This window comes from Lontra canadensis, unplaced genomic scaffold (genome assembly GCF_010015895.1).
Source record: "Lontra canadensis isolate GAN:19392208 unplaced genomic scaffold, GSC_riverotter_1.0 scaffold6, whole genome shotgun sequence".
Taxonomy (NCBI): Eukaryota; Metazoa; Chordata; class Mammalia; order Carnivora; family Mustelidae; genus Lontra; species Lontra canadensis.
In genome coordinates this window covers 14,194,043-14,256,212 of record NW_022631000.1, presented here as the reverse complement: position 1 = coordinate 14,256,212, position 62,170 = coordinate 14,194,043, and the positions used below count along the sequence as shown (strand labels likewise).

At 43.8% G+C, this 62,170-nt stretch overlaps 1 protein-coding gene across 2 annotated transcripts; it reads right to left on the bottom strand.

The window, feature by feature from the left end:
• Positions 1 to 13,461: 13,461 nt before the first annotated feature.
• TIGIT (T cell immunoreceptor with Ig and ITIM domains) lies at positions 13,462 to 26,606 on the bottom strand. 2 transcript variants are annotated; one of them, XM_032852261.1, is made up of 4 exons: positions 26,427 to 26,606; positions 25,072 to 25,401; positions 22,817 to 22,923; positions 13,462 to 14,216 (listed from the first exon to the last, which is right to left on the bottom strand). In XM_032852261.1, the coding sequence occupies exons 1-4, from the start codon at positions 26,488 to 26,490 to the stop codon at positions 13,980 to 13,982; spliced, it is 738 nt and encodes a 245-aa protein (XP_032708152.1). In that variant the 5' UTR covers positions 26,491 to 26,606; the 3' UTR covers positions 13,462 to 13,979. The 2 variants fall into 2 exon arrangements, with proteins under 2 accessions (XP_032708152.1, XP_032708153.1); XM_032852262.1 differs by lacking the exon at positions 13,462 to 14,216 and adding an exon at positions 16,056 to 16,179 and having other exon boundaries at positions 26,427 to 26,605.
• Between the last annotated feature and the right edge of the window lie 35,564 nt (positions 26,607 to 62,170).

Genomic DNA, 62,170 nt, shown 5'->3' with positions numbered 1-62,170 from the left:
TTTTTTTTTTTTTTTTGGTGTTTTGATTTTGGGTTTTTTTTTCTTTTTTCTTTTTTCTTTATTTCTTTTTTTTTTTTTTTGCACTAAATATGACTGCACTGCATTGCACTACTGAAATGTATTTACTTGTACTGGGAGAGTGTGAGGTATGGGGAAGAAAGAGGCAGTTATGAAACAGGAAACGTCACAAAAACAGAATGATTTCCATCGTGCTTGGTCTGAGCAGGGTTGGTGAGAGTCTGTGGAATCAGCTAACTCTTGATCAGGCCCAGAAACTGCCATGCTGATAGGATCTGTTGTCTTATTATAAAGAAGCTGGGCTGGTACAGTTAGTTGAAAATGTTTAAGAAAAAGTTTGAGCAGTGTTGTCTCCAGCTAGGCTTCCGTAAGAGTTGCAATGGTGAGGGAGCCAGCCGCGGTGAGGTCAAAGCCTTCACCTTGGCCTCCACCACAAAACCCCTTGTTGATGCATACTACAGTGTGGCAGGGGGCAGCGGCATGTCCTGCTTTCAATAAAACAAACAAACAAACAAAAAAAACCCACAGCCTTGTCTGTATTAGAGATATCCTTTCAGCCTGAGCATGCTTTTCCATCCCTGGGTGAGACCTAGATCAGGCTAACCAAAGAGGAAGGCCGTGCACGTGGTAAAATCCTTTAAGATGGCGGTAAGGGAACAGTGCAATAAACACAGACGACCAGTGAGATGAAGGGTTTATTTTGAAACAAGCTAGGCCAACTTTGAAACTGAAGGAAGGGTTGGAGAATTGATCAGAACCGACTTACTAGCTGCTCCTTCATAGACTATCCTTTATTAAGCAGAAGACCTTAACAGTGCCTAAAAGTTTAGTTTTGAAGTTGCTGAATTTTTTCAATTTTTTATTGGATTTCTTTTTATTGCCTTTTTAATCCTGAGAAGTAATTAGCACGTGACAGCTCTTTAGTGACTATTAATGAAAGAATCATGCACCACAGGAAAAGCAATCAGTTGTGTAGGGCACAGTAAGACAAGAGTGAAGATGCTGTAGAGCTCTTCCAGAATCCAAGGTGACAACTTGGAAGATTCCAACGTATAAATGGCTGATGTTGAATTTCTGTGAATACTATCATATGTGAGGACATCAATTTGGAAAACTGTCATTTGAGGTCTCTTTCCTAAGATTATAACGTTGATACGTATCTCTCTCTCTCCCCCCTCCTTAGCATCCATCCAAGTCTACTATTAAAAGGTAAAAAATTTGTAAGGGAACTGTCAGCCTTGCGAGTTAGAAAAAAACACCACTTAGGGTTTTCAAAACTAACATAAGCAGTCCCTTTAGCATTATCTCAGTTTTAAATAGGAAACTCTAAATTCAGAGCTCTTAACAGGTACTTAGAGATGTGTATTGCATAAGCACTAAGACGGTATTGACTGCACCAAACCAAAGGTATAGAAAGAAATAATTGACCTTTTAAGATACATTCACATTAACTGTCCTAGGATACTTCTCTTGAGGCTTTGGGGAAAGAACTTCTTTTATGAAACTTGCATACCCATTCCGGTTTTGTCACCAAAGATTTTAATCACCAGAGCCTAATCTCCTCTCTCCCAGACAAAAATAACATGACAGGCTCAGGGGGTATGCTTTGGTGGTCAAGGGATGACACTTTGGTTTTCATTCTGTTCACAGTGGTATTTACAAGAGTCTTGTTATTAAGAGGAGCTACTGAACTGTCTTCATGAGTTAGGGTTTGGCCAGAGGTTTAAAAAGTTAGGGAAGAAAATAAACAGTAATACCTTGACACTGTAAACTGGTCCTTAATAGAGTCATGACCTGAAGACTGATGGAGAGAAAGAAACTTCCATGGAAGAGAGTGAGCTAAATCACATAGAACCAAACAAGGATCGTTGGTGCAATGGGGGACAGTGTAGATAACAGAGCAGATTGCTGTTCTTCATGGCCAGAGCCCACAGCAATGGCCTGGGGGAGAGTCAGACAACTGGCAAGCGAACTCCAGTATTGAAAAAGCCATGATCTGGGTTTCACTGTGGTTGCTGGAGTGGTTAAAACGCCCACGCCCATGGCGAGGACAGTGCTGAGGCTGACCTATTGTGATAGTGCCTTTCTTAATAATTTGTTCAGTTAGGCTTTTCTGGACCGTTACCCCCAGTCTTCTGAGGAGGTCTGAAGGGATAGTATTCACTTAGGATGAAGGGACAGGATATTGCTCCTGGGAAGATGTGATTTGATGATATTTGCACTAGATTCTGAACTCTACTTTAAACTGGAGCAACTGAATGAGAGAAAAACCAAGGATGGTTCAATCTTAAAAGAAACCAAAAGCAGTATTTTCTAACTGATGCCTCTTCTTTTTCTTCTCCTTATTCTTGTTCTTCTCCTCCTCCTCCTTCTCCTTCTTTTTCCTGGAGGCAAACTTCATACTTGCTGATTATCAAGCTCAACTCTTGCCAGTTCTTTTCCTTCATATTTTGTTCCGCATGCTGAACAGTGTGAATTAACCATCAGTTAGAATAGTTCATGTAAAGGACATCTGTCATTACAACTTGGCACCCCTCCTCTGCATCATCAAAGGCATGAGGCAGTGATGGGGTGGGAAGGGGGAGGCTTCCTCTGGGACCACCTAGCCCTTAGGAAGGCTGAAAAGCAAAGATCTCCTCTAGAGAGCTGAGCAGACACCTATTTGCCCAGAGGACATTGGAGCCTGTAGTCAATCCCAATGAGCACTTAGAAAGAGAAGGAAACCCACGTATTGAAGAAAAACAAGGAAGGTGGTGCCCACAGATTGCCTGTTTACCCTCTCTCTCTTCTTTTCCACCTCACCCTCCTTTTTCCTCTATCAGAATTTTATTTCATCTCATGTATTTATGTTACCAGAAGAATTATTTGGCTCCTTGGTTTTTCTCTCGATCAGTGGGCTGGGAACTCTTCCAAAATAAAAAAACAGATACCATCAGCAGGTCCCCTGCAGCCTACCAGTTTCTCAAATGCTGTCCACCTGGTCTTGACCCAGTCAGCTAGGAGAACTCAGAAGCCTTGGCTGGCTCAACCATCTGTCACTTTATTTTCATTTTGTCTTCATTTCCATTTGAATTCTGAGTGATCCAGTGGGAAGGTGGAAGTCACAGAGAAGGTTTAGAGGCTGCAATTCTAGGGCATAGCTTGTCAAGAGTTTGTCTCACCCAAAATATAGCTTTCTACGCCTGTTTTTCTGTTGAGTCTGTTGCCCTGATTATAATTTCTATTATATTTGTGGTTATTTTTATAAGAATAGAGTCCATTTGCTATGTCTCTTTGAGTACTTTTTTTCTATTTTCCCCACATGGATGCAGTACCAACCCGTTAATGAAATACCTTTTTATTATATTATTAATATGTAATTCTACTGTAGACCAAAAATATAAAAACAAATTTGCTCATTTTAAAGATATAAAGAGCTAGTGAGTAAAAGATTAAGAGTTGAAGGAAAAGACAGAAGAGCAGTGGTTAACTATGTTGAGTTAGAAATCTAAGAGTAGCCTTACCTATTTTTTAACCAGTGCTTGCCAATCATACCATAGTTGGGATTATATAGTCTTGGCTCCTTCATGCTTACGTTCTCTAATTTTTGTTTGTCTGTTTGTTTTTCTTTGATGTAATTGAGGTTGCACATCATGCTATTTTTGGCGATGCCTGATTTTATTATATTGTACTTTTATCAGTCATTTCCTTTAGAAGGATGGGGGGAAAGTTTTATTTCTTTAATTTAAAATTTGTTTAATGCACTGGAAATAAAATTGGACACATTTCACTATTCAAAAATTCAAAAGCAAAACAGAACAAAAACCACAAAGAAAAAACCAGCAACCAAACAAGCAACAGGAAAAAAAAAAAAAAGCTATGAGGAAAACCACCTCTTCCTACTGAATACACATACAAAATCTATCTCACACAAAATAGAAATTTTATCAGATAAGAAAGATAAGACCTAGAAGTTACAATGTTGAAAATAAAGAAGACGCCTGGGCTCTGGGGATGGAGAACATGGGGCGTTCCTTTGAGGTCTGAGATCTTCCCATGGTTCCAGTGAAAGCCAAAGGGGTTAAATGTGGGAGAGGCAACTATGGAGGAAATAAACCCAGCACTTCTGGAACGCTCTATCACCTGTTAATCCTATGCTTGGGCTCCATTGGGGGGCTGGGGGGAGATGTGCTATGGTTGGAAAACTGGCTCGTATAGCAGTATGGGTATGGTCCGCAGCTGCGCGCAGTTTGGTCCTCTGTCCGTGGAGTACCTCACGTGTTTCTCTTCTTCGTGAGGATTTCAGCGGGTAGGCCCGCAGCATGGGAGACCGTCCGTGACTCAGAACATCAACCAGTACTGAAAAACCTCTAAACTCCAAGCCCACCCCGCTTCTTCGGCATTTTCCAAACCCAACAGAGCCAGTTAACCCGTACAAATGCACAGTGAGAGGAAAGACGGAGATAATTGGCCTAGCCAAGTGACTGTATCATTTGTTTCACGTTTGCTGGGTTTTTCTGGTTTGGTTTTGTTTTGGAGTTGGGGAGGGAGCGGATGTAACTACACAATCCTAATACAGTAATTGTTTTGCATCTTCCATGTTTTATGCAAAAACAGACATTTAAATCAATAACTAATTGTGCCCTAGACTGAAAGTTAATGTTTAGGAGTGAAAAAAAATTGTTGGAATTTTTTCTACATTTTTTTGTGAAGAATCTTTTTTGGAAAGGAAGGATACATATTTTTGTTGTGTAATATTTTCTATTTTTGAATGCATTTTATTGGTACAAGACTGTTTTTTTGGTGAAGACATTATTTAAAAAAAAAAAAGAAAAAAACTAATCGAAAAGTTTGCCCTTAAGGATATGCTGCAGTTTTGAGGTTAAAAAAAAAAAAATAACTGATTCAAGATGCGTGTTAAAAGTTGGGATTATATTGTTGTTTTTTGTAATTGTTACAAGAAGAAGTTTGTACCCACTGCTGTTTATTTTGTTTCAGATGAGTAAGTAAAGGGATTGTTCTTGTTTTATTCTTTTTTTAGAGAAAAAAAAAAGCTATTTATGAAATGTCAAAAACACTGGACTGTGAGTTTAAGTGTGGAAGCATTTTACCACCCTGTGTCTTCGACCAATTATGGGAAACCCCTTTTCTCTTCCCCCCTGCCTTAGCCTTGCCAAATGAGAAAAAACTAGAACAGCTGTCAGATGATGCATGCCACTGAAGCCCTGCTTTAATTTTTATGGTTCAAAAAAGTCAGAAAACCAAAGTTCAATTTGTTTTTGAAATCCCACTGTCCATAGCCCTTTCTTGTAGGACACAGCCAGTCAGCTCTGCCTCTCCGTCTTGGATCATTGCCTTCTTCAGGACTGGGGGCCAGCTGTGACGCAAGGAGAAGTGGCAAGGTGGTGAGCCTGAGGGCTGAGGTTTCATGAAGGTGATGTGAGTGGGACTTTGGTCTCTCAGCGGGCAGCCAGGCTTTCCCAGTCTGTGGCCAGGCTGCTCGGAGGGCACACCGCTCGCCTGGCTGCGGGAGGAGGAATGAGCCTGCCCACGCCTCCACCCTCTGCTTCTAAGACCCTTCTGTTACCATCGCTCTCCAGAATGGCTTTGCCTTTCTCAGCAGCCCACATTCCATGGTTGGGCTTGGGGGAGGAAGGATCCAGTTCAAAGAAATGGGGAAGGTAGGGCAAGGGACCATCTAGCACAAGGGATCTTGTCTGCCTCATCTTTGATTCTGTGGATTGTCCATCCATCTGCTCACTGTGAAGACGGAGAGGCAGAGTGCCCTAAGGCTGTTCAATAGCTTTCCATATTTTTTCAACATTGAAAAAATAATTTTTAAAAACTGTGATTTTTTTTTTTTTTAAATCATTTGGCTGGAGGGAAGGGAAAAGGGAAACACCAAAAGCTGTAACATGATTAACTGGAGATATTTAACTGGGGGCACTTTCTAGACCAAGACAAACGAATTCCATTCTGGACCCTAAAGCAGCCAAATCTTGAGACTGTCAATGACAGAAAGCTGAAGAGAGGCCTCCATTTCCTCCTTTCTCCTTTCTTCTCTCTGTCTCAAAATTCTCTCTTTTTCTCCTTTTCCAACTTCCCTTGGACAACTGCCCCAATGGCCCTCCGACTCCCATTTCATGTGTGTGCGCACACACACACACACACACTTGCAAAATACCATTTTTCGTAAGGATTGTGGGACCGAATAAAATCATGTGCCTTCATTTTTTTCCTTTATTATAGTTAGACAAACCTCTTCCTTTTTATAGTGCTTAAAAAAAATAGGGGAGGTTGAAGTGTTAGTGGAGGACTTGGGCATCATTTGCGAAGTAATTTTCATTTAACACATTCCCCCTAAATATTAACACAGACATGTCAACCCTTTCGTGATGCTCTTTGGACATTTAGAGCATTACCTAACCAGATACATGACAGCCTGAACCCATTTGACTTTAGAGTGATTACTGACAATTCTCTTTCATACACTTCTCTCATTTTTACCACAAATGAGGTGAGCAATGGCAAGCAGCCTTGTTCTCCGGATTTGGTGCTTTTGAGTGTGGCATGGGGTGGGCCTGGGGTGGGAGAGTGGGTGTGTTTCGATAAAAGGTGCATTCCTATAGATCTCTGGTGCTGAAGGGCCTCGAGCTCCTTCCAGAGACTGCATTTGACACACTTTAAGTACACACAAAAGAACGGTATCACATGCAATATTTTAATGGAGCAATGGGAGAGGCTCTTTGAAACGGGGTTTTGCATCTTTTTGTAACATTTTGATTTCTCTGGTGCCTTATTCCTACTTGATGCTGGCACTCACATACCCACAGGGAACGGACACGGAAGTCAGCCTGGGGAGTGGGGACGCTAGAGCAATGCTCGAGCGTGCGGGCGCGGGGGGCATCGGGAGGTTGGTGTCAGGTGGCAGGGAGGGGACTAGATGGCATCTCTTAGCCGAAGCCAAGCGGGAACTGCACAAACCCATACAAAGTGAACAATTCAGACCTGCAAACACACCGCAAACCCATCCTTCCTCATCTGAGCTTTCCTTCCTTCTTCCTCTTTGATCTCCGCCTTCTCATAAAGGTGCTGCTGCTGCTGCTGCTAGGTGCCCGGAGTCCAGAATGCCCAGTAATCACTCAGGCACAAGCCTGGCACTGCCACATCAGCCCCCGGCACGACGAAACCCAGGTTTCTCTTGCTTGGGGCTGAGAACCGTCAGATTTTTCTCATCAAAAATGTTTTCCAAGGAATCAGTGGATTACAGTTATTCTGCATTGAAAATGCACTTTAAAAAATAAATAAAAGCTCCAGACTGTTTAAAATGTACAGAGGGAGCAGGGGAAAGATAAACACGTGCTAGTGTATGAACCCAGTTCAGTTTATCTCCAGTTGAAACAATATACACTATATTATGTATAAATGTATACACATTTCCTATATATATCCATATATATATAGTGTATATATTATACATGTATAGGTGTGTATATGTGCATATACACACACGTGCACATAACAAAATCAGATGCTCATTATAAATCCAGAAGCTCATTACAGATGCTACACAAACAGCAGCAGAGGAAACAAGGTTGGACTCTTGCAACAGATCACAAAAAATAAAAACAGCCACTTGCAGTGATTTTGGTTATTTCTGTATGTTCACAAGGAATGGATTGTAACAAAGAAAAAAAAAGGAACAGTGTTAGAGAAAGAGGAAAAATGGGCGCAACCATCTTGATCCGATGGGAATGCAGTCATGTTCTATACCATTTCATCTGTTATTTCTTTTAGTCCTGTTGATTTGATTTCAGTTTTTGGCCATTAAAAAAAATTCTTTAGACTCAAGTGACCCACGACAAACTGAATAAAACTACAGTGAAAGCCCTTTTCAATGGAAGATGTCAGAAATCTCAAAACCCTTGGCCTGGCTCAGAACTACCGTGTGCAAAGCAGTACTCTCTTAATGTTTGAAATAAAAACTGAAAAAAAAAAAAAAACTTTTTTGAAGCACCTTAATGTGGCCATCCATTCGAGGAGTGGGTGCCACTTTTTTCTTTGAGCACCTTATTGACATGTTTTGCTATCTGCTGTCTTTCTGTTACCTGTTGGCTGAATGGCTAGCTGTTAACACACACACGTGCACAGTCCAGACGTCTGGGCACGTGCGTTCTCAATGAAGTTTACTGTGGTGACTGCTGAAAGGTGAACCCATTTCCTGATTTCCCCCGCCACAGTGTTGTGATAAGATTCAAAGAAGCCCTCTTCCCTGCACAGAAATGTTTCTTATCACATTGTATCTTAGTATGGAAAGGAATATGGTCCCTTTTTTGCAATTGCTACTGTACACACAAACACGCATGCACGCACACACGTGCACACATTCATTCGTCCAAGTGGTATTTTCAATGTCCGTGTGGGTGTCACTGTTCACGCCGTATCTATTTCCCAGTGAACTTTGAATGGAGGGCAACTTTTCTAACCAGATTATCTTTTCAGACCGAAGACCTGGGAACTGGGGAAGAGTTTGGAAAGAGGGAAAGGCAAGGAAAGAGCGAGCTTTAAACTGAAAGAATAATTTCCCAACAGGAGCTTGGGCTCAATGACTGCAGAGACTGTCCCCTCCAATCTTTGCAGGTGGGCATGGAACACTGCTTGTATCAATCTGTGTCCCCTATAAACCCATGTATACAGAAACACACACATCCATCCATCCATCAGTATATGCGTGGTTTGGGATGAGCAGGTCAATAGTTTTGAGAGGGAGTTTGTTCCTTTTTTTTTTTCCTCATTATACTCTTAAAATTGTTGTCAGTTATCAAACAAACAAAAAATTGTTTTGAAAAACCTTGCATACGCCTTTTCTATCAAGTGCTTTAAAATATAGACTAAATACACACATCCTGCCAGTTTTTCTTACAGTGACAGTATCCTTACCTGCCATTTAATATTAGCCTCGTATTTTTCTCACGTATATTTACCTGTGACTTGTATTTGTTATTTAAACAGGAAAAAAAAAACATTCAAAAAAAGAAAAATTAACTGTAGCGCTTCATTATACTATTATATTATTATTATTATTGTGACATTTTGGAATACTGTGAAGTTTTATCTCTTGCATATACTTTATACGGAAGTATTACGCCTTAAAAATACGAAAATAAATTTTACAAGGTTTCTGTTTTGTGTGGAAGAGTAATTGATGTTGCTAAGAATGATGTTTGTTTTTTGGGGTTTTTGTTGTTTTTTTTTAAATGTTACCAGCACTTTTTTTGTAAGTTTCACTTTCCGAGGTATTGTACAAGTTCACACTGTTTGTGAAGTTTGAATATGAAGGAATAATTAAAAAAAAAAATCTTCTCTGGGTTTTGTATTGCGTCTTCTTTACATTGTGGCAAGGCTTCTGTTCCAGAATGTCTTTCACATTCTCTCATACCCTGTGATCAAGGTCTAGGTGGAGAGATCCAAATTAAGGATTATACTTTAAAGGCCAGAGAAATTCTCAACACATCAGCCCTCTTGATACAAGACATAAGAATCCCAGAATTGCTGATATTGAAATCACTTCAGGATATATAAGGCAAATTTGGGCCTTTTTCTCCCCCTGCCCAAAACTCACATGTGATCCTATGGCTCATTTACTACCGTCTAAATTGATTCACTTCTTTTTTTCTCCTTCCCATGTGCAAATCAGTATCTATTTGCCTCCTGTGGAAATAATCATGTGACACTACACCCTTCTACCCTTGTATCCAAGGAAAGCTCACGGCTCAAAATATGTCCCCATTTGATGACTTTGGGGAACCCCCAAGAGGTTCCTATCTGCCCCATAGTCCTTTTCTCATATGCAGCCCTACCCAAAAAAGCTATCTAACCTCATGATCCTCACAGAAATTACTGGCAAGATAGAGAAAACATACATCTTATTTGTCCCTAGGGCAGTCAACTCGACTGAAGTAAATTCACCAAGTCTTCAGTAGGCACCTATATTCACTCAACATTGTGCAGTTTGTGAAGGGAATGAAGAAAACTACTTTACGCTGGTAAGCCTTGAAATCTAACAACTAGGAATAAAGATTCCTGTAAGATCAAAAGCTAGGTGGTTCTATTCAGACTGTCAGTGCCACGGAAGTTCATAAACTAACAGAAAGATACACAGATAGGGTTTGTCAGAGAAGGGTCCAAGGAATAAGCAGTTGAGTTTGGGGACTCCCAAAGATTTGCAGACCTTGGGTGGGAGGAGGTGAGTGTGGAGGGACATTCCCGCCTGGGTGAGGAGCACAGATGCCTGGGCTGGGGCCTGGGAGATGGGGATAGTCTTAAGGAGAACTCTGGGCTGAAAGGTGACCTCCGTGAATTTAAATAATTGACTTCTTGCAACTCAGTTATTGAGCCCCTAAGTTCTCCCGATATTCTAGGAAGTAGAAAATTTTAAAAAAGCAAACATTTCATGATGCGAGGTTTGCCTGTATCTGATTTTTGTGAACCCGAACAGCATCTTGATGGATCATTTATTTTAATGATTTAAAATAACAATTTCATTTGTTGGATGATGCTTTGCTGCTCACAAGGTAGGGTGGACCGGCTGCTGCGGCCCACATCCTTCTGCGGACGGCATCCCTATAGTGTGTGCAAAGTAAAGACAACTCTCCTTCCACTTTCCTACTGTTTCAGCTACCACAAAATCTTCGACTCTTCCACCCTCCTGAAGCAAATGAATCATCTGTGGGTCTTGAGATCAACTTAATAGTAAACACAAATATGGAGACTGAAGGCAATGACAATACCCTGTTTTTAAAAAGTCATCACTGTCTAGGATAAGTTTGACTGCTTAAAAATTTATCGCACTTCAAACACAAAATTTTAAAATATAGGTACCTCAGATACCTTTTGGGAAGAGTCTGAAATAAACAAATGCACAGCCTGCTTTTGGCCTCCTGCTTTGTTTTGATCATAGGAAGAACACAGGGGGGGAGAAAAAAGGAAGACAGAGGAGAACAGAAGAGGACTGCCATGTTTATTCCTGATGGTAGCCCTTTCAAATGCACAGCATCTGTAGACCCATCCAATGGGTTGTAAACATACCTCTTCTGCGTTTTCTCCATATGCAAGGGAATTACTAGAATTGTTATGTCTAATATAGTAGTCATGTCATGTCATGTCATGCCTGTCCAGCTCAGCACTGATGGGATCTGTAGAAACCTGAGTATGTGATGATGCATCTCCAAGAACCCACAGGTGAGAAGGAACGAGCAAAATTAAAATTGCACAGGAAGACCCTGTCTACTCATGAAGATCATCTATCTCAAAGCTCCATGACTCAAAATTTATCATATTTGTTCAAGGTAATTCTCTGCATTATAGACTAGATTCTATATGCTCAAAAGATTGAGAATCGGTATATTTATTCCTCCCCAAACTCCCACTCATTAATTCATTTATTCTCCCCTTCCGAGAGAGCTTGGGATCACTCCCTATGTGCACTTAACACTCTCCCACCTCCATCTCCCCCGTAATCCTTTCCTACGTGTTTTTCACAACGTGTTTTCAAAACACGTTTTTCCTACGTGTTTTCAAAAGGAAAATCCTTTCCTACGTGTTTTCCCTCCATAGTAAGAGGGAAAAACCTCCTCAAACCCTATTATGGATCAGAAAAAAAGAGAAAGACCACCAGTCAGAGACACCTGTCCCTGGTGTCTGCTTGGCTTGGGTTTAGGGTCTAATGAAGCATGGTCCAAAAAAAATGTAACAGGAGCCACATATGCAATTTTAGATTTTTCCAGTAGCCATAGGAACAAAGTAAAAAGAAATTGATGAAATTAATTTTAATAACATTTTATTGAGTCCAGTGTATCCCAAATACTATCATTTTAACATGTTATCAATATCTTTAAATTACTAACATCATAGTTTACATTCTTATTATTCACAATAAGTCTTCAAAATCTGGTAGGTATGTTACACTTATAGTACAGTACATCTTAATACAGACTAACCACATCTCACACACTAGACAGCTACCCGTGGAGGATGGCTGCAAAGGATGGGTCTCCAGGAACCTGGCTTTTAGGGGGCGGTCTTCTCTGGTTCTCCATGGAAAATCCAGTTCAGTGAATTCCACTTGAAAATTAATTTTCTGTCTAATTCAATCTCATTTTAGGAACCTGACCCATTTATAACATCCATGGGTCCTTTTGTACTTTTATCACCATCTAAATGGTATTTGTAGGTATTTCCCAGTTACTGTCACCACGTTAAATAACACTCTCAGTCTAGCCTTGACCCAGTAGACATCTCCTCCCAATCAAACTGCCTCTCTCTTTTTATCTACATTTTCGCTCATCTCCAGTCCATGAATTGTGTTCTACTCGCAAGCAGTTTGCACTAGTTCTGCAAGGAGTGTGGTGAACCGCCGTGGTGCTAACAGCATGTTATACACATCCATCTCTCTTCCAAAGGACTTAGCCCTCGGGACAGATTTCGACTCATGACTCCTAACCACACACCTATTTGGTAGAGAAGTGAGAAAAATAAAAATCAAAATCCAAGGAGTAGGAGTTGAAATGTCTTCTGGCTCAGCCTGCCTGATTCTTAGGGAGCAGAACGGTGCTTGATTCCAGCCCTGGCCAATGACAGCCTCGCTTCACTTCCTCGCTCAGTTAAGAAAACCTGTCCCATGTGAGCTCGGCCTCCGTCCTCGCTCCTGGAGGAGATGTGGTGGCGTGATGCAGACCGGGATGCCAGTTAAAGGGAAACCAGGGCTGAGATGCCACCCAAACCCCAGCACGAAGAGCTCAGGGGGTGGATTAAAGGGTTTAAGGCTTTTAAGGGTTTAGGTTCAGATTTACGGGTTCAGAATATCTGGGGAGAGGGTGTTCATCTTTAAGCACCCGATCACCCGCTTTTTATTCCCTCCCCCTGGAAGAGTCCCTATTTTAAAAATCCATGTTTTCCTTTTGGTGGGACACAGATTCTTTCCTCCTGGAAAGAATCCACTCCATAGTGGATTGATAGGGGAAAGGTGGTGGGTCCTGGCCAAGGACTAGGCTGCAGCTCCCACAGTGGAGGCCGTGCTGCCGCACACATCCCTGGCAGGCATCTGGAAGGCCTCGGGTCCCCTGCTGCCAGCCATCCCCGGACTCCGAGAACAGCCAGCAGAAGGAGACTTCAACTATCTGCCCGAGGAATAAAATCCAAAAAAGGCCTGTGCGCTCCCTTGGTGCTGGGATCCTCCATGTGGGAATTTCAGCCGTTCTGTTCAGTTTCTCGGCTCACCTTAGACAAAATTCCTGCTCTCGCCATGCTAGCCTCACTGTTCCCTCCATCCTCCCAGGCCACTTCACCCCAGATAAGCCTATCCTGACCACCACAGCCTGCACCAGCATTTCTTCCCAAAGGTCTGGGCCTCATACCCCTGTCTTCTTACTACTTTTAAGGGAAATGTCATTACCCCCATGTAAGATCTAAAAGGGCTGAGATCCAAAAGCGTGGTTTAATCATGCTCGAACCTCCCCATGAAAGCCGATACCATGCCTTGTTCTTAAAATGCCTTGAATGTGTGAGTGTTGATGGAAATGACCATGAGAAATGAGATGAGTCATACCGTCGTCCTCTTCATCACCATCACCATCCAGAAGACTCTGCCAGTGCCCAGACCACTAAAACCCCATCCAGGGCTACTGGGGGAAGGCATTTCTCAGAGCCCCAGGGTTGGCTCCACCTGCTAGATTCCAAACCAAGTCATTCTTGTTTAACTTTGCACTCAGAATCGAGATACAAGCTGCTCCCTCTGGCTCTGCCACAATGGAAGAGAAGGGAAGGGGCAGAGGAAATGCAGAGAAGAGGATGACACTCATTGACTCAACTACACCTCCACTCGCGTGCATGCAGGGCAGCGACTGAGACCGCAGACCCACCAGCACCCCCACTCCCGGAACCGCGGACACAGGAATGCATCTCCCAGATGATGCCGCTGGCCACTAAACAGTCTCGGCCAGGAACCCGAAGCTTCCAAGGCTCCTGTAACTCAGGACATTGAAGTAGTCATGCGGCTCGGCACAGGCATCTCCCCTCTGCTCCAGGTAGCAGCCCACAGGTGCCGTCCCTGCCTCGCTGCCACTTCCAGGGGACGACAGAATGCGGGCATTCCATTCCTCCTGTTCATGTACCACTGTCCTGAGGCCACTTTCCGCACAATGGACTGGACGAGATTTCTTCTAAAAGCAAACGAACTACTAAGTGAAGATGTGGGGACATTATTCAGCAGTTACTCCCCGACATAATACATGGTTACAGTGATCCCTCTCTTCCCTTCTTACACACTCAATCACACACACATGCACACACACGCAAGGCTGTGCTCTTACCAACACCAATCCCCTAACCCTTCATTGCTCAGCCTCACACAGCTGGATTTCAGGACTAACCACTCCAGTGAGCCTACACTTGCTCCCCATGCAATGAGCCCTGCACCCCATGACTATATACTACTCAGTAAGCCCAGTAAACCCCTTTCTGCCTCACCTCTCTTGCTCTCTTTACTGCATCTGACACTGTGGACTTCTGCCTTTTGGCAGTGCTCTCCTTCGCTGGCCCCCATGGGATCAGTCTCTCAGTTCTCCTCTTCCTATGAACCCCCACCTTCCCCTCCAGCCAGGACTGCTTTTTTTCTGCTCCCACATGAGCTCCCCAAATAAAGGGGTTCCCCAGAGCTCTGCCCTGTTCCCTCATACTCAACACTCTCTGAGTCACTTCACCCATATGTCCCTCTGCCCCCTGAAGAGTCCCAGATCTCTACCCAAACCAGCACCGCAAACTTCTGCCCTGAGCTCCAGACCTAGGCAGTCACAGCAAGCCCAGACTCATCGTGTCTCAAGTGAGAGCATCATGTTCCCTCCCCCACAAACTGCTGCTGTGCCTGCATTCTCTGTCCTGGTTCATGGCACTGGGTGACCAGAAACCTGAAGCCCAAAGTTAAACTCTGTCCTGACATAAAATCCCATCCAGTGTTACTCCTGAAATACTCTAATTTTACTCGCTCTAAAATAATTTCCCTCTTTACTGTTCCTACCCCCATGTCTTATCTGCCCCCATGCTTCTACAGCTGCCTGCCTCTGGACACCCTCTTCTTCTGCTCTTTCACAAGGTCACTCACACAGCAATAGCTCAGAACTAGGAGTTGGATCCCGCCAGCCTTCTGCTTCAAGCCCTGTGATGGCTCCCCTTCCACCAAAGGGAGCTTCATCTCCTACAGGAGCCACAGGTGAATGTCAAGGGGTTTGTAAAATCCCACAAGTCAGTCCATAAGTTCACTGCATTCCCCACAGGAGACTGTGTGTGATGCCCCCCAAAACACCTTTTGTGATTTGGTCACACTCACCTTTCCAGCTGCATCTCCTGAAATGCTCCCCCATCCAACACCCCAACTTCTGGTAGAGGGCCCAGGTGCCAGAGGGATACCATTTACTGAGAAGCTGTCACGAGCATGCACTAGTTAGCCCCTTTATGTAATCTTTGCAACAACCTTGTTGAAGTTTCTACTTTTAAATGAGCTAATAGGCGCCAACAGGTGAAGCCAATTGCCCCAGACCCAGTTCTGACTTGCAGCCAGGCCAGGCTCTTTCTCCTCAGCCAGACTGCCTCTAGTCCTATGGCTTCTGGAAGGCCATGCACTGTTTCCCACCTCCCCAGTTCTGTATGTACTACTCCCACTGTCCATTCCTCATAAATCCCTAAAATGTCATTTATTCTTTCCTTCAGACTCAGCTCCATAGCACCTTGTCCAGGAAGTCTTGTCTGACCCCTCTGGGAGACTGACATTCTTCCTGGATGCTAGAATATGTTCTTGAACATTCTCTGTTGTAATATGCAATGCTGTCTAGAACTTACTCTTACCCCTCTCTCCTCTTCAGGCCCCAAACTGTGAGCTCCCTGAGGGTAGGATCTGTGCTGTATTCCTCTTTGTAACCTCACAGCCCATCACAGACATTCAATGTGTGTCTTAGGACTGAAATGTGTGTGTGTATACTCACATGTGTGTGCATATACACACACACATGCACATGCACACATTCTTCCTCAGCCCCGTACCTCAAAGAACAGGATTTCCAAACCCATGGAAGGACTTGCGGTCAGATAACTACAATTGCTCTTATGGGAAAATAGGTCAGACAGCAAAATCTGTTTGGGAAAATAAAGGGAATGAAATCAGCCGTTACCCCCATAGGAGACCATCGCAGAGGAATGTTGTGCTAAGCCAAGGAAATCAAAGACCAGTAGGTACAAGCAGGATGGCAGAAGAAATGCCTAATGACACCCAACGCAAAGGTGACACACTCTCGGTCTTACTGGAGACCGCTCTCAATGTGGCACTCACCCCCACCATAGGTCTCGATGACAGAATACCCAAAAGCCACACGTGGGCTTGGAAAAATCACAGCAAGCACAAACCAAATCTCATTCTTCCCACCGCCCCACCTTCCCCATTGCTTCCCAGAATAGGATACATCATCATTGCTGACTAGTGTCCAGCTCAGCAGTGCATGAGATAAGCTAACAGGAAGCGTGGGTGGGCCTCATGAACTCACATCATGAACAAATACCAAAACTTAGGGCTGGCACCATCCTTCAGGCCCTGAGAAACCAGGCCTAGAGAGAGACCATGGTCTCAAAACCACAGGCAGGAGTCAGGGGGTCTCTCTCCACTCACTGATTCGTTCATTCCTTTTCGCTACTATGGCAGGTTCCTTCCCGGACGTGTGAGGAATAATCGTGGTCATCATGGGTCGTGCTGCTGCTGGACTTAAAAGAGGACCACATCCCTTGATGTGGCCCAATCCATTTAAAGAATATAAATACCCAATTCCTTCCCAAAGAACTGATTGTGACCTTTGGTGCTGGTATGCTCTCATTTCCATTCTTAGGTGGGCCACCCTCGCCCTGGGATCTTAAAACCATTTTGGCATCCAGGGTCTTCTGGGAAATGTAAACAGTCCTGAGAGGGTCTCTCAGCTCTTTGGTTTTCATTTCCTCCCATGCAGGGAACTCTGTGATTGTCAGTATAAAACACAAGCCTGGGGCTGAGGTTGTCCTAAAGGACCAAAGGGAGCTACGGAGATTGCAGCTGGGTCCTTGGAGAATAAACATCGCCCCCACTCCCGGAGAATGTGAGGAGGAAGGATGCCTGGCAGTCATTGTGATGGAAGGGGACACACCCATTTCTCCTTTCCCTCACAGGAGGTCCCCTAGAGGAACTTTTTCCAATAGCTGCTTAGCAAAAATATGCATTTATTTCGTTGTTATCAATCTATACAGTATCAATATTTTGGAGTACCAAGTATTATGAAGTGCTTTGGTAAACAAAATTTGTAATAATTACAAGAACTTCACAACTAATACTTATTGCTACATGCCAGGAAAAATGCCAAATGCCTTACATGAATTATTTGACTTGAGTTTTCCCACAACCCTATGTAGGCAGCATCATAATTATACGCATTTTCCAGACCCTACCACAGCAACTCATGTAGGAGAGCCAGGATCCGAAGCTATGTCTGTCTGATTCCCAAGTCCATGCTCCTAAATAATGCAATCAACAGGCTGTTGGTACCCTGCTCAGATCCTCCCTACCTGACCAGTGCTCCCATGCCCCAGACCCTGGGACTACAGATGGTGGGTGGCTCACAGCCACTCCTTCTCCGGAGAATGGCTCTTGGACCCTCTCTGGTGAGCAGCCAGTGGTCAGTGATGACTGAGGTGAGTGTTCAAAGAGTCAGCTCCCTGCCTCAAGGTCCAACCAACTCTGAGTACAATTCTTACAGCAACCAAGTCTCCAGCTGAGACCACATCAAGCTGGGCTTTCTTCCCTCAGCCCTGTCCTGCTTCCTTTACTACCCTTCACGTGAGAGTCCATCCCAATAAATCACTGTCACCAGAATTCACATGTCAGGCTCTATTTCTGGGGACTGGGTCTAACACAATTGCTCCTGGCAATGGACCTAGAAACAGACACAGGATGGGAGTGTGGAGAGGAACACCTCCCCAGCTAGATAGGAATACGAACCCCAGCACTGGCTGTGAGATGGGATGGGACACTGATGGAAGGGAATTCTGAGCTGATGCCACATCTTTGACATTTGAGAAGTATGGGAAAAGAGTGATTATTAGAACTGTGGGATTGAGTAGCTTTTACTCAATTCCCCCTGATATACTGAGGAGAGAACATGAAAGGCTTAGATCTGTCAACACCTGGAAGCAGCAACACTTGACAGCCTTTCAAGAAACACCCATCTCCAGCACTGAAGAACAGGCACAGGACCTAACTGTAAAAGAGATAGAACTTCCAAACAGGTTGGATTCTAAGCTTGGGCAAGTCTCCTGTGTCTAAAAAAGGAACGATCACTATGACCTGGGAGGAGGCTCCCTGGGTAGATGCACTGGAGAACCACCTGCTTCCGTTGTATCATCTGGAGCTGCAAAAATGGCCCACATTCTCTTGATGGAAGTTAGGGCCCCATTAGCACCTGTCTCCATCTGCCCTATAGGCCATTGGCCCCATATTTAAGGCAAGACCACAGCCTGCCCTAGCTGAGGAAATGTTGAGAATGCTGAGGGAGGAGAGAGGTTGTGCCTAAAGGATGTGGCTAACATGTACTGGCAACGATGGGGGAACATGACTGGGAGTGAATCCTGAGAGTGAAAGTCTGGGCTGGGGCAAGTAGACTATGATATCAGACTGAAGGTAACTTGTCAATATTGGGACCCATCTCATGACTTAAGATGTAACACCCTCACAAGGGCCCCAGAAGAGAAGGCTGATACACTGCTGTCAAGAGGGAAGTTAACACTGCTTTGGCAATCTATGGAAAAAAAAAAAAAAAACACACAAAATGCTCAGAGAAGTGGGGATGCTATCATAAACGTATGTGAAACCATAAAGAATATGCATATATATGTCTCTCCCTCAGTTTCTACTAATGTTTGTCTTTAACCCTGGTTCCTGACACCATGCTCCTTAAACCCTTATAATTTCCTGAATGATAAGAATGTCTTACACAGGGCTCCTAAAGTTCTTGGAATCTCCTGGTGATAGGAGTGTCTTTTGTTCCAATGAGGCAGCGTTGGGTGGGCTCCTGGATGGAGGCCGGTGGCCAGAAAGACCAAGCCATGATTTGAAACTTAGAACTCTCAGCCTCACCCCATCCCCTTTCTCCAGAGAGAGGAGAGAGGCTGAAAAATGAGTTCATAATCAATCATCCTTAAGCGATGATGTCTCCAGAAACATCCTTCCCAAATATGGGGTTCAAATAGCTTCCAGATTGCTAAAAACATCCACATGCCAGGAAGGTAGCACACCCCCAACTCTCCAGGGACAGAAGTTCCTGTGCTTCAGACCCTTCTAGACCTCATCCTGCCATACCTCCTTCATCTGGCTGTTCATCTGTATCCTTTATCGTCTTCTGTGTTATATAATAAACCAGCAAATGTAAGTAAGGGTTCCTCTGAGTTCTCTGAGCTGTCAGCAACTTATCAAACCCAAGGAGGGGGGCTGTAGGAACTTCAATTTATAGCCGGTCAGTCAGAAGTACAGGTGACAATCTGGGACTTGCAGCTGGTGTCTGAAGGGAGGGCGATCTTGTAGGACGAGTCCTTAATTTGTGGGTTCTGATGTTGATTCCAAGTAGATAGTGTCAGAACTGAATTGATTGTAGGACACCCAGATGGTGTAGAAGAATTGGTCAGTGTGGGAATAAACCCACCCATCTGGTGTTTAGAAGTGTTCTGTGCAGTGTTAAGAGTAGAGAAGAGGAAAAAAACAGAGTTTTCCCCAATATAACCTACTAAATCGGGGACTGGCAAACTAAGGCCCATGGCTCAAATCTGGCCCACCACAGATTTTTGTACTGCCCGTGAGCTAAAAAGGATTTTTCTATTTTTAAGTGGTTGAAAACAAATTCAAAAGAAGAATAATATTTCATGACACATGAAAATTATATGAAATTCAAATTTCAGTGTTTATAAATAAAAGTTTGTTGGAACCCAGCCATACTCATTCATTTGCATATTGTCTGTGGTGCTTTCATGCTACAGTGGCATAGTTGAACTGTTGCAACAGAGACCACATAGCCCACAAAGCCTGAAAGATTTACTACCTGGCCCTTTACAGAGAAACTTAGCCAATCCCTGTACTACATAATTTTGGAAAATCCAGTGGCTGGTTATGGTTCTAGGGAAGATCAAGAGGACAATCTTTCACAAAGGTGGAAAGGAATGTGCTAGTGAAGAGAGCCCCAGCATCATTAGGAGGCTCCGTGGTATCTGCTCTGTACGCTGGGGCTGAAGGCTCTCATAGAACGGGATCCCTGGTAGCAACACGGATGAGGAGACCCCAGAATAATACAGGGGCAGATGGCAGAGCTTAAGCTTATATTGACAAGGTCAATATAATTTCTGCAGTGGCAGCCAGAGAAGCTTGACCCACACGGATGTTAAGATGGGCTAACAAAGCAGTGTTCCTAAGAGAAATACAGATGGAAAACCAACAGGATGTTACTTATATACGTAATCAAGAGATCAAGAGTACATGAGAGAAGGCTGAGTTCAGTACCCCCTGGAAAGTCAAGACCTCTTGTCCAGTTTCCGGGTCTGTGAGCAGAACTGGTGTGGATACCATCTCTGTTAACCCCTAAGCTCCACTCTCCATCCAGCCTTCTGTTTTCTTCCATCCCGATTGTTTTGAGTTTCGTTTCAGCCAATACAGAGCAACAGTAGGGGAACGGAAGGAAGGAGAGTGAGATGAGGATTGTATGTATTTCCCTGGCATTCTCTCTGCCAGTGGTGGCCTTGGACTAGCTGTAGCCTTTCCTCAAAGCTACAGTACTTCTCAATGTGGTCCCATCCACAAATCTCTTTCCAGGTTCTAGTAATCATCCTCTCCCTAAAGATGAGGGGTGACACCAACATGTTGCTACACTTCCCCTCTTGGTTTCCTTATATGCTGCCCAGTCCTTTGTAAACATCTGTTTTAAGCTATCCTTAACCTACCCACCTTGAGAACATGATATGTTCCCTGCCATTTCTAAGTATATCAGTGTGCAGTTGCTGAAAATCAAAGGGAAAGGAAATTTTAAAAGAACCATAAGAAAAAGCCATATCTGCAAAGGAGCAAAAATAAGATTCACATAATTTCTCAACAGAAATATAAGAAGCCGGAGACGATGGGAAAATGTTCTCCATGTGCAGAAAGAAAACACTTGCCAGCATGGAAGTGTAGACCCAGCAAAGCAGATACATCACATTTAAGTTCAGGAAAAATAAAGATATTTTCAGACAAACAAAAACCAGGATAATTCATCACCTGCTCAGAAGGAGATACTGATTAGTATTCTCCAGGCAGAAGGAAAGTGATTCTAGTTACAAGATAGGAAATGCAGGGAGAAGTGAAGAGCAACAGAAAGGGCAAATCTAAGTGAAAATTGACTCTCAAGACTAATTTCTTTCAGGATTTAAAAGAAACTTAAAACTAAAATACACGGCGTTAATAGCAATAAGTTGGGAAGGAAGGTAAAAACAGTTAACGTGTCCTACGATTCTTACATAATCCAAGAAAGGATAAAGGCACTAATTTATACTAGACTTTAATAAGTCAGAAGTCTATTTTCTAATCTCAAGTGTAACCGCTAAAAAAAGCCTCATTACAAGGTAGATCTTTTTTTATAATAATAAGTACTTAATTCAAAGGACAGCAAGAAAGAATAGGGAAAAAACAGGCAAAACAAATATGAAGAAAACAAGGTGGTGGCCATAAACCCACTTATATCAGTAATACCAACAGCAAGTACATGGTCCAGAGAGAGCTAAGTCAGGGACGAAGATTGGGTTGTTAATTGAGCAGAACCTGTTGGGGGGGAAAGTGAATCGGGAAGTAGGGAGGAGGGTCTAGGATGAGGTGGAAAATAATGTAGGCAATCCCAGTCTTGCCCTCCCCAAAATGTTTGGTGACTGGAATTAAGGTGACCTGGGATGTGTTAAAAAATCCAAAAGGGCAGACCAAACAAGTGGTGGAAATGCTTTTCCCCAATCGGTGGCTACCCGTTAACAACACAAGCACATTAATACCTTCACAGGCAATGTGCCCCTTGTTCATCACAGCTCTGAGGTAGGGAGCAAGCAGAATGGCCAGCATCCCCGTGTTCCATCTGAGGAACGGGGGGCGGGGGAGATCCAGCATCTTGCCTGTAATCACACTCAGTGCTGCCCTTAGAAACTACCCCAGCCACTTCCCCATCCAGCACGCTTTTTGCCGCGTGACCTCTTCAGCTAGACAGAAAATTCACATACCTACTGATCTTGTCGTGTACCTTTTACTCCCAAATTTGGGGATTGTTTATTTCTCATCTTGCCGAAGTGCAGGGTAGCCCAGCAATAAGGAAAGGTTGCTAAAATTAAGTAAGCTAACGAACGCAACTCCCTAGCACAGGGTGGATGCCCCAGATGCATCAAACTCACGATAGATAAATCTGTCTCTCCAGGGAGTGGCTTCAGGGACAGGCAGGAGCTAGGAACTGTAGATGACAGCAAGATGGGAAGCATACAGGTCTAGCCTTTCTGGCCGGGGTTCCCAGACCAGAAAGGGGACAGAAGAAGAGCGTGAACAACTTGACTGAAAGGCAGAGCAAGGACCATCAAAAAGCATGAACAGCAGAGGAGACCACATCTTGGTCTTTCTGTGGACAGGACAGGGACATGAAAGGATGGTGAGGGGTGGGGGTGGGGGTGGGGGGTGCCCACGACCGAGATGTGCAGCTGGAGTCATTACCTTTTTGGTTAATGCGACCACCATGACGACTGCCACGCAGATGACTGCCAGTCCGGTGGCCGTGGCTCCCAGCAATGGGACCTGGAACGCAGCACTGTGCTCAGCCACTGGAGGGACGACAAAATGAAGATGAGGTGGTGAAAGGCAGAAGCAAAAGGCAACCATTACACAGGAAAATCTCTGTGTCAGGGCACAGAGGTGGGGGCTGGCCAGGCCTTTCTCTAAGTTCTGGGGTCTTTAAGCCCAGCTCTTGGACAGCAGAGCCGCGGCCTAGCCCGTCGAGCAATCAATGGCTGATCTCCCAAACAGTGGTACACCTCAACCCGTTTGACACCAGAGCAGACCACTGTGAACACTCTTTCCCTCCAGTCGATAAAATCGCTTTCTATAATGATCATGATCATGAAGTGAAACAAACAATAACATCCAGGAAAAAAAAGACCCAGACAGTGAACATTTTCTTTTATTAAATTTCATATTTATAATCCTACTTGAAAAAAGTTTAATTAAAAATTAAAATAAAATTAATATTGAAGTACAAAAAAGAGGGCAAAAAGCAAATAACCTTTCACGCACTAAGCCTATCACGTTATTCTAACCGGGAGACCCTGGCAGGAGTAAAGTTCCCGAGCTTTATCCTTTGCTTTTTCTCAGCACCCGGCACACAGCAGGTGCTTGGTAAATATTTGCAGTATGAACTAAAGCACGAACAAGTGAAGTTCTATTAAGATGTAAAATGTAAGGAGGAGAAGCAGAAAGGGAGTTATGAAGAGAAGTGGGATAATTGATCCAAGGAGAGTGTGAGAGAAACAGGACAGACGTGCAGATGTGAGCTACGCCGGCTGGTGGGAGGGTTTCCAGGATGCTGTGTCCCTTCCCCGTCACTTTCCAGGAGCTCAGACAGATCCCAGGTGTCCAGGGAAGCCTTGAAAGAAAGGAACAACAGAGGCTGGGCCCTCTTCCTTCTAACAAAGGGTTTACACTGTGGGAAAGGTGGCCAAAGAACACAGTCACTTTGGACAATCAGTGTTCACAGTACCCACAGGGCATGAGGGGGAGGGAGCCCCAGCACCCCAGAATGAGTTCCTCCTACCCTGCAGACTCAGCCTCTTGCTTTGGCCACAGGTTGGGGGAAGAAGGCAGAGAGCGAGCAAAGTGGTCATGGAGAACACAGCTTTGGGGGCAGAAGGGCTGGGGTAGGCTGTCCACAGTACCAGAAAGGATACAGGCTCTTCCCTGCATGCTGCCTTGAACTGTATCAGAGTCATCCAAGAAGTAGCGTTTGAAAAGAAACTTTCAAGTAGACTTGTATCTTCTCTGTCTACACATTTTTTGCTAAGTCATAAAACTTAATCTTCAGCACAACTGACAACAGCAGGTAGAAGTTCAGCAGGTATAGGTTAGTGAAACCAGATCACCTGTGTGAAAACCAGCCCTCCTACCCTGAGTAGAGCTCAGACTTCCCCTCCACCAGTCAGTCCCATGGGAGAGGCCGGCATTCAGAGCTAACACTTCGTTGGTGCCTACTGTGCCCCAGGCCCCGTTCAAGGGCATTTTCTTATAGTAAGGAATTCAATCCTACATCTGTTTTCATGTCACAGATGAGAAAACTGATACACAGAGAAGCTAAGTAATCTTGTCTGAGGTCAACAGCAGCACTAGGATTTGGACCCAGGCTGGCTGGGTCAGAGCCCGAGCTCGTAAGCACTCCGTTCCACTGTCTCTCAGAGGCAGTCATCTTTCCCCATGTTCCAGAGACCCGCTTTCAGTGTTCAGACGGATAGCGAATGTGAGAGCCTTCTGGAAACTATGAAGTACCACACAAACGTAAATTACCGTACATTACACTTAACACACACTGTGTTTTAATCCTCTATAAAACTTAGAAGCTAATTCTAATTTGCGTGATTGATGTTAAACTAATAAAGGAAAACCCTTCCCAAATGACCTTAATGATTGTTCTTCCCAACAAACACACATAAGGTGCACTTCTCACCCACAACAGGGGTTTTCGGTTCTGGCTGCACATGTAAGTCACCAGGCTTTCGGAACCGATCACCTCCCAACTTTCCCCCTTCGGATTCTGCTTCAGCTGGTCTGCAATGGGGCACCAGCGTCAGCATCATTAAAGCTCCCTGGCGATCTGCTTGTGAGCCGAGGTCGAGGGACCCTGCCCTTACAGAGTGCTTGGCAGGAACACATTTTCTATTCTGGAGGGTGAGGCTCATCAGCCCCCCCTGCTCCAGAGGGCATACCTGAGCGTTTCAGGACCTCCAGAAAGACTGTCCCTCTGTAAATCCCATCAGGGTAGGTGTGATAGGTGCAGAAGTATTCCCCTGTGTCATTCTGGGTCAGCGACTGCAGGGTGAGGCCCAGGTTGGGGCCTGGGGCCACTCGCTCCCTGAAGGCTGGGTAGATGTGCCACCCCAAGTGAGCATGACGAACGGCCAGTAGTTGGTCCCGCTGCTCCCAGTTGATCTGAGTCACTTTGGCAGTGGTGGAGGGGAGGTGGCATTGCAAGGTGACGGAGCCACCTTCCTCGGCAGAAACGTTCCCCATTGTTGTGATCCTGCCTGACACAGCTCCTGGGGAAGGGGAGAGAGCGTGTGTGGGTCCTGGGTCAACAGCTGTACTTGAAACTTCCCACAGAAATCCCAGAGGGCTTTGAGGCTAGAATTGGTTTTGGAAATGACAGACTCCCCTGTCCTTCCTGTCACTCCCCGCATAGACCATGATCGCTACACAGTGGAGTGCTTCCCCCACTAGGGATCGTCTGCTGTAATCTAGCTTCGTGATGAGCTCGTGGAGGATTTCCACAGCCTTATTTCATCTCCCTACCTCAAATACAAGCCTGGTCAGCCACTACCTCTGTTTTACTCTCTCTTTCAGCCTCCAGCTCTGTGCTGGGCACAGTATCCTTTGACATGAAACCTGGCTGTTTGGTTGACGGCCCTTTGGGGTGCCTGGAGAAACCTTCAGGAAAGCCACAAAATCCGAAGGAAAGGAGGATGGGAGAGAAACCGTTTCTCCCAGACAACACCACCCTCATCAGCACTGACCACCCCCAGCACCTTGGACACAGCTCCACCCTCAAATGGTTCAAAAAACAACATAAAAATTAAATTCTACTAGAGTTTCTCAGCATCTGTGCCCCCTCAGAAACACTTGTCTATGGTTTGAAATACAGAAGGAAACAGATCTAATGCAAATTCAATCTATAATGGTAGAATCTCTGGAGTCTGTGAAGAAGACATTTTTGAACCCCAGAAAACATACAACACTTTTCTAGAAGTTTCCTCAAGGACAGAAGACAGAACGATGGGGCAGGAGTGAACTTCTACGAGGGAACTGATCATCCCTCCTCCAGGTCCTTTTCTTTCCCCATTTCCTCTCTTGGGTTGGCCAGTCAGACACACCAACCCCAAGGACTTCATCTGCCACCCAAAACAGAACTGTGCCTCCTTCCCAGAGGCTGCCTTTTCTCATACGAGGGAACACAGGACTCTGAAAACCATGCATTTCTTTCCCTCGCTCCTACTTCCACTTCCACTCCCAGCCTCTCTTTCCTCCTCCTCTTCCTCCAGTTCCAAGCCACATTGTTAGGCCTTACCTGAGGCTGGGAGGGGAGCCTGCCTCAGGCCCTGGGCCCAGATCAGGAGAAGGTACCACCGCATGCTTCTGCTCAACGGGGGACCCACAGGAAGCAGCCTAGGCCTCTTCTGCCACGGAAACTGGCAGAATGCAGATGGCAGGCCAAAACTGAGCCTATGAGGAGAGAGGGTCTCGGAAAAACTGAGTTCAGCAAAAACAATGTCAGAGACTGAAAAAAAAAAAGAAAAAAGGCCCTCAACAAGTACACAAACTGCATAGGGCAAGCCACAAGAAAGACCATGAAGGAAACACACTAAAAAATAAACAAAAATGTGGTTAGAGGCCCACTGGTCTTTAGGTTACCACTATCTTTGGGTTATAGTCAAGCTACTGTTTTTAAGTTCTGTCTTAATGTCCCAGTTTTGTATCAGTCTTTGTCTTTATCAGGGGCTCAAGGGCTCTGTGTATCTGGGGAATGCCCGAGATTCTGAAGAAGCAGCAAATCCTGGCTTCATCCAACTAAGGAATGTGCACCCATAAGAGAAACCCGAGTCTGCACACTTACAGGACCTGTGCTTGAAATCTAATGAACCATGAACCAGAGGCACCTACTTCAGAGCCAAGATGTAGGCAGGACAAAAAGTCTTGGACACCAGGGCAACTTTCCTTTGAATGAAGTCCTCTTCTTGACTCGGATGTCTTCTGTCTTGTTTATCTGGACGGAGACTTTGTTGAACTCTGGCTTAGTTTCTCTAACCCAGTAACATCAGAGGAGACCAGATGAGTGAGTTTTCTTGAGACTGATGACCCCCACGAAAATCAGCAATGAAGAGAAGGGTGAGTCCCAGTTACCTGACCCTGGAAAGGGGTTGGCTGATGCTTGTCTGGAGTCCCCAGCTCATAATCAAGTCCTATCATTGACCCATCCTTCTTCCTTCCCACCCTCTGTCTGTTCCTGCGTTTATCTGAAAGTCCCGGGGGCCTACAAAACACCAGGCTCTGCACCAGGCTCTAGGGAGACGAGGGTGAATAATCATGGACCCTGCCTTGATGGTCAAAGCTTGCCCTCTAGTGAAGCTGCACTCTGGGGAAAGGAGGTGGAGGGTCTCTCTTCTCCTGCATCTAGGGCTTGTGTCTGTTACTCTGGGCATGTTTCTTTTGCTGCTCTACCAGGGGAATCTGCTCTTCTGCCCCTCCATTCCAGGCAAGCACCCTGAGCTTTCCCAGCTATCCAGGCTCTTGGCCTCCTCCTCCCCTCTCCCCTGCAGGATGCTCCATCTCACACCAGTTTCCTCTCCTCCCTGGGGTCTGCCCATTCCCAAATGGACATCATGACCGTGCACCTCCCACCAGGCCACCTCCAGCCTCTTAGACAACATATGCCTCATCGACCTCTCTCTGCCCTAATTCAACCTGTCTCTCAAGGCTCACATCAAGAGAATCTCCTCTACCTCCTTCCAGTAGTCACAGGGCCCACATTGGAGAAGCTGTCATACCTTATGTATGTCCCAGGGACGGTGCACAGCTTGAACAGGAAGAGTGTTTCCAAAACTGGCTGTCCAGGCAGTGGAGCCAGGGGTGGGAGAGCTGAGAGCAGTTAGTGGATATAGAGCACAAAGAGGGGGGCTCTGGGGTTTGGGCTATAACAAATTTTAGCCCACGTTACATCAGGTGGGTGAAAGGCACAAGGCAGGACCTGTCTTATATAACAGAAATCCCAAGAATCGTAGGCTAAGTTAAATAAAAAACGGTTAAAGAATTTCTCTATTTGTTTCCAAGCAATCAGTCTGAAGAGAAACATGGTCAACTACATTTTGATAAATGGTGCTTTCCAGAGATATTTGAGGGCGATGATTAATAGACTGAGGTGAAAAAAATGCATAGGTCCAAATTCAGTTTGGTTTGATGACCTTTAGAAAATTGCTCAATCTCCTTAAGCCTCAGTTTCCTCCTCTGTAAACAAGAACAATAGTGCCCACCCCTCGTCCCCACCTTGTAGGTTTATGAAGATTCAGGAAAAGATTTTGTTTGGTAAACTGTTTAATACAGCACCCGGAACATACGAAGGGTTCTCTACATCAGTAAGAGTATTGATAATAATATTAATTAAAGAAGTAAGAGGAAAGTGGGAGGAGACCATCCCTCTTCTACCTCTGTCATGCATTTGGGCGGGAATAAAGTCCTGGTCTCTGGATCCCAAGGCCAGGGCTTTCCCTAACCTCTTCCTTCTGTCATATGCAAACAATCTACGAATAGGAGGATAAAATACGCCTGCAGAGAGGTGGCCACTGTACCAGCCAGACTGTGAGAAGGCCTTGTTGGAATGTGAAGGACAGAAGAGTCCCTCCAGGAGCCTCCTCCCGGGACTCCACCTGGAAACATAGCCGGTACGGCCACTCACTAGGCAGCAGCCCCAGCCAGAGTGGAGCCGACCAGGGGTGAGAAACAGGTCTGAGCCAAGAGGTCCTAGGGCCACCCCAGTCCCCACAGCACAGCTCTGCAGCGCAGTGTGCACCTCTGTGGGCATTCCAGTGCTAACTCACGTCTCTACCCGAAAGTTCTAAAACCAGTCACTACATTTTTTCTCCCCTGACTTTGACAGTTGCGGGCTGGACAAGCTTGGTCAGCCCTGAGGCAGGTGTACAGGTGCTGAGTAAGGAACTCCATACGCATCTAAAGGGGGAGGAAGTGCTGGCCTAGAATGTAGAGCACGCCCTAGCCCACTGCCGTCCACACCTGCTCCAGCTAGAAGACTGTGGTCTGGCAGGATCACAGCACAGGGCACAGGGGGCTGACAGTGGTCCCACCTTCCATAAGGTCCGCCACTTGTACACCAGAAATGGGACCTGGGGTGCAGAACAGTCTCTCAGTGGTGTCTTTGAGCTTCAGCGTCTCCAGAGGTCTCCACCTTTTCCCTTCCCGCTCAGAAGTGTCGGAAAGCTCCAGGGATAGCACAGCTTTCCTCTCCCTCCCTTTCCCTGCCTCTAATCAAGTGCAACATCCTACAGAAGGGGGTACGTTTTCAGCCAAGTGCTCCCACTCTCTACCTCACAGACCAGCACCTCCTGGTGGTAAGCTGCACTGTGGATGGGATGTGGGCAGAGACCCCTGCCCCTTGCAGGTGTGCAGAGGCTGAGGAAGCAGGGACACAGGAAGCAGGGGAAAGATGGGGGCATGGACACTCAGGGCACCTGGAAGGGCCTACCCGCCTCCGCCATCTGCCATTGAAAAGCCACCTCACAGCAGAGCTACCTGAACAGTAGAGTGGTTGATCCAGAGCCCTCGTGGAGAGAGCTGCCTCAGAAAATCAAAGATTCAACATGAAAGGAATGTTTATGACCTCTGGATTTTTAATAAGTCCGCGAGCCCCAGGGCTTTTTGGCTCAGGACAAATGCAAATGAGGAGAGTTTGAGGGCGAGATTGCTGACCGTTAGTCTAAGCTCCCTCAGGTGAGGTGACTCTGAGGACCTCACCCACAGAGGCTGCCAAGGAGTTCAGTTAACGGTGGGAAATTTCCTTTGCCTTCTCAGCTGTGAAAATAGGACAGAGACCCCCCAGGAGAGGTTGGAATGCGGTGTCAGAAGAAAAATCTTTGGGAAGAAGCAGCTCATCTCTCCTCAGCTTGGGTCTTTCTGGCATCTAATTCACAGCCCACCCACCCACCGACATCACTCCCCTCTTGTCCCTGCTCCATCCTAGAGGTGATTATACTATCAATCCACCCCCAGGCTCCATCTGCCTTAAGAAAGGTATCCTCTACCCCTGGAGACCTACTTCCTACTTCCTGCTGCCTGGAGCCCTCAGCATCCCAGACAAGTAGGATGGGGAATAGAAGTACAAGAAAACATAGCACTCAAAGAAGTTCCCAACCATCAAGCTCTCTCCCTCCTCCACTGAAAAGGTTTCACAGGGGGACAACAACAAGCCTCTAGAAAGCAGATCATTTCAATGTTATTTAAAATATGTAGACAGACAACACAAAAGAAAACTTCCAAATTAGTTTTACGAAGTGCATTTCAAATTGATATACAATTAGGATTGCACAAGATAAAAGAAAATCAGATCCTGATCTCTTATAAATAATGAAGGAAAAATTCTAAATAAAAGTTGTCCCACAAATGCCAGTAGCATGTTAAGCAAAATACACAGGACCAGGTACAGTCTATTCCATGACTGTAAGGATGATTCCATACCCAAAATTCATTCACATTAAGTACTATATCTACATAGAAAAAGCAAATGGTCATTTCCTTCGATGCTGAAAAGAAAATTCAATCCTGTGACTGATTTAAAAAGAAAAAAAAAAGTCAGCAAAATAAAAATCAGTAAATTCTTTAATGTAATTACACACACACACACACACACACACACCAGCCCCAAAGCCAGTATCTTTTTTGATGGGAAGACACTAGAGGTAGTCCCACTCAAGTCAGGAATAAGACAAGGTACTTATTATTTCTGCAACTAGTTAACCACTTATCAGAGGTGTTAACCACTTATCAGAGGTATTAGCCACGGGCGCCTGGGTAGCTCATCAGTCCGTTAAGCGGTTAAGCGTCTGCCTTCAGCTCAGGTCATGACCCAGGAGCCTGAGACCAAGCCCTGCATCAGATTCCTACTCCCCAGGGAACTTGCTTCTTCATCTGCCTGCCAATCTCCCTGCTTATGCTCTCTCTTTCTCTCTCTGGCAAATAAATAAAATAAATCTTTTTTTTTAAAGAAGTATTAGCCAATTTGATTAAATAAGAGGAACAGTTAGAGACATAAGGACTAGAAATAAAGATATAAAGACTATAGTTATCCTTGTTAAATTGGTAAAATATAAAATCAATATAAATAAACAAGTAGTCTTCCTATATACAATCATCAACCAGTTAAGAAGATATTTGGAAGAGAACCCTCATTCACAACAGCAGCAGGAAGGAAGGAAGGAAGGAAGGAAAGAAAGAAAGAAAGAAAGAAAGAAAGAGATACTTGGGAATAAATTTAACAAATCTAACAAGAAATGTGCAAAGCCACAGACAAAAAAACTTTCCTAAATGAGTCAGCTATTCAAACATACTTTTAAATTAAAACATACAAATACTAAAAGAAAACATGGGTGAATTCCTTTAAAACCTGGAAGTGAAGTCAACCTTTTTAACTATGATTCAAAATCTAGAATCAATAAATACAGTTTGGTGAGGAATTTGAATACATAATTTTTTTAAAGGGCTTTTACATTAAAAAAATCATAAAGGTGAAAAAGACAAATGACAGAGTAGGAATAAATATTTGGAACTTAATTCACAGCCAAATGATTCATCTCCTTAACATAAAGAGTTTCCAGAAATCAAAAAAGAAAAAGACCAACAACCCCGAACATGCCAAAATACACGAACTGATGGTTTATAGAAAAAGAAATAACAAATGTTCCTTAAACATATGGAAAATGCCTCAACTCCAGTTGTAAAGGGAAAGATGTGCATTAAAACTACACTGTGAGGGGTGCCTGGGTGGCTCAGTCAGTGTGCCCAACTCTTGATTTCAGCTCAGGTCCTGAGATCCAGCCCCCCGTGGGGCTCTGTGCTCAGCAGGGAGTCAACTTGAGATTCTCTCTCTCCCTCTCCCTCTAACCCTCACCCCCTTGTGTGCTCCACTCACACCCCCCCCCCACTCTCTCAAAATAAAAATAAAACAAAATAAACTACACTGTGATACCATGTCTTTCCTTCCCCCACTGGACTGGGTGAAGTCCAAATTGTAACAATACACTTTTACCAGTGAGGCTGAGGGGAAGTGAGGACTGCCACAGAATGTTGCTGGGAATTCGAAATGATATCTTTCCTTTGGAGGAGAATTCCTCAGTATCATTCAAGGTCACAGCTGTGTTTAGCCTTTGACCCAGGAATTCCCCTTCTGGAAATCTATTCTAAGGATATAACTTCACAAATACGAAATGCTATATGCACAATGTTATTCACTGAGGTATTATGTGTACTTGCAGAGAAGCATGAAATGGCTCGAATGTCCACAAGAGTCTAATTGAATAAACTATGACACTCAGTCCCTTACTGAATAAATTCTGGCACCTTCATGTGATGCACAACTAGGCCACCATGGAAAGAATGAAGGTAATCTCCATATATTAATATGGAGTGATCTCCAGGCTTACGAAATGAAAAGGTGGGGTCCAAAAAGTGTGTATAACAGGCGACCCTCATGGGAAAGGGTAAAGGCGAATACGAATATGAGCACAATTTTGCCTGTTTCTAATAAGAAACCCTGCAAGAATTAATCAGAATTCAGTTTTTTAAATTAGTTAACAGATGGCAGAAGAGGGAGTGGAGGGGGAGGGGGCTGGGATGGAAGAGAAACTTCTTGGGGAATAGCTTTTAACATCTAGGATCTAAATGTTTTACATATCTAAAAATATGTATATTGTTGGGGTCCATGATCAAAGGGACGAGACTGAGACAAAGTGAAAGTTATGCAAAGCCTTATTCTATGCCAAGCATTAGAAGTCAGACTGACCGGCCAGGGCCGCCTCCGAAGAGAGCGACCCCCTCCCAATCTCACAGGCTGGTTTTATAGGGCATAACCGCAGACCCAAGGTACGTGGCTTCTATTGTTAAGGCGTTTACTCCCGGAATCGATACCCGGAACCATACAAGGAACTACTGGGGCGTTTATTCCCGGAATGAAGTCCATGGATATAAACAACCAATAAGGCTACCTAGGCAATATGGAGTCTCTCTGGCTAAGCAGGCCCTAAGAGTTAAACAGGTTTTAACATTAAATTGGCCCTAACATATATTATGTAAAAATAAAAACAAAAGGCCATCCCTAAAATAAAAGGAAAAAAAAAAGAAAAAAATTAACCTATTTGCACTAAAAATTAATAGCAGAACCATGCAGAGAAAATAGTTAACTGAGTTTAAAACTTAGTACTTTGTATCTCCTTGGTAGGATATATTCTAGGATAAATAAATATATTCTGGTCATTCAGTTTTCTTATTATTTTGAAAAAACAACATAATAAAAAGTAACTATATTAATATTATTAGAAACCAAGTTTTCAGCATAGAGAAAATAGAAGTATAAATTCAAATAATTAAATAAAGCCCTGTAATATTAAATTTGAATTTGAACTATCAATATAATTGATTTTAAATCAATACATGATTTATGTATATACATAATATATGAATATATATATTCTTAAATGAATGAATTCTGTAGTCGATATATATAATATAGTCTTTTAAATCATATACTTACTGAAATATATATATTCTTCTTTTTTAAAGATTTTATTTATTTATTTGACAGACAGAGATCACAAGTAGGCAGAAAAGCAGGCAGAGAGAGAGGAGGAAGCAGGCTCCCTGCTGAGCAGAGAGCCCAATGATGGCTCTATCCCAGGACCCTGGGATCATGACCTGAGCCGAAGGCAGAGGCTTTAACCCACTGAGCCACCCAGGCGCCCAGCTATATTCTTTTAAATCATCTCCTCCAAGCCAAGGGAGAGAAGCCTCAGAAGAAACCAAACCTTCCCCTACCTTGATCTTGGACTTCTAACCTCCAAAGCCATGAGAAAATAAATTTCTGTTGTTTAAGCTACCCAGTCATGGTATCTGTTGGGTGTTTTATGAGCCCTAACAAAGTAATACAGGTGATAATGACATTTGGTGACATAGGAAGATTTTTTAGAGTTTTTTTGCTGAAGTTTTTAAGTGTGAAATGTAATGTCCATGATTCTTAAATCCTTAAAAAATAATCTTTAAAAAGGTACACAATGTTGACTGTTAAATATAGGTGATAAGAGTATGGGTATTAAGTATTATCTTTCTACTTCTGTATAAATTCAAAATTCATAGTAAAATGTCAAAATTGAAGGACAGGAAACATTCAGGTACGGCTGGGACAGGATAGCTGGGACATCAGGCAGGAGGCACAGGCAGGATGGGGAAGCCCAAGAACAAGGACGACAAGCTGGTGCTGGGGAGGGAGGGAGGCCAGACCCCTTACAAGGAGGCCCCCACCTATTTAGGATTGAACTCTGGGGTCCCCATCTTTTAACCTACCTAAACATGATATAGGGTGATTAGAATTCAACTGCGCCCTGCATCAGAGGGATCGCCAATAGGAAGGCTGGGAGAAGAGAACAATTAAAAATGAATTTGGTTTGGCTGCAAAACATTCCTAATCTCAGTCGCTTATATTAACTACCACACATTTAACTATAAACACCATTTAGCATAATAATAATTATGCATAAACTGAAAAATACAGTTGGAAATATATAATTAATTTAAAATGTCATAATAACTAAAGGAGCTTTTCAGTATTTAGCCAAATTCCTCATATTGGATAGGCAGTTCCTAGTCTGAGCTAAGGCTGCCTGATTCTCTGTCATAACAAATCTAGCAGCCCTAACACATTTCTTCATGTCAATCAATCAACAAATATTGAGCACTTCCTTTGCAAAACTGCTCTGCTAGGCATTATGGTGGTTACAAAAAAGAAAAAGTTTATTCAAGGAGTTCACAATCTAAGTAGAAAGCCTTAGACCCAAACAAACATAACATAAAATACAAAGGAGACTCTACGTGGGAATGGTGGGCAGAGACCAGCAAAGGTAGATTTAGAGGATAGCCGTTGTATGAGGTTAAAAAGGAAAAAGGTAGTTGTGTGGTTGAAGCAAGGCTATCTAATCTCACAGCAAGGAGATACATCTAAATGATACAAAGACACACGCGGAAGCAGTAACAAGTGTTGGCATGCGGCCAATGCCTGGACAGCGTCGCGATGACAGTGTTAATTCACATACCCAGATTCGTGTGCTCCTAGGCAACACTTCAGAAACATGATGGGACACTCGGGCATGCTTAGACTGAATGTTTACAAACATATACTATGAGGTGCAAAACATTGTGGACGTGGGTGATTGTCATGGCGGGAGGGAAGATAAGATCAAAGTCTCAGTACAAATGGGAACTACTGAATCATTAAGGCCCCACCTGGTCTCACAGGGGTTCATGTCCAGAGCCTAATCCCTTGGAAAAGCAGGTCAAGTGGTAAACACAGATGCGTGATGCTCCTTTAAAAGCAGAGGGGTACACCGTGCCTCCTCTGGGGCTGGAGGGTGAGCGGAAGAGACAGACTGTGGCTCAGAACAGGCACGCGTTCGCTTGGCCTTATAGAATCAAAACAACCTTTCCAGAATGTCTGAGAAGACATCAAAAGAAAAGAGACACATGATCTGGGGAATGAATAACCAAGAGCTTGTAGAATTCTGCCAGATGGGGGAGAATGGTCACAACAGAGGTGTGGCCTGCAGAGCTCAATTTGGCTTTCAAGCCAAACCCCCTCCTACCTCACCAGAAAGATCTGCTATCAAGATTATTGCCGACAAGGAGATAACACACCCGGCTAACGTGGCTTCGTTGGCTGCTTATCTGAACCAGCATCAGAAGTCCAAGGCCCCTAGGTCATTGCTTATTTTCTTTCTTTAAGGCTTTCATCTGAACCAATTTCCCACCCTTCCTGCCCACCCCACTCCAAATGCTTCTGTTCTGCCCTCTGAGTCTCTTGGATCGTTATCAGCAAGATTCCTTTTATCTTCAGAAGATAAAATTCTTCTTTAAATCACTTGTTTTCCAAGTGTGAGCCTAATCCCGTAGCATCATATTGCTGAAAAGTTGGAAGAATGCACATTCTCAGGCCTCCGCCCAGCTCCACAGAAGCCCAGTCTCTGGGGGTGGGGCCAGCAGTCCTCCTTCCGGGTTGTTCACTCCTCCCGCATGGCGCCCCTCCCAGATCCAAGAGCAGCCTGTCTCACCGCCTTGATCACCACAGTGGCCCACCTTTCTTCTTGCATGCTAATTAACATATCCTACCCCAAACAGCAGTGAGGTCACCTTTTCTACTTTTTATCTTCAGCTCTAACTTCTAATGCCACCACCACCACCCCAAGTTACACACAGTACTCCTACATCATCCCGTCTGAATTTCTTAAAACCGGTTCTGTTTTCTTTTACTCCGGCACAATGGTCTTCACAGTTTTGCTTTTAATCAGTTAAAAAAAAACAAAAACAAAAACTAATGACCTCCCAAATGTATAGGAAGTGTGTAGACATAGGGCTCCATCAATATATTTTATACATTATAAAACAAAAGCTGAGAACAGAAAAAAATAGGTATTACATAAAAACATTTCAATAATAACTGTGAGATCTTCTTTATGTTCCCCAGTGACTCATCTTGTACCAATTATGTTGCAGACATCAGCTTTGCAGAAATTGAGATACTGCAAGGGCCATGCTTCCACAAGTTTCTAGACCCAGAGACACGTGGGCTCTCTGAGTAGGAATACGAGTTAGATTTCTGTGGTTGCGTGGTACTGTATAGTGAACAACAGTGCTCCTAGAAAAAAGTCCCAAGTTTGTAGCCTTTGTCAATGGTAAGGGTGTAAATTCTCCCACCAGGGTGATTTCAAGCTGCCAACACGATGTCACTGAACGTGAAGTATGAAAAATGCACAAGTGTCTCAAACGAGCCAGTACAAGCCAGCTCCCCGTGCTGGATTGTGTGCCCAAAACTTCTTGATTAAGGCCTATTTTTCAATTAATTCCCTTTTTTCTAGGGAACTGGTTTCCTAATTAAGCATTTTCTAATTAACATGCTCCCTTTTAATTTGTCGAAGCCCCGGCTATGGCTGGGGTAGCTCTCCAGTCCTTCTGGCTCTGGTGGGGGCCTCCACACCTGTTACAGGAGCAGGTGGCCACCTGGGATTTGTCCTCTTGGGGGTGAGAGCACTGGGTGAGAGAAACGGTGACAGCCAGGCCATGGAAATCCTTGCCATGTGGCCCTATGTCAAAGACATGGGCTTCTGCAAATTCACCCAGCCCATACAGAGGGAAGCTGGGGATTAGACTTCTCCAAATCCCATGCTCTTTAACTGCAATCGCTTCTGCCTCTCTGTTCCCCTCCCTGCGTGCAAACCCCAAACCTGACAGCAGTGAGTAGGTAGAAGTTCTTGATCTTTTGGAACCAAATGGAAGTAAAAATTGTGTAATTTTTAGAGAGCATTCACATGTGAGCCCTTGTGCACACATGTGCACACGGAGGAGGGGCAGAGGAAGAGAGAGAGAGAGAGCATCTTCCAGCCTCCACGACAAGCTCAGAGCCCTACCTGGGGCTCTATTCTCCCACACTGAGATCAACCTGAGCCAAAATCAAGAGTCAGGAGCTTAACCAACTGAGCCACCCAGGTGCCCCTTAAAAAAATAATTATTTTTTTAAATCATTTTTATTGATTTATTTGACACAGAGAGAGAAAGAGATCACAAGTAGGCAGGTAGAGAGAGAGGGGGAAGCAAGCTCCCCACTAAGCAGAGAGCCTGATGCAGGGCTTGATCCCAGGACCTCAAGATCATGACCTGAGTCGAAGGCAGAGGCTTAGCCCACTGAGCCACCCAGGTGCCCCCCCCAAAATAATTAAAATGTGAGAACTTATTAATGTGAATGAAGCTACAAAGCCAGTAAGAAATAAAATGTGGATTTGAACCCAACCAGGCTGACCCCAGAGCCCATGCTTGCAGTGACTCATATTCTACTGCCTAACCCTGCTATCTGGTACCTTTGGGATAGCTGGTACTGAGGAGGGCTCTGCATGGGGTAGAAAACCCAGAGCAGTGTGCCCCTGTCCTCAAGACGCTTTCCGAAAGCTCACAGGATCCTTAAGAAAGCAAGACTAATGTAAGTGAAGTAATTAGAAAATCTTAGCAGACAGCCTCTAATTAGCTGTAATGTAATATCCCCCACGGCTAAGAAAAGTGCTTCCTGGTGGAGACCATGAGACTTAACCCCTGCCTCCAGAGCTATAATCACTCTTTTAAAAAATCAGAATCTAGGTCAGACAGGGCCCTCGGCCTGCAATCTGGTACTGTAATTCTCTCTCCCAGGGAATCCCACCTGACCAGATGACATAGCCATAGAATAACTATATGAAGTTGCATTTTATGCACGTTTTTGTTTGTTTGTTTGTTTTTCTCAGACTAATGAAAAAAAAATATTTTCAGACCTCCATTTAGCAGTTTCTGCTTCTCACATGCCGCAGAAGCTGTTAAGTCTGAGCTCTGACCTTTCCCCCCACCCTCTCTCTCTGGTAGCAGCAGTTCTTGAAGGCTGCCCGCTGTGGTCATTCCTAAACTAACAATGTGGTGAGAATGAAGCTGTCCCCAGAGGAAGAGGAACGTCAGAAGTCCAAACTTGCTCCTGTTGCCCCTGTTGCGGGATACACTACCTAAAAACTCAGTGACTTAAAATAGCAGCCTTTCCTGTAAGGTGAGAAATTTGTAGCTGGGTGAGTATATTAGTTTGCCGGTAACAAAGTTCCACAGAGTAGGTGGTTTAAACAACAGAAACTAATTTTCTTTTTCTTTTTCTTTTTAAGATTTTATTTATTTATTTGACAGACAGAGATCACAAGTAGGCAGAGAGGCAGGCGGGGGTGGGGGGCGGGAAGCAGGCTCCCCGCTGAGCAGAACACCGATGTGGGGCTCGATCCCAGGACCTGGGATCATGACCTGAGCTGAAGCCAGAGGCTTTAACCCCCTGAGCCACCCAGGCGCCCCCCAGAAACTAATTTTCTCACCATTCTGAAGCCTGGAAGTCTAAGACAAAAGTATTGTCAGGCAAGGTGCATTTCTCCTGAGGCCTATTAAAGTAACTAGATCAGGTCCAAGATGGTGTCACTCATGCTAAGCCCCACACCAGCAAACCAAAACTTCACTAAGTTTCTATGTTGGGCTCTCCCAGAAAAGGAAGGCCTAGACCAACCAGTCAGCACAAGTTACCTGACCTGGCTCTGAGACTTACCTTTGCTCCGTGTAAGGAAACCAAATCTGCTTCGACCAGTCAGCAAATGCCTCGCATAACATCCTTGTTCCAGCTTACACTGGTCTTTAAAAACCCCCTTGCTTTGCACCACTCTTTGGAGCTCCTTTCCAGCTTCTATACTGGATGCTGCCTGATTCACAATCCATTGAATAAAAGCCTACTAGACCAATAAATTGGCTGTTGAAAATCATCTTTTAACAGGCTTCTCTTCCTGCCTTGTCAGTGGCCATCTTCTCCACAGGTCTTCATACAGCCTTCCCTCTGTATGCACCTGCATCATAATCTTCCTTTCTCAGAAGGACACCAATCATATTGGATTGTGGCCCACTCACACAGACTCATTTTACCTTATTTCCACTTTAAAGACTCTCTCCAAATAGAGTCACATTCTGAAGTATCGATGGTTAGGATTTCAACATCTGAATTTGGCAGGCGAATACAATTTGGGTCATAAGAGTACTTTTTTTGCTTCTGGGGCATTCACTGATGTCATTCTTTGGAACTTGGTTGGCAGATGGGATGGTTTCTGGAGAGTCCAAAGTGGCTTCAGTTGCAGGGCTGGTGTCTTGGTGAGGATGGGTGGAAGGCTGAGCTCAGCTGTGCCCATTGACCAGAGAGCCTTCACATGGCATATTTATCCTGGCCGTCTTGGGGTGGTCAGATATTTTACATGGATGCCAGTATCTCAAGAGAACAGGGCATGGCTTTTTATGACCTACCTTCAAAAGTTACAGAGCACTACCTCTTTGGTCAAAGTAGTCACAAACCTGCCCAGATTTGACAGGAAGGGACATAGACCCCTCCAATTCTCAATGGAAAGAGTCTCAAAGAACGTTGGGCCATTTTTTAAATTGCTGTAAGCTTTTTATAGTTCAGCCGTATCATCTATAAAGTTTCCTAACACTCAGTCATCTTGACCTAAATGAAAAGAGTTCAATAAACACCATGGTTGTTGTCAGTCTTGTGGGTTCTTCTCTGCTTCTTGAGGGCTATTGAAGGTGGCTTGGGTTTATAAGAGCCAAATGGTTCCTTTCTGGCACCACCGGCCATATTACCTCAGTAATTCTTCAGAATCTTTCCTCGTGGTCCAAATATTCCAAATTTGGTGTAGTGGACCCTTGTTCACTAACCTGACTGCTGTGCCAGGTCATGGGAAGTACTGACTTCCTATAGTCTCCATCCGCACCCCCTCTCTTCACCACACCTGGAAGATATTTTGTGATGACCGCTGTTTCCTTTTTTTAAGCTATTTTACTGGACTCAGATGTGTCACTCCTATATCTCAGAGCCACCAATTTTCTGTCTTGCATGCCACTTGCCCTGCTCCCATCTCAGCCCCTTTTTTTTTATTGTAAAAATTGGGGTTTGTGTATGTCTGACCCAGGTGGGACAGGTCTTCCAAGAAAGACTGGAAAATCTGCTGAAAAGACTGGAATGCCCAGGAGATGAGACTCTATATGAGAAGACAGCATAAGGCACTGGCGGTCTGATTTAGGAACAAAGCCTCAGTTCTCAGAATCTCTACTCCTATCAGTTCTTGAATGACATGTGTCACTTGGATCCATCCTAGCCCCCAACCCTTAGACATAAGCCGGATCCCGGATCCTGGATCCTGGTGAGAGCAAAGACTTTAAATAAAAACAAAGATCTATTCCCCTTCGTACTTTAAGACTCCCTTCTGACATGAAGAACTGATGATACAGGGGGAATTCTCTACCTGGGTGACCACAGGCACCTGAAACTCCCCATGTTCAAAGCTGAATGCAATGTTTCCACCCCCAACACACTCATAACCATGCTCTCTATCTTAGTTGGTGGCATCCATCTAAACAGTCATCTAAGTTAGAAACCCAAAAATCAATCTTGACCCTGGTTTTTCTATACCACTACCCAACATCCAGTTAACAAGTCCTTAAATTTTTGGAATCTTCCCTCACTTCCACATTTCCAATGTCGCTGCCAAAATGGAAGCTTTTATCCTCTCTCACTTGGAATACTTCAGTTGCTTCCTGTTAGCCCTTGTTGTGACCCACCTAAAACTCGAATCTGAACCTGTTGTTATGGCCTTAAATCACGTCTGCAGTGCCTCTTAGTCTACAAAAAAGTCTGAAGATTTTCGGCAATGGTGCTCAATCTAGCACTCAAACTCCCGCACATGTGTAGGCCCTGCTCACACTGGCAGTCTACCTCTTTTCATTCACTCTTGTGCTTTATACATCTACTACCTCAAACTGATTGTTCTTTTTCCAGCGTATTGGCTATTTATTACCTGGAGTAAGCCAGGTGGTATCAAAAAGATTTTCTATACTCCTAGGCCATGTCGTTCCGTTTTGTTTTGGCTAAAAAAAGAATTTGCTTGGGTTTTGTGTTTGTTTATTATTTTGGTGTGGTGTGCTTTCATTTGGTCTGGTTGCCTGTTGCCAGTTCCAGGTTGGAGACTTCCGCATCCTGCAGTTTGGGAGATACTGGAGGCAAAATCAAACAAACCCAGGGAGAGCACCATTGCGTCGTTTCTCAAGTCTTGAGTTTCAAAATAATACATTTTTTCCTTTTACCTCCCAAAGTCTCTTTGTGTTCGTTGTGCTATGTGAGAAAATTTTTACTAGAAGATGGAGAACTGGTGAGACATGGAGCTATCCTATCTTGGCCATAATCAGAGTCCATCAGTTAAGCTTTAATGAATAAATCAAAGAGGCTTCTTGAGAAATATTTACGGACCACACCAGTTGGATATTTTGAAGGATTATACTCTTCTATTATGGGAAATGTTGAAGAGAGGTTTCCCCAGGGAAGCGCTACTCTGAGTTCTGAGATGTACTCTGAATGTTGGAGCAAGGGGCTCTCTATCAACTTCTAGGGAAGGATTTCAAACTGTGAGCACGATAAAAACCTGTGAAACTGAGCACTGTCAGGGTATCTGGGTGGCTCAGTCATTAAGTATCTGCCTTGGGCTCAGGTCATGATCCCAGGGTCCTGGGATCGAGCCCCACATCGGGCTCCCTGCTCAGCAGGAAACCTGCTTCTCTCTCTCCCTATGCCTGCTGTTCCCGCTGCTTGTGCTTGCTCTATCTCTGACAAATTAAATAAATAAAATATATTTAAAAAAAAAACCTGAGCACTGTCTTATGAAGAATTTAGAGAGACAGTGGGATGGAACAAGCCAGGCTGCCTTGTATCAGGCTAATTTCAGGGAGCAGCACTGCAGTCATCAGTCCTAGCTCCACGGAAGTTCAAAACAGTTCTAGGGCATTCCCAGATGAGTTCCATTTACTCCCCTTGTGAAAGGGTGGTCAATAAATCTTCAGGACGGTGGAAGGTCTCAAAGAGTAACAGCCATATTTGTCCAGTTGCTGATAGAAGAGACTTTAAGTTGGCAGCTTTGGGCAGTCATATGGAGCAGCCTTTAATGGATAAGAAAATAAGAAGCCTGGGACAGCCCAGACTGGGAAAGCGTGGTTTGGGAGATCCCGTATTTAGGCTTTAGTAATGACTGTATTCGGTATTCGGATCCCTCCCTTCTTATCTTAACCCCTGTTCTGGGGCTGGGAATGAAGGCGTAGGAAAGATAGAAATGGGAAGAGTTAGTTAATGAGTTCTTAGGGGTGGAATGATCAACCATCCAGACACTTAGAGATGACCAAGACTGGACAGACTTTTTGGCAAAGGACTTTGAGGGTTTTGAGGTGGGGAATCCCGAGATATATTGAATTAAAATAGAATGCAGCGGTCCATGTGATATTTGCTCTTTAAATCCCAAACTGGAGTTATAAATGTAATGATGGTTTTATGAATTCATGAATTCTGCTTCTGATGGCATTTTCTCTTTAATATCTCCTTCCTGTTATGAGATTTATGCATTTCCTGCCCCCCCCCACTTGGATCTATTACGTCCCATATCCCAAAGTCTCACTGAAGACCAAGATAGCCCAAAACTGGTAAGGGGGAAATTCATAGATCCAGATAATTGGAGCTAATCCCTCAGTTTCCAAACTCTCAGTTTCCAAACAAAGAAACTGAAGAGTGAAGTGAATTTCCTGAGGTTATGCAGCAAGTCAATCCAATCACCAACCTAGACCTCCCCATTCTGTGTTGTCAAACCCTCCTAGTGCAAGAAATAGTAGAGCTTTCTCTCTGGCTTCCCAGTCCTGAATCTTGTTGTGGGATATAACAGAGTGAGACCATGACATCTCATGACAACCTGTGACGGATTTACCGTTGGCCTGGTGATGGGGAAACATGCCAATGAAGAAATAAATAAATTTCATTTATTTATAAATATATATATATATACGTATATGAATAATTGAGGAGTCGGGCCACCTGTCAGCAAATGGTAGACAAGTAGAACAGACAAAAAGCACATGGGAAACCTCCAGTCAGAAAGAATATTTTCTGAGGAAAACAGAAACTCATTCCTTCCCTACAGCAACCACCGTGGGGAGGGACTGCAGAATCCACTGGGCATGTGAGAGGCAGGTGTTCTGCTCTCACTGCAGCAGCTCAGGGGCCCAGAGACAGCTCTCACAGCAGGGAGGGAGGAGGAGCGGGTCCTTACTGTGGCAGGAGTAAAAACTGGCTTCTGCCTGGGAAGTGGGCTGCTCCCTGGTGAGGCTGAAACCAAGCTGTCCCATGCAAAGGGAAGCCGGCCTCCCAAACAAATAACCAATGGCTAGGCATCACTGAGTTTTATGTTTGGGTAGTCTTCTTTGTTGTCTCTTAGACTGAATCTCACCTGAAGCAGTAAACATGGTAGAAGACTTCTATGTAGGCCAGTCGTTCTCCTCTTTGAGCCACGGGAACATCATCAGCGATACTGTAACAGCTTTCTACAGTGACAGATGGTCATTAGATGTTTGTGGGGGGACACTTCATAATGTAGAAAAGTATCAGATCACTGTGATGTACACCTGAGACTAATAGGATATTGTATGACAATTATACTTCAATAAAAATGGGGGTATAAGGCACCTCTTTCTGAATTACGAAAGGAATCGAATTTGACAAGACATGTATTCGTTCAAGGACCTCAAGCAAGGCCGGGAGTTTCCTACTCTGGGAGATAGAGAGATGAATTCAACAAGAGCCTGGCTCTTGTGAGTGGGGAAGGGGGGTGGAGGGGGTGTGGGGTGGAGGGGGGATGTGTGGGGAGAATCAGGCTGGGCACAACAACATGAGCCCCATCACCAGGCAGAAGGCGAAAGTAATACGGGATAAAAGGTAAAGGACTAGGGACCACAGAGAGATACAAAGGAGAGTTTATTCCTAATAAGGAGAATCAAGGAGAATCCATGTTTTTAGAGGACATTTTAGACGGGCCTCGCACTTTTAGAGAAGGAATAAAAACTTGCCAGGCAAGGGCAAGGCACAGGCAAAGAGGTGAAGGAAGAAATCACACGTGAGTCAGGAAAGGATGAGTACTTTCTAACAGGAGGAAGAAGAAAATTGAGTTAACAAGTTTCCAGAATCTGGCTGGCCACCAGAAGTGCCTAGGGAGATTTAGTTGTTTCTTTGTTTCTTTTTGCTTTAAATAGAGTCTTAAGCTCCCCTGGCTTCCCTCCTCCAGGAGCCTGGGCTGGGAGGAGGGGAGCAATCAAAAGACCCCCAGCGCTTAGAGGTGTTTGAACTCACCTCTGAAAACATGTTAGAGACATGTTTCTTTACCCCCTGGACTTTTCTTCTGGAGGCAGACTATGTGCCAGCAGTGAAATATATCACTCATGTCAGTCTCTTTAAAAGTCACTGTTTTGATTTTCATTTTCCTGCCTGTGAGTCAGGAGACCTTGCTGCTGAGAGCACCCACACACACCCCCCCACACACACACCCCCACCCCTGCCCCATCAGCTTTTGAGTTGTTCTTCCCCCATTTCCTTATTGGAGCATGGTGGGAGGGGTGGGACAGTGCTGCATTCAAGAATCTGTGGGTATGGGGCGCCTGGGTGGCTCAGTGGGTTAAGCCTCTGCCTTCCACTCAGGTCATGATCACAGGGTCCTGGAATTGAGTCCTGCATCACATCTGGCTCTCTGCTCAGCAGGGAGCCTGCTTCCTCCTCTCTCTCTGCCTGCTTGTGATCTGTCAAATAAATAAATAAAATCTTTAAAAAAAAAAAAAAAGAATCTGTGGGTTTGCCAGAGGGCAGGTGTGGGTTCTCCCCCCACCTCCTGGGCAATGGGGTGTGGGGTTAGCAGAAGCTGAGCGAGGATCTGAGCAGGGCTTGGAGCCTTCTGGTTCTCTTCCATCTGCCTGGCTTATTCCTGGCCCATCTGCTCCCCTCCTCTCTACCAGTACAGAGTGAAAAGGGGAGAAGAAGTTTGGCTCCGCAGCAAGGCCCTGGATGTTTTCACACTGTGAGTTCCTCTTCTTCTCCTCCTCTGAGTTTTATGCAGAGCCATGGTAGACAGATCTGAGGAGGTGAGGGATGGTCCCTCTGATGTGAACATTTGAATAGGATAAATTTGGAGAAGACACTAGGCTAAGCAGCGCAGATGAACCTGTGAAGGACCTGGTACTAAGGAAAGAAGAGGAAGGGCATCCTGCCACATTCAGGGAATGAACGGGGAAATAACCCGCTCCAGGTCTTCTTAGGGAAGGAACCGCCATCCTTTGCTGCTATAGCTGGACCCGGGAATCAGATTCCAAATTGAAATGATGTGAATATTTCTATTTCTGCTAACTGGCAACAGAACAGATCTGGAACATAAGACACGTATTTTCTAGAATAGGTGAAACACAGCATTCACCAGTGGAAAGTTCATCATACGTTAACACCTTCTAGAAGAAGTAGACACCACGGAGAAGTAGAGGTCACAGAACTGCTATGGTTCCAAGAAGCTAAATGTTCTGTGTGGTCCTGTGGAACTTTATCCGCATAGCAGACAAATGTGGACCTCAGCAGGCCCAGTCCGCAGAAATGGGTCCTTTCTGAGGACGGATTTAGACTCTTAAAGAGTTGCAAGGCAGATGATTTCCACTCACTCTGGGCTTCTGGAGGGACATCCCCATGGAGCTTGTGGAAATGCAGCCTGGATGACACCATGGATGTCTTATATCGGGTGTTTTGTTTTGTTTTGTTTTGTTAAGATTTTATTTATTTATTTGACAGACAGAGATCACAAGTAGGCAGAGAGGCAGGCAGAGAGAGAGAGAAGTAGGCTCGCCGCTGAGCAGAGAGCCCGATACGCGGCTCGATCCCAGGATCCCAAGATCATGACCTGAACCTAAGGCAGAGGCTTCGGTTATTCAAAACAAAACAGGTGTTATTCAAAACAAAATAACCTAGGCTTCAAGAAAGTTGAAATGGTAACTCCATGTTTCAGTATTTGAGGAACAACCACACTACTTTTCCAAAATGGCTGCACCGTTTCACATTCCCACCAGCAGCGTGTGAGACTTCCAATTTCTCCACGTCCTCGCCAATACTTGTTATTGTCTTTTCAAATGAGTCATCCCACTAAAAGTGTGAAATAGTATCTCACTGTGGTTTTCATTTTCATTTTTCTAATGGTTAATGACATTGAGGATCTCTTCATGTGATATCAGCTATTGGTATATCCTTTGTGAAGAAATAGCTTTTCAAATTCTTGCCCATTTTAATTAGGCTTTTTGTCTTTCGATGATTAAGTTTTAAGAGTTATACAATTGTTAATACACAATTTGTAAATATTTATTCCTGTTCTGTGGGTCATCTCTTCACTGTATCAGTGGTGTCTTTGAAGCATAATTAATTTGAACGAAACTCAATTTATCTATGTTTTCTTTTGTTGTTCATGCTTTCAGCATCATGTCTAAGAAGCCATTACCTAAACCAAGATTACAGAAATTTATACCTATGTTTTCTTCTAAGAGTTTTATAGTTTTGGCTCTTACATTTTAATCTATGGTCCATTTTGAGTAAATTTTTGTGTAAAATGTGTGGTAAGAATCCAAGTTCTTTCTTTTGCACATGGATCCAGTTGCCCCAGGACCATTTGTTGAAAACATTATTCTTTCCCATCATAATCGTTCTTTTTAATGGAAGCACCTCTTTTTTCTGAAAGTTTTTTATAAGGACAAGTCAGATTAGGCTAAGACCTACCCTAATGACCTCAATCTTTATTTAATCATTTGCCAAGATCCTATTTTCAAATAAATCACATTCACATGTACTGGGGGTTGGAACTTCAACATCTTTTGCAGGAGATGCCATCAACCCCTAACAGTAAGTACGTATATTTTATATAAATATTGTTCCACTTTGTCCTCAAGGAATGTACTAAAGGAGACGTCCAGTGAATGGCAGCAGTGAGTCTCCACTAAAGGAAATAGATACTATACCAATCAGTCCTCCTTACAAGACAGGAACAGAAAATGGGGAAGACAGGCATAAGATGGAACTGAGAAGGATACTCCTTCCTTTCCCTGCACCGGGACTTGGGCCTAGACTGTGGGGAGTTAAGGCATGTTTGAGGTGTTTCTAGTGTTAGAGAAAACCTGGATTCTTCCTTAAGGGAGAAGAATGTACTCTGAAAAGAAATGCAGTCCTATGGAGGCCCCAGGAGGACAGACTAGGAACTGAGGGCTTTAAGAACAACGATAGCTAGTAGTCGATTGTACGTTATTCTTAGTGAGGAAGCCGCTTGCCATCCCCAGCCTTCAGCAAAGGCTTATTAAACTCACAGACTGGTCTAATATCAGAGAAAAAGTCTATATTCATGTATGGACTACAGTGCTGAAAGGAGGCAGAGGAATAGTGGTGGACACTCTCCCCATGGGGTCTCCAAGAACCAAAACATGCAGGTGACAGTCTGCACTCACAATGGTTGTCACCTGGAGTGGCCCCGGTTGGCACAGGAGCCACGGGAGAAGCCGGGGAGAACAGCTAGTAGCAGACTCCGAGTACAGCGTAGCTTCTGACGTGACCTAATTCGAACCAACTCCCAGTAAAGATACTCAGGCTACTTAAAAGCATTGCCACTGATGGCTCAAATGACTGCAAGCAGTAATCATTTCAGAAACTGCTCTATATCACTGAAACCAGGTCTGAAAGATAGATTCACTAAAGAAAAAAAAAAAAACAGACATTTTCAAGAAGCAAAGCTAACTCATTTTGTAATTGAGTTATCATGGTGTTGATGTCAGTATTTCGGGGTCAGCCTTTTTTGAACTCTTCAAAGTGGATACAACTGAGACCAAGGACCACACTTGGAGAATCACTGCAGGAGAGGAGTCTGTCCCAAATGTGTGCATCCTGAGACTAATGGGGTTACCTGTCCTGCACAAGAGAGTCCAGCACTTCTTCAGCCCAGCTCATACATAGCTGCCTTCATCATGGCCATCCGCTAGTGCCTCCCATTCTGGGGAGAGTTCTGCTGTCTAGAAAATACAGCTGGCCCCTCTACCTTGTATCTTCACTGCACTGACTTCCAACAAATCCTATGGATGAGAACACTCTCTTGGCTTTTCCCAGGCAATGTGTTTGTCTAGTCCTTCATTTCTTTGACCCTAATATTTACATATGTTATGAAAGCGATCAAGCAGGTGATAGCAACAAAAATCCGTAGTAAATACAATCTCAGTTATGAAATATTAGATTTTTTTTGACATCAGGAAAATGAAAAGAGCATCTTCACCCCTTCTCTTCGACATTGTAGATGGAGATTCTGGCCAGCACAGAAGACAGAAAAATAAAACAAAGTTTAAATACTGGCTGAAAATCCCCGTCAAGCCATTTCAATGGGGGTCCTGTAATGGTAGTGTCTTTAGCTCTCTTGTCTTGAGGTGATCGTACTCTCAGAGACCATTCAAAACAGTTACAAGAAGAACAACAACAACGGGCAGAAGTCCCAATACTCGGAGTGTCAATGACCATCAGTCCTCTTCTTTCTACGGCTGACCAGAACCTTCAAATCAGCCTCTCCTTCTCTAGTTGCAGTTTCTTCTCTTCATGGTCATAACCAGTTCCAGCCTGGGCAGGGGAGGACAGCGGATCAGAGTCCTGCTCAAACTGCTCTCACCTTCCTCCCCACGATGGCCTCCACTCCTCACCAGTTCCAGAGGGACTTGGCACTGCTAGGCTCTAAACTTCCAGGATTCTGCAATGTCAACTGTGATGCTTCTGATTCCCTGCTACAGCCTCAGCTAGAACACTCTCAGACAGGTGAGTAATGGTCCATTCGGTGGAGAAGCCACTTCGCCACCCTCTTTCCTGGACTCCCTCCAGACGTTTGTTGCTGTAAACATTCTCATACAGGTCTCCTGGGGCACACGTGGAAAAGCTTCTCTTTGGGAAGACGGGTAGGAAGCAAGGACAAATTTTTCAAAGGAGTTTTACTAATAAAGACAGAACCAAACACAACATAAAAGAGATCTGGAATTTGCATGCCTTCTCCAACACTGGGTGTTTGGACTGGACTGACTTTAATACTCCACCCCTGTGTACGGTTTTATGTGGGTCCATGCATAGACTAAATAAAGCAGCAAGTAGGACTTGCCCCATTCCCTGTTTGACCAAATTCCTGGAGTGCATGCTCACATGCATATTTGAGTGCGTGTTTGGAGGGTTTCCCTGACCCAACTAGGGTGCACTTCCTACCACATGTATGACCTTCCTTCCAGAGTAACTGAGGGTTCAATTCCCAGAAGTAAAAAAAGTGAAACTGAAGCCCCCTGTGACTTGTGGTCCCAATGCTGTGGTGGGGTACAGTGCTCTCTGATGTCTATAGTCACAGGCACACTCAGTGCTCGTGTACACATTTTGTCTTGTTAGATTGTGGTGGCGGTCCACATGTCCATGACCTTCACAGACTGAGGGCAGCTGGACCAGGCCCAGAGGATCCTATTCTGGGAAGTACTGCTGGAAACCTGCAGAACTCTGGTCTCACTGGAGCATGCAGTTCCCAAACCCGAGTCGACCTAACAGCTGGAAGCACCGGTAAGAGACAGAGAGAGGTCTTTGCTGGAGGACCTGTCCAGGTGACAAGTTAAGCCCGAGACCAGCCCACTTTGTGTTAGGAGGCCTTGCTCCAGGGAAGACTCAGGAAGCCAGCAGGTCCTCCAGGTTGGGGCAAACCAAAGATCAGGAAGGGTTGCTGAAAATGCAGGAAGGGAGACCAGTTACAGTCTCTCACAAGGAGATCCTCCGAGAAGATAAGCCTCGAACACACAGGTTGGGGACAGATGAGAGTCTACACTCAAGGGTTTTCCAGAAGCAAGATGCTGCCGGAGATGCTATTCATGGCTGGGCCGCATGAGGACCCAGTAAAGACAGTGGTTCCTGCTGGACAGACCCTTTACAAACACAAAGAATGTGAGAAAGCATTCAACAAGAATTACCCCCGTCCTTGTTCGACATCCGCAGATTCACACTGGAGGGAAGCCTTAGGAATGCCACATGTGAAAAAATAGATTTTGCTCGACACATGAGCATTCATGCTGGGGAGAAGCCCTGTAAGTGCATAGAGCGTGGGAAGGTCTTTTACTGAAGGTCACACCTCACGCACCACCAGCATATCCACACCGGCAAGAAGCCCTCTAAGTGCAGTGAATGCAGAAGGACTGTCAACCATCACTCTGTTTTCATCCAGCCTAACGTGACCCACAATGGCGAAAAACCCTTTGGATGCCAAGTGTGGGAAAGCCTTTCACTGCAACTCTTCCTTAACGCGACACAAGGGGATTCACACTAGAGACAAGCCCCACATGTGCAGGGATTAGGCAAAGACCTTCCCCTTCTGATTTTATTTGACCCCGTGAGACCCTCACAGCACAAAAGCCCCATGTGTGTAAAGAACGTGGGGAAGGTTTTCCCTACAGCTTCTCCCTCACTTCACACAGCAGGGGTCACACTGGAGAGAAGCCCTGTGAGGGCAGTGAGTGTGGAAAGGCCTTTGCCTAACACTCTGCTTTGTCCAGCAAGGGACGATCCGCACGAAAGGAAACGGTGAGGGCAAAGAGTGTGGGAAAGCCTTTGAAACAGCTTTTCTTTCCCTTGACCTTTGAGGAGTGGCCCTGGGGAGAAATGCGCTGAATGCAGTGGGTAGAGGAAAGCCGTAAGATGTGGCTCATCGCTCACTTGGCACTGAAGAATTCATGCAGGAGAGAAACTCCTTGAGCGTGAGATACGTGGGAAGACCTTTTGCACCTGCCCACCTCAGTCAACATCCAAGAACTTCTGTAGGGAAAAGACCTCTTGACCGCTAATACTACGGGAAATCATGAGGTCACAGGAAACATGGTACTCAGCATCTGAGAATTCCTGTAGGGGAGAGACCTCTCGGTTATCACGCCCTGAAGAAAGGTCAGCCACGGCTCCGCCCACAGGCTGTGTCACTAAGCTGTTTCAGGATTATTTCAAAGAACAGGGTGGAGGGAGCCGAAGAAGAGAAAAGAAAAAGAAATGAGCGCACAGCCTCCCTCACACTTCTCTGAAAGCCAGGCATACGAAAATATGCATCTGTTTCTTTCCTTGGGGCTGTCTGAAAGCTAGCAGGGCCCTGCCCTTTCCTTTGTCCTTTATCTCTGTATTCACTTACGTCCAGTGACAGGAGAGCTGGGCAGTGGAGAACAGCTCTATAAAGATTTGTTGAAAGCCCTCTTTGTGGCAAAATGTTGTTTCTAGTCTTGACGAGCAGAAGTCTTTGTGAGAAATATGAAGGCTAAAGTCATGAAATACTTGAAGTTTATAACAAGTTAAAATGTTAAAAAATACTACCACATAAAAAAAATACTACCACATAAGATTATTTTCTGTTTCAGGACACAAGGATCTATGTATGAATAGGCACATCTCACTGCATCGTTTAAGACTATTGAAGACTTTGGGTGCCTGGGTGGCTCAGTCAGGTAAATGCCTGCTTTCATCTCAGGTCAGGATCCCGGGGACCTGAGATCAAGTCCTACGTCAGGCTCCCTGCACAAAAATAAATAATCTTTTTTTAAAGACTATTGAAGGTTTTAATTTTTAAAAAACTTCCTTCGTGTGGTTTTGAACACCGAGCACTCTCCATTTTTCTTGACTTCCATTTACCTGTTTTGATTCTTTTTCTCAGGGACACGGGGATGGTCCTGGAGCTGTGTGGCTTTCGAAGGTGAGCTTGGATTCTTCCCCCGACAGTTTCTCAGCTTCTTTAGTTCCCCGTAGAGGGGCTTCTCCAAAACCATGTCAGCAATTTTCTAGAGATTAAACTGGAGCTAAACCAATCAAACAAAAAATAGAGCTAACTTAAACTAATGAAAAACTTGGGAAAAAGTTTAAATTTTTTTAAGATGAATACAATGTATTAGAATGCAAAATATGGAGATCCTTTGACATATTAAAGCAGTTTCTAGAAATCTAGTCAAAAGAAATATTCTGACAAATGTGCAGAGCAGAGATATGTGTGCAAAAATAATTGCCAAAAACGTGTTTTTATATATGAAACAGTGAAAACAACCTAAATGTCTATCAGTAAAGAAATAAATTATGGCACACCTGTTCTATGAAATATCATGGAAGGATAAAATATCTCTGTTGTGTACTGAGGTTAAAATAACTCCCAGATACAGTGTTAGGTAAAAAAGCAAGATGCAGGAAATAAAACTAGATCTGGAGGAAGATACATAACACTGTTAACAGTGGCTCTCAATGAGAAGTGAGATGGATCAGGGGCGTAGGGAACTTTCAGTTTTTACTTTATATACTTAAATATTATTTGCAAATTTTAAGTAAAGAGCATGTATTATTTTTGTAATAAGTGTTTCAAATATTTTAATATAAATGGCACCTTGGGAAAAAAGTGACTCCTAATATTTCTTATACGGCATGAATTTCCCAGGATTTCTCAGAATCCTGGTGTTATTATGCCTTAAAAACAAAAACAAAAACAAAAACCCTGAGATCAAGGATCCAAAACTTTGAGCCAAAATATATGTAGAATAACACATGTAAAAAACGAGAGCTCTGTGTAAACTACTCTTCAATGGACATTCATTTTCCTTTAAAATCCTAGTAACTTATAAATGCCCTTTTGCAAGTAGATTTTATGTGTCAGGTTTTTACATCCTTGGAATTAAAACCTGCTTCTCTGGGTGTGGTGCATAAACAATGAATTTAGGATCACTGAAAAAAAAATTTAATTTAATTAAAAAAAAAAACTTGCTTCTTTCCAACATAATATTTATGCTAAGCAATCAGACCTATTTTCCAAAAAGGAAAACAAGTTTGATATCTACTGATCATACCTTAATCATGTACCATGGGACATACTTTCCATATATAGAAATAAGCAAGGAGTGAGATTTTCACATAAGCACACCTGTAAGCCACAGGTACAAGTCTGTTCAGGCATTTCAGTTATAGTAGTTTGCCTGATAGAGTGGTCCCACAAGAAATTGATTGTGTGAGTTTTGTTCTCCTTTAAGAGGAGACATTGGCAGCTGTGTCATCGTACACCTAGATGCTGCCCGTTTTGGGGTCAGTTGCCGAAAGTGGACTGTGAAGGAGAAGTGAAAGACCTTTGAGATTAGAAGAATGTCTTAGTCCAGGTTGCTGGACTATAAACTGGGAGGCTTATAAACAACAGAAATTTATTTCTCACAGTTCTGGTGGCTGGCTAGTCCAAGATCAAAGCCCTGACAGATTGGGTGTCTGGTGAGAACCACTTCCTAGTTCACAGACAATTGTCTTCTCAATGTGCCCTCATGGTGGAAGGAACAAGGGAGCCCTCTTGGGTATCTTTTACAAGGGCACCAATCCCATTCACGAGGCTTCTGCCCTCGTAACCTAATTACCTCCCAAAGTCCTCACTTCCAAATACCATCACAGTGGGGGTTAGAGTTCAACATGGATTTCGAGGGGACACAAATGTTCAGTCTATACCAGAGGAGAAATGATCACCTGGAGAAGATACCATGAGGGTCATCGAGTAGTTTCCTTCTGCTCACACAAGTGTAGACTAAGCAGATATTATGGTCCTGGGAGAGATGAATACAAGATCTTTGGTATTTCCTATGGTTTTAAAACTCTGCCTCCACTCTGAGAAGGACAGTGACCGCCCTCAGAAATAAGAACAGTATTTGGCATCTGATAATGGTGCTGGTGGTGGTAAGAGTCAATGTGACCCACTGTTCTCCAGGAGGTTATGACTGTCACTCAAGCTATAAGTAAAAGTGGTTATGCAATGATCTGAACTCATTAAAATGTCCTTGTAATGAACAAACGTCCACAGAACTCTTCAAGGCCAAATTCAACTACAATAGGGTAGTGAAGAAGTAACTGCAGGGAGTGGTATCAACGGACCAAATTTCATTTCTGTGTACATCTGGCATTAGGAGGAAGACTAATCCACTTTGGAGTGTTCTTAGACAATTCAATTTAAGTGACACGGGAACCCTCAAAGCAAGACATTGAGCTTCACAATAACGAAGCACGTGGAAATGTGAAAGGTAAGTGGCTACGTGAAAATATAGGTGGTAAAGTTGTGTACGTCAAGTTTGTGGGCCAATTCATTCCAGTTATAGGTAAAAAGGTGTTTTCTAAGGCTAATGCAATGTGAGCTTTTTGAAGAGCTAATTCGTTAGATATTACATTTGGCTAGTTACCTATTTTTCAATGAAGGATTTTTTAAAATATAATTTTATTTTTTCAGTGTTCCAAGATTCCCCCAATGAAGGATTTTTAATGTGTATCTCTCCTTTAATTTCCATAGCTGCTGCTGAGAAGACAGCTATCAACTTATTAGCATTCCTTCATAACTTATTTTTCTTTTCTCTGTAGCTTTTTCAAGATCTGTTGACATTCTATAACTTCAATACACTTTATCTAGGTGTGGATTTCCAATTTATCATTGTTTGGTATTCATAAGGATTTCTGAACCTAAAGATTCCTCCATTTCATCAATTCCGGAAATTTTTCCTCCATTATAACTTTGGGCATGCATCTTCTTATCTCTGTTATTACTTTCCATAATTCTACTTAAATGTATGTTGTACCTTCTCATTCTATCTTTCCCTTCTTTTACCTTACCTCCTATATTTTCCACCTCCTTCTTCTATGCTTTCAGAGTAATTGTTTCATATCTTACTTCCAGCTCATGAACTCTCTCTTTACCTGTGTAAGTGAAACTTTTAAATGTCAGTGGTTATATTTTTCATTTATACAGGTCCTAATTGATTCTTTTTAAAAATATATACTTGGTAATTTCTTACACTTTTTTTTAATTTTTTTTAATTTATTTATTTATTTGACAGGGATACACCGAGAGAGAGAACACAGCACAGGGAGAGGGAGAGGGAGAAGCAGGCTTCCCGCTGAGCAGGGAGCCCGATGTGGGGCTTGATCCCAGGACTCCAGGACCATGACCCGAGCCGAAGGCAGCCCCTTAACTGACCGAGCCACCCAGGCACCCCATTTCTTACACTTTTAATACTCCTTTTTATATTTCATATCCAACATTCTAATACCTGAAATTTTTAAACTTCTGATTTTGATTCTTGAGGTTTCTCTTGATTTCAAGCCATGACATCTTATTTCCTCATACATTTTGTGATGTTTGATTTTGAGCTAATGTTCATTGGAACTATATCTGTAGGAATTCTTTAAGGCCTGAAATCAAGATGCACTCCTTCAGAGAAAATTTACTTGCTCCTATCAGGCATCTAGAGACACTACCCAACCCAGATTTTTTGGATTCCCAGCTTGGGATTTTCCAGCTCATATTAGTAATGGGAATTCTAGCCTCAAATCCAATGAGAATGACACATGGTAATGAATTTCTCAGGAGAAATTTATCCTTCCTAGCATCCCAAGGGTAAGACAGGCAGTTGTATTTACTGGGCTCCCTCTGAAGAAAACTTTTTTTCCTACTTCTTCTTTTCACCAAGAATACCACCTTTTGGGAGCAGTAGCTTTAGGCAAAAGTCTTTGATCCTACCTCCCACATTGCTCACACCTTGAGATTTGTCTTGTCTTTCCCAAATGTGGTTTTTTCTAATTTGTGATTTCTTATAATTTTTGGCCCCTTTTTCCAATTTTATTTTCCAATTTATTTTCTTTTTAGGCATTTTGCACTAGAAATATCTTTTTTTTTAAACACTAATATTCAATATTGCCAGAAACAGAACTTCTAACTCTCATTTCACTAGTTGCAGGAGGTGCCCCCAAACTTTTGAATTTACCAAATAGTAAATTATAACAAAAAAAGAATTGACAGACATAAGTTTGCCAACTTTTTATTTTGTAAAATAATAATTTAAAACAGACAAATGCCTAACTACCTCTTACTTACATTACTTACTTACATCATCTCATAACCAAAAGTTGAGAAGACATCATGAGAGAGACGCCTTTAATTTACATTTATTTTGCATTTTGGTGAGATTGGTGACAACTTTGTCATAGACCATCACCGGTCCATAGACTTAGCAACTGGGAATCACTAAGCTATATCAGATGCCATGAAGACTACTTTATCTGAAATTATATGCACTGTAAAATCTACTAACTGGAAATCCCAGCCACTGACATCAAGCCAACTGCCAAATGGGCTCATGCCATCACCTTTATTTGTTTGCAGTTGAGCAAATAACTCCCAGTTTATGAAAAAAAGAAATAAACCATGGGATGTAAAGTCTGAATCTTGAGTCCCTCCTCCACTTGGGAAAATCACTTAAGTTCTCAGCCTCATTGCCTTCATCTGTGACAATACATACTCAAGTGGATATTTTGAAGACTGATAAGCAGAGTGTTCTTTGGAGTGATTAACATCTCTATGATTACCCTCCCCTACAAAATACAAACAGAATTCCCCCCAAAGGAGTAGACATCACGCTCCACACAATAAAACTCTTTCCAATATGGATCTAGAACAGGAAGAGTGTTCTACTGGATCCTTTCATTCCTATCATGGAGGAAGAAGTTGGGGCAAAATAAGACTTCTAGGAGAATAAAATTTGCTGACAAGAAAGATAACCCCATCAAAATTTAAGCTCTACAAAAGTTCAGACTTTGTTCATGGCAATATCCTCAATCCCTGTAACAGTGCTTGGCACACTGTGAATGTTCAATGAATGAGGAATAAGAAAACAGATCAGAGCTTTACAACAAATGAGCTATAGTGAAATTTCACCAACAGTACCCAACACAAGTAGAAATCCTGTGTCCCACTTCATAGTCGCCCCCCTCATCTATCCTTTCCCCTCACTCCTCCCTACCCTCCTTACCAGGCAGTGCTTGCGCATCAAGTTCTACAGTCTCAGAGACAGAACCCGTCTTAGAAGAAAAAGGCAGAATCAAAGAATATCCTAAGCCACCTTTTTAGAGTCCTTGCCATCTGTGCACAAGCTTGTCTTGCAATAACTGCTTTGTACTGTGCTTTCTGGTGGCTCTGAAGGCCTTTAGGACCATCAGCCAACTGTGTAGAGGATGGTCAGAAGCCATTGAAAAGGGTTTTAGGTGGGAAGATGGACATGATGTGATGATGCTTTATTATTTTATATCTGTGAATAACAATACTGTTAACATCGAGCATTTTCACTATGCCCGGCTCTATGCTGATGCCTTTATATGGATTATCTCATTTAATTCTCAGAGCAACCCACTGAGTTTGGTGCTATTAATCCTCATTTTACAGACACTGAATCTGAAGCTTGGAGAGGTGAAATAGCTCATCTGGGGTCACAGAGCTAATACCCTGTCTGTGAAATCCGTGCTCTTAACCATGGTGCTATATATAATACAGACTCTATACCACTTCAAAGTCTTTGGCGTGGGTTATATGTAAGCATATCCATATTGTGATGTGACTTTTCTTAAACATAACTATTCCTTTTGATTTTCTTATGCTAGTATATAAGTTGAAAAGATAAATACAAAAAAAGAAAACCAAGTCTAAAAATGAAAATAGCGTTTGAAGTGACTAGAGAGAAAAGAACAAAACTGTTCCTTTCTTACATTGTTTTCTTCCTCCTCTAAATATCTAAATACCTCTTCTTGGGGCGCCTGGGTGGCTCAGTGGGTTAAGCCGCTGCCTTCGGCTCAGGTCATGATCTCAGGGTCCTGGGATCGAGTCCCGCATCGGGCTATCTGCTCAGCAGGGAGCCTGCTTCCCCCTCTCTCTCTGCCTGCCTCTCTGTCTACTTGTAATCTCTCTCTGTCAAATAAATAAATAAAATCTTTAAAAAAAAAAAAAAAAAAAAATAAATATCTAAATACCTCTTCTTAACTACCACCAACCTCTGACTGATTATCATTTCTTACCTTCACTACTACTGCAAGGCTTTCTACCTGATCTCCCTGTGCCCACTTTGGCCTCTCCCCATCTTATCGATGCCACAAGAAAGAAAGCATGGGACTGATAATAAAGCATCATCACATCATGTCCATCTTCCCACCTAAAACCCTTTTCAATGGCTTCTCTATACCCTTTGGAAAAGGCAAGAATCCCTAATGGAGCAAATAAAGCCCTGCCTGTCCGGGTCCTGGCCATCTCCCCAGCCATGCTGTCTTTCGTTACTTCTACTTCAGCGACAATCCTTGTGCTCATCCTATTCTCTCTTGCACGATATGCTCTCCATCACTTCTCCACCTAAGGGAGTCTGACTCATCCTTCAGACTGCTTGTCATTATATCACCACGCAGACCGTGCACATGCCTGGGGCATTACGGGGGCTTAACAGATACGGTTAAGTGAGTGAATAAATGGAATGGAGCCATGATGTTCCACACGTCAGGTCTCTTGGCATCTGGTTTTCACTCTGAATCTTCCCGAGTGATGATGCTGGAATTCTTTCACCTCCTGCTTCTGCCACAGTTGACTCAGGATCTGGGTCAGAATGAGCCTGCAGGTGGATTTCATGATCCAATCTCACTGGGGAAGACAAAGCCTATCTCAGAGGAAAGCTGCTCGGTGAGGTAATCAGATGGAGTGATCTGCATCTCTCAGGAAATCTTGAGGCTAACATCAACCACCGGGTGACCAGAAAGTTAGGAAGACACTGCGTGTTATACATACACCCTCCTAATTAACTCAGTAATAGGTCAACATCGTGACTTCTAGCATAATTAGAATAACGGGATGAGCCATTCCTGAGTTCCTGCTCTTGAAATCTCAACTGCTTTTTCTGGCCTCTGAGGCTCAGCGACCCCTCTGAATTCTGTACCTCTATTACTCTTCTTTCATCTCCCACTGCACTCCAGACTACTCTCTGTTGGCTGTGGCTGGCCCCTCCATCACATTCTCATCAACTCCACGGCTGTCCTTCTCCAGGTCCCACGAACTTTCAAATGGTACCCAAATCCCTGACCCGGCAGGGCCAGAAGGATCCAATATTCCATCCCTAAGACCCTCATCTTGTTAATTAAAATGGTGGAAGTTGGGTATGTTCTTTGGCTTTAATCCCCCAATTGTACCTGATTAGACCTGGGAGGGATACATACCTGTAGCATATACCGTAATTAGCTTGCTCCAAATTTATTCTACCTCCCCCTCGTGTGCCTTCCTGTCCTGAAGACTCCAGAAAGCCAAAACTACATTTCCCAAGCTCCCTTGCAACTAAGATTTCAGAAAGACTTTAGTTTCACCACATAACTTGAAAGGAGAAAGACAGAAAGCACCCACCATTTGCTGGCATGGACTGAGGCAGTGGCAACATAATTTTATAGTCAGCTACCCCCTAATTTTGTGGCCTTCTGCCACAGAAACACAACTGCTTGGATTGTGGCTGAGATTTGTAGGACTTTGGAACCTGGAAGTGTTCTTAGAAGCTCATTCTAGAACCAGCTCTCCTAGCTAATATCTGGTAACATTAGTATCTGGTAATATTTTTGCTTAAATTCACTAGAGTGATTTCTGTTGTAAGAAGCTGAATTCGGAAAACAGCATGGAGGTTCCTCAAAATGTTGAAAATAGAACTACCCTATGACCCAGCAATTGCACTACTGGGTATTTATCCTAAAGATACAAACATAGTGATCCTAAGGGGCACATGCATCCAAATGTTTATAGCAGCAATGTCTACAATAGCCAAACTATGGAAAGAACCTAGATGTCCATCAACAGATGAATGGATAAAGAAGATGTGGTATATATACACAATGGAATACTATGCAGCCATCAAAAGAAATGAAATCTTACCATTTGCGACGACGTGGATGGAACTAGAGGGTATCATGCTTAGCAAAATAAGTCAATCGGAGAAAGACAACTATCATATGATCTCCCTGATATGAGGGAGAGGAGATGCAACATTGGCGGTTAAGGGGGTAGGAGAAGAGTAAATGAAACAAGATGGGATTGGGAGGGAGACAAACCATAAGTGACTCTTAATCTCACAAAACAAACTGAGGGTTGATGGGGGGAGGAGGGTTGGGTGGGGGGGGTGGGGTTATGGACATTGGGGAGGGTATGTGCTATGGTGAGTGCTGTGAAGTGTGTAAACCTGGCGATTCACAGACCTGTACCCCTGGGGATAAAAATATATGTTTATAAAAAAAAAAAAAAAAAAAAAGAAGAAGCTGAATTCACCAATAACAAAGCTCAGAGTGACTGCAAGCCGCTAGAGCACCAGCAGACTTGTTCAGTCTACTTGACCTTGTTCCAGGCCCAGGCAGCTTCCCATCTGTGAGTATTAGTCCCTGGGCAACATCCTTAAGGCCCCATGCCACACAGCAAACCCACCTCCAACCTTACACCAGATTAAAGTATCATTCTTGGGAAAGTCCCTAATATGCTGCCTCTAATTGCCCTTTTTGCTTTCCCTATTTATGGATTCTGCACTTTTTATTTGTCCCATGAGTCAGCTTATGGACCCTCTCAAAGAACTCCTTGTTACCCCTACTTCTTAGACCATGAAACAAAGTCTTAAACTACTTTAACCAATCACTTCAAATGTAAGCTTATATCCCTCTTAGGTGCCCATAGCACTCTGTATCCACTCCAAGGTGGAGTTTGTCATATTGCGTTATAAACACCTGTTCACTTCTCTGTAACTCCCACTAGACTGTGTTTACATGAGAGGAAGGTCAGGGCCTGTTTCATGGCGTATCACTCCAAGTGCTAAACACTATGCTTGGCATGTAATAAGTGCTCAACAAATAGTTCTAGATGTTATTAATGAATACCTAAACATGTGATGTTAATGTAGTGTTTGTTTCTAAATTCCAGAGTCTTTCCCCAGTTCTCTGACTAAATCCTCAGCCAATCAACAAAGCACTACTACAGGGGGAGAGAGACAATTGCCAAAAGTCCATTACTTGGACAAATAGACTATTCTGGAATTGGTCAATTATATGAAAATTGCATAATTACATGCTTCCTCTGGGAAATGTCAAAATTCCATGAAGGTAAGTTATTGTGTAACCTCCACAGAAACTTTTCTCTCTGTTATGATTTTCTTGGGCTGGGAATTGAATATATCTCACCACTGTCTATGAAGGCATAATTGTAATGAGATTTCTGAAATGCAAAATAAAATTCTTTGGCCATATCAAAGCCCTCCTTGGCAGCTCCATGTCTGGAAGATTGGCGTTCACAGATCTCCAGTTACACCCATGTTCCTGCTCGTAGCAAGCAACACACAAATGAATAGCAAATGGTGTCAGAAAAACAATCCTGAACACCTGTGTGTGTTTGTTTGCTTTTGGCATTTCATTCAACTGCTAGCTATAAATTAATTATCCCAGTCAAAATTAATTTCTCCCTCTTCTGTTGCCCAATAGCACTTGCTTTATTCTGCAATTATAGGACCTAGCACATTTTCCCATGTATTGCAGAATTAGGTTCACCAGAATACTTGTTTAGGAAATGCTACACCATTTACTCAAAGACTGGAAGAAAACCAAAAACTATCATTGCGAGGAGGGTCGTAGGTGGTTAATTAGCTTTGCTCACTATCTAAGGGGCTAGTTGTCACACACCAGGCCCAAGG

Bases quoted from the DNA above. Each gene is read 5' to 3' on its own strand.
- TIGIT (XM_032852261.1), bottom strand. From the start codon at position 26,490: ATGCGGTGGTACCTTCTCCTGATCTGGGCCCAGGGCCTGAGGCAGGCT. The intron at 25,402-26,426 runs GTAAGGCCTAAC...CCCCTTCCCCAG, and splicing joins GGCTCCCCTCCCAGCCTCAG to GAGCTGTGTCAGGCAGGATC. The intron at 22,924-25,071 runs GTATGCCCTCTG...TCGTCCCTCCAG, and splicing joins GGAGGTCCTGAAACGCTCAG to TGGCTGAGCACAGTGCTGCG.